This window comes from Perca fluviatilis, chromosome 19, assembly GCF_010015445.1.
Source record: "Perca fluviatilis chromosome 19, GENO_Pfluv_1.0, whole genome shotgun sequence".
Classification (NCBI taxonomy): Eukaryota; Metazoa; Chordata; class Actinopteri; order Perciformes; family Percidae; genus Perca; species Perca fluviatilis.
The window spans coordinates 28,813,041-28,885,129 of NC_053130.1; the positions used below are offsets into that span (position 1 = coordinate 28,813,041).

A 72,089-nucleotide genomic window follows, 5' to 3' on the forward strand; every position below is an offset into this window, starting at 1 on the left:
ACGTCCTGTCACTGTTCCAGTTGCTCAGCCTAAAGGGGAGAGAGTTGAGTTCAGTAGAGCAGACGGCTCTGCAGAATCGTGTAATTATGACTTTTCATCAGCAGCTGAAGGAGCGCCGGTGTACCCCTTTTGTGCGTCTGCCCCATTTATGATACCGTGGCGGCAGAAAAATTTCTGCCAACATAGAGGAAACACTGCACTAAGCTGTAGCTTTCAACGTCACTTCCTGAGAACTTCCTTGCTGTTTGAAGCATAGACTGTTAATATTAGTAATATACAGTCTATGGTTTGAAGACGCGTAACCATGGTAACCCCTGCCGACTTCATCTGCAGAGGCATCGCCAGATAATGCTTAAATTACTGAAAGATGTGAATAACTAGACCAACAGTCATTTAAATATGTAGAAATGTAAATTAGAGCGTTATTGGCGTTACAGAGCTCCTTGGTTTCTGTCTGTTTGTCTGTTACGAACATTGTCGGTACGACCGCATTGCATTGTGGGATACTTATGCCGGTGCAGTGTCCAGTGTTTGCATACTGTAATATTTCATCGGAAATGCTATGAAATTCACGTACTACTAGTTTCATACTAAGGTTTCAGACATACTAAAAAATCTCACATACTGTTTTAGCAAGTTTACATTTTTTTCTTGTCCACAGGCTTCAAAGTTGAGGTTCAAATTGCATTTGTATCTTTGGAAACAGCAGTTGACAAAACAATCTTTGACAAAAAAAAAAAAAAAGTCATAGCAATTGCCTTGGCTGAACAGATTAGGATCTTGTGTTGTTGTTTTGATTGTTATAGTTTTTTTGTCTTTTTTTCCTCTCCTCAGAGACGGACAGAGAAGGCTCTACAGACACCATGTCCACCAGTACCATCAGTCAACCCAGCAAGCAGGAGAGGAAAGGCAGTTTCTTCAAGGTATGTGCCACTCAAATATTTATATCTGTGGGGCAAAATCATTTCTGCACACAGATCTGTAAAGGCAGTAAGGTGTTGGCAATTAGGGCTGGGACTATATGCTTTTGTCCTGATTTGATTATTTCACAATACATGGGTGCCGATTGGATTTGGATTTGGATTTGTATATTTGTATTATTCATTGCGATTCTAGAAAGATTGCGATTCGATAGTATTGCGATTTCTTTTCCTTCTTAAACAAAAACAAAAGTTCAATAATACACCTTTAGAGACAATATATCATGAGACATTTCTAAAAACTAATTTTTTTCTAAAAAATAATGCACATCACATGTCAGTCTGACATTTATTTACTTTGTAAAGAAGTACATAACATGGATTTTCTGCATTTACTGCTTTCGCTCTGTTTTGCTGGAAACAGATATGATGCAATCACCATTGGCGGTAAACATAAAAGTATTTAGGTGAATCATTGTTAAAAAAATAAATTTCTTTTCTTTTTGATTCTGGTGAAAAGAATCACATGAATCACATAACAAAAATTATTTTCCCTCCCCACCCCTATTAGCAACTCTAGTTTACCTTAAGATCCTTGACTATTCTGTTTACACTGTAATGTGGGTCCAGTTCCAGGCTAAATCCTGGAGAAGATTAAAGGGGAGGAGAGGACAGCTCTGTGATTTGTTTTCCTGTCAGGCTTTTCAAGCTCAGTTTCTCCTGAGTTGCTTAACAGAGATTTGGTTTTTAAGGAAGATGCAATAGTGAGCGTAATATTCATCAGACAATGGGATATAAGGTCAAATATTCCCACAAAAGAGGAAAAAATCAATCACCTTGTACTCTATATCTGTAGTTCACTCGTTCAGAGGAAGGGGCTTAGTGTGCTCAACTATCCGGCAAGCAGTTCAAAGACTGATCCTTGCCAGCCTGAGGGTAAAGGCTGTGTCACTGTTTATCTGCAGTCTTGACAATTACAGGCCTGCCTTAAACACACTTGGCCTTAAATCATAACCACACCTCACAGCAAGCTAGCCGAAACAAAAAAGTAAAATATAGGTGGGTTAGAAATAGAACTATTAAAGGGATACTTTGCTGACATTCAACTATATTTGAATCATAATAATGTTGGTGGTATGTGCAAATGAACTATGTTAAACTTCCCTCCATCTTATGAGTGCCGAGATCTCCCTAACTCACAGACCAGCAGAAAAAACTCCAAGTTTGACACAAAACGCGTCACTTGGAGGTTTAGTATAACAGTATAACAGTGAGTGCAGTTTTCCAGCCTCTTTTTTTAATTTTTATTTTGCTCTCTCTGGCATTTGGCCAGTCCAAACGCCAAGGACACATACTTTCCTCATGACGCCTGAAGAATGATTTTGTTAGTTAAAGGCGGTTTTATTGCATGCAGTGGGCACAGACCTGGTGGAATCTCAAGCTGTGCCAGTGTGTGCCATTTTGTGTCAGCAGCAGTGTCCTCGCCAAAAGTGGCCACAGTTTTCTTTCCCCATAGTTTGCAATCCTGTTTTTTCATAGTTTACCCCTGTTGCTTGCAGACATTCATCTCAAACACTCATGCTTTTGTGGTTTCTCAAATAGTATTCCAAAGATTTTCCAGCATACTAACAAAGTGAAATTTGTACTGCATCTGATTATGTCAGGGACTTAAAGTGATGGTTCAGAGTAATTTCACCCTAGGGTCCTTTGCACCATGATCTCGAGCCAAACACCCCCCCAGAAGCTTTTTTCACCTGGGTCGAACATTGGGAGCGTTAGCGTAGAGTAGCGTTATCAGCTGAATAGCTTAGCGCAGAGGCTAATGGATCCGTCTCTTAACATTACCCCATTAATAATGCCCGAATAATACCAAACGTCTACAGTAGTACAAATAGGTTATGCACTCATAAAACGATGGATTGTAAAAATTTGTAAGTACACCAGAAGTTTATGTAAATAACACTTGCCTGCTGGCTTCTGCTCTCTGCTGCTGCTGCTGCTGCTGTTACTACCGGGCAGTAAGAGTGCTTAGGGACATCTACAAATTACAACACCGAAAAGAGATGCAACAAAAATATGTATTAATTTAATGATTAAATAAGGTAATGTCTCCAAACTTACCTCAATTATTACTTGTCTCCTGCTAGTTATACTACAGCACTTACTTTAAAAAATAAGTTAAATAACAAAATATTTTTGTTGCATCTCTTTTCGGTGTTGTAATTTGTAGATGTCCCTAAGCACTCGTCTTACAGCAGCAACAACAACAGCAGAGAGCAGAAGCCAGCAGGCAAGTGTTATTTACATAACCTTCTGGTGTACTTACAAACTTTACAATCCATCGTTTTATGAGTGCATAACCTATATATACTAGTGTAGACCTTTGGTATCATTTCGGGCATTATTAGTGGGGTAATGTTAAGAGACACTTCGGATCCATTAGCCTCTGCGCTAAGCTATTCAGCGGCTAACGCTACTCTACGCTAACTCTCCCAATGTTAGACCCAGGTGAAAAAAGCTTCTGGGGGGGTGTTTGGCTCGAGGTCATGGTGCAAAGGACCCTAGGGTGAAATTACTCCGAACCATCACTTTAATTCAGAATGTGATTTTCAATACTAGTGCAGTGCCCGTTCAAAACATGCCTGTTCAGAATGGGTCGATAGCTTGGCCTGTGGTTAAGCTAAAGATGTATTATGATCTTCTAAAAAATTAATGTGTGAACAAATATGAATATTGAATTATGTTACTATTCTAAGGAATGGTATGCCGAAATAACAGAAGGCCCTCTAAGCACTTTAAACATATGCAACTCAACTGTAAACTACTGACTTAACTGTGTACTTCTACTTCGGAGAAAGACATTGTACTACTTTTTGTACTACTATTTACCTACAGAGAAATGTTACTGGTTACACAAAATTAATAATAGGCAGGCACGCACGCACACACACACACACACACACACACACACACCACACACACACACACACACACACACACACACACACACACACACACACACACACACACACTGCTTTAAATATTCATTGCTTTATAGTTAAATTTAAGGTTGTGATCCTCAAATGTGCCCTTGGCAAATCCAATGGGTCAACGTTTGTAAGCTAATTGTTTCCTCTATGCTAAAGCAGCTGATGTGATGTTACTCAACAGAGGCATTGCCCAGCTAGACATATAATTGGGAAACGAAACAAAAGACAGCGGTGTAACACTGAAAAGAATTAGGCTCAATCTTAGTTGCAGGGAAATAATTGCTTACAGTATTCCTATAAATCAAGACTGGTGTTTTTCTTTCTCGTTCAGCTCACTGAGCCTGCTCCATTACTCCCTGTGATATTTGGGGTTTGATTTTAGGATAATCTTAGAAATTACAACTTTAAATCATTTAGAAGTAAGAGAAAATAAAAACCAAAAAGTGGAAGTCCGATAACTTTACATTTAAAAAATGAAACTTTTGTAGTTATGTGTTGAATCAGGCCAGTGTACTGGTTAAGGCTATTAGCATTGCTATCGTTCTTATGAATATTTCACAACCCAAAATGCACCATGGCTCCTTTGCGTATTGGCTTACGTATTTAAGGTACTTGAACTTGAACTTGAACTTTGATCTTACCTAAGAATAAGCAGGAGGGAAGTTTTGATGAAAGCCACAAAAGTTTTTTAATTGTTCTTACGGATAATTTAGGATCAAATCTGTGTGTATGCACGATTCATGTGTGAGTTTAGGTGTCATTTACACCGGGGGCGCTGGGTACAGGTCCCCACCACTTTTTGAAAGCAGATTTCCTAAAAATGTTTTAAAAAATAAAAAATAGTTTTGTGTGTTTCTTTGTAGCTGATCGACTCATTTGCCTGGGAAATCGGCACCTTGAAGAAGGAAATGGGAAAGAAGACTGAGCCTGCAGAAGGAGACCACAATACAGATACACTCCTTGGGTGAGCTCAGGGTGTCTGCACATAAGACAGTTTTCTGGTTTTGACTCTGTGTGTGTGTGTGTGTGTGTGTGTGTGTGTGTGTGTGTGTGTGTGTGTGTGTGTGTGTGTGTGTGTGTGTGTGTGTGTGTGTGTGTGTGTGTGTGTGTGTGTGTACATACTTATTTTTTTATTTCCATTCAAGTATTGCCATTTGCTACAATGTAGTGCAGTTCCACATGACTACCAACAGAGGGCACTCTTATAAGGCCTTAAAACTGTGAAATGTGATGGCACAAATGTGATGGCCACATACTGACACAATGCTGTCACCTAGCTCAGGAATCAGAAGGTAGCATGACAAACTGATAAAGCTTTCCGGGAATGTGTGTGTGTGTGTGTGTGTGTGTGTGTGTGTGTGTGTGTGTGTGTGTGTGTGTGTGTGTGTGTGTGTGTGTGTGTGTGTGTGTGTGTGTGTGTGTGTGTGTGTGTGTGTGTGTGTGTGTGTGTGTGTGTGTGTGTGTGTGTGTGTGTGTGTGTGTGTGTGTGTGACTTCTTCCCGCAAGTCTTTCAATCTAAATGACATCTTACCTTATCTTACCCTTGTAGGAAACTGAGCTTCCAGACAGTCTTCTGATGATAATACAATATAAGCTTTGAAAAGAAGACTCAGAATGTGTATGCGAATAATGTCAAGTTGAATTCAGACCATGCCCATTAGGGCTGCACGATATACCGTTTTTTTTATCGTCATCGCAATATCAACTGGCGCAATATACATATTGTGAAAGGCTGCAACATGTCGCGAAAGACGCTTAGAGATTTTTAGTTAGTTCAAAAAAAATACCAGTAGAAAACTGCACTTTGGGCTCCCGGGTTGCTCACCTGGTGGAGTGCGCAACCATGTATAGAGGTTTATTTCTCGACACAGAGAACCCATGGTTCAAGTCTGACCTGCGGCACTTTCCTGCATGTCTTCCCCCTCTCTCTCCCCTTTCATATCGTAGCTGTCCTATCAATTGAAGGCAGAAATGCCCAACAAAAAATCTTAAAAAAAGAAAACTGCTCTCATAACATAACTGTCATCGTTTTTTCAGTGGTGCTTTTATATTCAAATCAATGTTCAAGAATGTTGGTAATGATTTCCTTTCCTTTGTTTCAAATTCAACAAACAATTTGTTTAATTTTAGCAGAATACTGAAAGCAACAGAAATGCCAACCTGAGTTCACTTTATCTGTATATTTATCGCAAGTAATATGGTTATCACGATATTCAACAATGATATCGCATATTTTCCTTATATCGTGCATCCCTAAAACCCAGCATACCTTTGCTGGAATCAGTGCATTTCTGGTAATTAATTTTCTAAGTTTCTGTAGCATACATTTCATATTTGTTTGATCTTGTTATCAGACTGGGTGAAGAGGTGGGAGGTCTCTTCCTGCAGGCTTCCCCCTGTGCCGGGATGGGAGCAGGGCTGGCCAGAGCCAGAGATTCGGGCTACGATTCCCTGCATCGGCGGCTCAGTGTTCTGGACAGACTGGTGCAGACGCATGCTGTGTGGCTCCAGCTGGGCCTCAGCCACCAGGACGCCATACATATACTGCAGAGCCAACCCACTGGGGTAAGGGAACAGCAGCCACTGGGACTCCTTGTGTCCACACTGTTGAAACAATCATTTCAACACCTCCTCGGTGTTACTACAGCCTCCAAAATCATTGCCACCAATTAACTCATCTTCAACAAAAGTGTAACTGTTTTATGTACTTAGCAAAGTATGAGACAAAGTGCAGTCTTGAAAATAACTGCAGAGTCAGGGGTGGGAATCACCAGAGGCCCCATGATACGATATTATCACGATACTTAACGTTACAATACCATATTATTTATGACCTTTTTCTTAAACTTCAAATTATGTCCCCAAAGGAAAACTTTGTAAACATCTGTTTTATCTGTTTTTAAAAGCAGTTGATTTTATTATTCTAGTACCAAAACGTTAAATTAAATTCTCATGTGCAGTTTCTATTATAAAAGTCTTATATTAACGTCCATGTATCAATACAGTGTCGCCACGGAAAAGGAAGGTGTGATGCAGCGTTTAAAACCTGTTTTAAAACACTTATGTCATATTTATGTCATATATGTCATATTCTTATGTCAGCATTCCGGATTGGGAGAAAAACGTGCTCTGGTTTATTGGCATTTCTTTAAACCAATCAACTTGGGCGGTGCTAAGTGCCGGACGGAGCCACCGTGCCTCTGCAAAATAGCCTCGGGAAGGAACTTGTTTTGGTGGAACATGTGTACGCTCAAAAGTTGTTTTAGTCGTGCAACAGAAAACTCTGATTGGACAGATAGTCTAGCTAGCTATCTGGATTTAACCGGCCGAAAAGAATGACATCCGGCGGAATTTCCGGTGGAACCGGAGCAATCCCGGTAGGGGAACGTCGTGGATATAGACTGAAGCAATCATGACTGACTCCTCTTTCCAGTCTCACTCTGAAAAAGACCCTGTGTGGTTGAAAACAGTCAGCGTTTTTGATATATTTTTCTTTTATAAGCCCTAAACTGATTAAGGCATTTTAACTACAGTACATCCTTTGCTCGGTGCAGGTTTGCCTTAAGTAAGCCCTAGTGTCTTCCCTTTTTCTATAGGTGACCAGATTGAATTCAACACCCCGTTTCCACCTGGTAGTAAAATCCGATCTGAGTGATCAGATCACAAGTGGTCCCTCTAGACACATTTGGAGACACATTCTACTGCCAAGTGGGAACACGCGTACCTACAGTAGAGCTGTCCACTTGTGATCCTATCACTCAAATCAGATTTTAAAACCAGGTCGGAACGGGGTCCAAGAGCATTTTGCATTCACCTGGTGTTTACTACCGTACAACCGTGAGCACCCTGTATTTTTTTCTTATTGCTAAATCCTGATTGGTGCGTGGAACGTACATGACAAAACCTTTTCCCAACTTAGGCCTGTCCTCTTTAAAATACAGGGAAGCGCACAGAGAAAACCTTGAGTCAGCATAACTCCATAAAGAATGACACAATTCTTCAGTAAACCCTGAAGTATATGTTTTTGATTGGATGTTTCCTCCCCTGGCCTGCAGACATTCGTGGTGAGGAAGTCAACTAGCCTGCAGAGGAAAGTAATATCGCTACGCATGGACAAAGAATCTGCAGTTCCTGTCAAAGACTTCCCTGTCAAGGAGAGCCAGTACAGTAAGATTCTATGAACCCCTACTGCGTGTGTGTGTGTGTGTGTGTGTGTGTGTGTGTGTGTGTGTGTGTGTGTGTGTGTGTGTGTGTGTGTGTGTGTGTGTGTGTGTGTGTGTGTGTGTGTGTGTGTGTGTGTGTGTGTGTGTGTGTGTGTGTACTTAAAGTATCAAAAGTAAAAGTACTCAATGCAGAAAAATCCTCTTTTGAGAAACTAGAAACAATCAAATCTGTTCTATCAATCAGCTAAGTGTTAAATCAGCTAATCATTTCAGCTGGACTTGTAGGCTGTTATATTGTTGGGTAGTTTAATTTATAATAAAACATTGTATTTTATGAACTATATGTTTTTTGTGCAAAAATCTTAATTTGTAAAGTAACTAGTTTAAGATGAATGTAGCGGAGTAAAAACTACAATATTTCTCTCTGAAATGTAGCGGAGTAGAAGTAGAAAGTGGCATGAAAAGAAAAGACTCAAGCAAAGACTCAAGTAAAGTACAAGTCCCTTACTTGAGTAAATGTACTTCCTGACTAACACAGGCATGCATTGCAGCAACAAAGATTTACTCAAAGTAACTCAACTTCTACTACAGTCAATCCACCCAGAATGTAATTAGTTTACAAAAGCATCATAACCAATAAATAACACACAGTTTCAAGCAATGTTATTGGCACCCTTTTTTGTTTGTTTTTTGTTTTAACCTTCTGTTGTGTGTACAGTAATTCCTCTTGAGGCTTTGTTCCATACTTAAAGGGTTATCTCAATCTAATGTGGCAGAGGCTTCAATATCTGTTTGGTGACCTGGGATCTTCCCTTTTCTACAGACTTCTTCCTCGTCCATCACCCCCATCGAAATTAGTAAATCACTAAATCCACTGTTCTTTTCTTCTTTGTTCTGTTCTATTTTCAGTTACCTGAAACACAGGGATTTTCTTAAAGCTTTGAACAGACCTCTCACTGCTCTGAATGTGTAGTTTCTTCTTCCTCTACCTGTGTGTGCTGACATTTTGGCACCAGACTGGAATTTCCCATTGCTTACCTAGTGAGAGTATGCGCAGTGTGTAAATCACCGCCCACTACAGCCTTTACGGCCCTTTCCATTTTTTTTTTTTGCTGACGACTGGTAAAAAGTGTAGACTGAACAGTCTGTGACGTCTCTCTTATCAAGAACAATACACAAGAACAATAAGTAGTCAATTCTTTAAAGGAACATGCCGACTTATTTGGACTTTAGCTTATTCACTGTAACCCCCAGAGTTAGACAAGTCGATACATACCCTTCTCATCTCCGTGCGTGCTGTAACGCTGTCGGACGCCCCCAGCATTAGCTTAGCCTAGCACAGATCCTGCAGGTAACTGGTTCCAACTAGTCTACTGCTCCGAATAAGTGACAAAATAACGCCAACATGTTCCTATTTACATGTTGTGATTTGTATAGTCACTGGGTGTATAAATAACAACGTCACATGAGACACAGCCATCTTCTAATCGTATACATACTGGGAACTATAGTCTCAGAAAGGCGAAGCTGCTCTGGGCTTCTCAGGTGCTGCAAGCATATCACTCCGCCCAAGTAGCAGAAGTAGCAGTGCTTCGCCTTTCTGAGAATATAGTTTCCAGTTTATATACGGTTAGAAGATGGCTGTGTCTGATGCCTGTTTGTGATATTGTACACGCTAGTGACTATACAAATCCTAACGTAATAGAATAAGGACATGTTGGTGTTATCATTGTCGGAAACAATGAGGCTAGGCTGGGGGTTACAGTGAATAAGCTAAAGTCCCAATAAGTAGTCGCGTTCCTTTAAGGGATACTTGATGCAGCGTTAACGAGCAAAAGTGGACTTGGACATGCCTTAAATGCACTTGCGCCTTGCACTTTAGACCATGCACTATAGATTGTTTCAATAGTTCCGCAAATGATATTTGGCCCAACAACTTTATAAAGAGTCTTTTCAATTATTTTCCGATAATTTTGTTGTAAACAACAGGAATCCACAGGTGATTTGTTCATAACAATATTATTATAGCGGCCATAGTCTCACATTGCCAGACTTTCCTTCACAGCGCTGCGGAGGAAGGTATGGCTAGTCCACACAGCATTTCGGGGTTGGGAGAAAAACGTGCTCTGGTTTATTGGCATTTCTTTAAACCAATCACAATCGGAGGAGGACAGAGACATGGTGCCGCTGCAAAATAGCCTTGGGAAGGAACTTGTTTTGGTGGAACATGTGTGCAACAGAAAACTCAGATTCGACAGATAGTCTAGCTAGCTGTCTGGATTTACCCTGCAGAGATCTGAGGAGCAGTTAACCATAGTCCTCATTAATCCACCAGAGTTTAGAATGTCAACACAAAGAACGCGGAAGGTGACGGACATCCGGCTGAAAAGAAGGACATCCGGCGGAATAACCAACGGCACCGGAACAATCCCGGAAGTGGAACGTCGTGGATATAGAACAGTGTTTCTCAACGGGGGCGGTACCGCCCCCCAGGGGGCGTTCAGAAGATGATGGGGGGCGTTGGAGCAAATATTTTGGAAAGGGGGGCGTTGAGGTGCCGTTGGGGGGCGTTTGTTTGAAAGCTAGTTTAAACCAAAGATTCACAATAACAATACATGTTTACACTTAAACTACTAAAGAATAAGTAGTCTGCAACATTAAAAGCTGCCAGTTTACAGCACTGCGACTGGACCAGACGTTATCTTCTCTGTGCTTCTGTCAGCTTTGTTTGGTGCAGCTCCGTGCTGCCTTCATGGAAAGCGGGCCGTCAGAGCATCGTCTTAAATGAGCTCTGTAGCTACTACGTGAAGCTGCGTTCAAGTATAAGAATAAACCAATCGGCTCACGCGTCCTGTTGTAATTCTTTACCCCCAATGTAGCACAAGTAGACTTTATATTTCACAGTAACAGTTTTTCGTCAGATGGTTTATTAAAAACACAGCGTTTCCTACTGTACCTGAATGCAGCTTCATTTCGCGAAGAGAGAAAGAAAGAAAGACGTACGAGAGATATCGACTGTGCTTTGTTGTTTGGCAAACAGTCAGCTGTTCCATAAACTTCGCGGGCAGTTCAGGGCTTATATTTGGTGTTTTAAATCTTTCTTATGGAAGCCATAGAGGAAGTGATGTCACTGTTTACTGTACGGGACTCTCACACCTCCACAAAACACCGCGATGTGGGGGGTGTGTTTTCTCAAACTTTTTTTCTGCTATTTACTCCCAAGACAGGCGATAGCAAACATAGCTAGACTCTTCTAAGCATTAAAAAACGCCTCTCACTAACTTTCAAAGGTTGTAAACTTATTTCCATTCGGCAGTAGGTGTCGTTCTTCAAGTCGTTTGTCATCACCAAAATACGTGTGTGTGTGTTGTTGTGTGTGTGTGTGTGTGTGTGTGTGTGTGTGTGTGTGTGTGTGTGTGTGTGTGTGTGTGTGTGTGTGTGTGTGTGTGTGTGTGTGTGTGTGTGTGTGTGTGTGTGTGTGTGTAATCCTTCTGCTTTTACCCCTTGATAAGTGCCAGCTTGTTTTCCGTTGGCACAATTCGATTTTAGATTTGAATGAAAAATAGATTTGAATGTTAAAGTGCTAGCTGTTTCTGATTGGCTACTGTTAGTGTTTGTAATAATAATAATAATAATAATAAATTTTATTTAAAGCGCATTTCATGACACCCAAAGTCACTTCACAAACAAAAAAGGTCACTTCAAATTATAGTCATCTTCTAAAGGTGCTGAGGTTCACACCATGCAGCAGGCCTTTTGATAATACCTATTTATAGTTTGAATGTTACATATCTAGTCGTTCTGATTGGCTGCTGTTATTTAATTTGAATGTCAAATGGTTGCATTTTTAAAAAAAACCTGTAAATATATATAATTTCTATTCACATGGCGTTTTTGATACCTGGGAAACTAATACATGTGTTGTTTGTCATTCAATGATTTGATTTTTTGATTATTTTTGATAACAATAGTAACAACAATAATAGGCCTATATTAGGGCGTAATCATTAATATTCAGGGCATTTAGCCTACATAATATTTGATGGGGGGCGTTAGGGACCTGGATAATGGATAGGGGGGCGCTGGCACAAAAAAGGTTGAGAACCACTGATATAGAATATAGCGGCCACAAATCATCAATCATTTGTATCCATTCAGAATTTTAAACCTTGGTTTGCACCTTCAGGTGTGAAAACTGGTCCAACCCAACCGGTCGCGTCAGATGGCCGCCCACCAAGAGCCAGGTTCTATTCGAGGTTTCTGCCTGTTAAAAGGAAGTTGCACCAAATGCTTGCTCTTGGGGGGAATTGTTGGATTTCTGTAAATTATGGAGTGTCATTAGCATGACTGATAATCTGGTTATTGCTCAAGTGTATTATATTCCAATAAATGACTAAAACCTTGGTACAAGTTTCCTGATTGAATTGAATTTCGGTTTTACTGTATGTGACTCATTTTACTCTCACGCTACTTGAGGATTACATTGTACTGTGACCTGTTAGAGCTTGTGTTCTTTAACAGAGAAATGTTGAGTTGCGTAAAATTGTTTAGTGTATCATAGATAGATAGATAGATAGATAGTCTGTGCAGATTAAGCAAATAAATCTGATTGGCCCATGTGTCAAATCAAAACTCTCTATCCAAAGTATGGTTTGATGACTTTAGAACTAAAGTATGTATCACGTTTGATTGTATCAGTGGAGATTTCAGATAAGGAGAGTTCTAAGTTGTAGGCCTGCTCTTATCTAGACATAAGTTTGGCTTTAACCCACTTCTCATTCACTCCAAAGTGTAAACCTGTATTCTTATCTCGCTGTCTCTGCATCCTTCTCCCTATTCAACCATTTGAATCAACCTTTGGATTCAAATGTACCGTAGAGACATAAATGCAAACGATTAAATTTTATTGACTGATAAAATCTCACACTCCTTATCTTACAACACACAGAAATGCATGTTATCTCTGTCGATACCCAGAAATCGCTGAGTACAGTGCCAGTAGGCACGACTGTAAGCTGTTGCAAGCTGTGTGCCCATAGCAAAAAACGTTTTCACTATTGTATTTCCGACAAGTTGCATAAGTTTTCCTCCTCCCAACTGTTCTGTGTGCACTTAATCTCTTACAAATGCATTAAGCAACAATTTGAGTCCACATGGAATTCTGGTTGCTATTTGTTCTGATTATTTATATGACACTTATAATACCAGTCTTATTCTTTTATCGTTAGGGGAATTTAAGTTAGATGAGGGATTGAGTAAACCATTCCTTTAGCATGCATTGGTTTAAAACAATTTGCTCTGCTTGTTGTGCTTTTCTCAGCTCTATCCTCTTTGCCCCTTGCTAGTAAAATAAGTTAAAACATGATGCATGTGGAATCTGCATGGTTTTATATCCTAAGAGTTACAGTTTATGCCCAAAATCGCAGGATTTCTTTGATGAAACGAAATCAAAAAAATCTTGTATTGTTCGGTGGTCTTTAGAGTTTAACTACTAAATGAAATGGTTAATTTTGGAGCTGTTTTGACTAAACTTTGTTTTTGTTTTTAATGATTTTCCTCTGATAGTTTGCTGTGTTCATCATCATCTTGTTGTTCTGTGCTCCTACAGCTTTCTCTTTGGTGGGATCAGGCCTGAGCTTTGCAGACCTTTTCCGTCTGGTGGCTTTCTGCTGCATCAGCAGGTGAGTTCTTCAGTCCGAAATACTCTGTTTCCCCTACACAGTATGTTTCATGCACATTAGGGCTGCGTGATATGAGGAAAATATCTAATTGCGATTATTTGGACTGAAATTGCGACTATGATGTAATTCACGATATGTTTTGATCATTATTCACGTTTTCATTGAAAAAATATTAAAATGAAATGATTAAAGTGCTTTGCGAGGATCTGTACCAAACAAAGATTTTTTTCTTTAGTCTGTAGGATAGGATTTGTAGGTCGGGACATCTCTGCAGGACCACAACTATAATATGTTTAGAAATCATAGAAAAAATTTGTCCAGATCTTGCCTGAGAATCAACACTTTTTCTTTAGTATCATATGTCTGTACATCCATGGCTACACTGAAAACAGGAACTGCTAATAGCTAATTCAACATACTTTAAGTCAGAAATCAGAATCAGAAATAGATTTATGGCCAGGTAAGTAGCACTTGCTAAGAATTTGTTTTGGTTGATGGTGCATAATAAAAACAACAATAATACAAAATAAACCAACAATAAATACAGAAACAAATAACACATACATACATACATATGGCTATTTAACATTAAGGATGGAAAAAGAGGCTGTTTGGTTAATGTAGGATGTACAAAAATGCAGTGCATAGTGCACAAAGGAATGTGCAGAGGACCGGATGTAGAGCTATCAATATTGTTGTGACATGGCTAAAGGCTCACAATGTCCCATCAACATTGGTTCTTATGTCTGTGGAACACAGAGACTCTCCTCTATCTATTCATATACAGATATTTGCCCTGTTTTTGACAGAAAGACGAAAAAGTCAACATTTTAAAATTGCAGCTGTGGGCTGACGGGCTGTTTTTGTTTTGTATATAATGTTTGTACCACATATTGTTTCTTTTGTATATGAATTAGAATACTTAGTTAAATTATTCAAAACACATAATGTAAGTATATTGATGAATTAAATAAAATATACTAAGCCAAAATACACATTGTATGTTCACATACAGAATATTAAAATCTACGTTTTACAGTATCACTCTAAAATGTTTGTTGTTTTTGTGGGTAGAAAAGAGTATGTCTGGTTCTAATACAACACAGCAAAGCTACAAAGCTACAAAGGCCAAGAAGGAGGTATCAAGAATGTTGTCATCCTTTATCTTAACAGGGAAGCACAGAAGCATTTTTAGATGGATACATAGTGAAAATAGAAATATGTCACTAGTACATTACTATTCCATTGCACATAGCGCCACTGTTGCCGGAGCAAAACAACTACTCATCGTTATGTAATTTAGCAGGACAGACAATGAAAGCAAGTTTGATCAGAATTATAATTGGAAACACTTAGGTTCTCTCAGTACAGTCGCTTCATTTACCGGCAGTGGCAGATCATTGGAATGTTCCCAACCAATGCTATGTAGCAAAGTTTACGGTTATGAGCTTTTGTAGTTAACATCAGCTCGAGATAACGATTGTTTATATCCTGGTGCGCTGGCACAAGACAAACAGGGACTTCACTTAATTGCACGTACACTATAATTATTATGTCCTTCACAAATCAGTAGGTAAAATGTTAAGCTTTGGTGACTCGGGTTTGCTTGACTGAGAACTTTTGAAAGCTTGTAAAAGACCCACAGGGAGGAGAGCAGCGGGCATATATTACCCTCCAGCTGTCTGGTCCAACATACACCACACACCCAAGCTACACCATGCTCCTCTTTTTCAACACAGTGACTCACACACGTTTTGAAATATTCTATCAGTCCCGCCCTCTTTTCTCTGTTGACCAGGTCTTTCTCCCTTACACTCCATCTTTTCGCTTTTTCTTAGGGATGTGCTGCCCTTCACTCTGAAGCTTCCAGAAGCCATCGCTTCAGCCAGAACCTCTGCTGATCTCGAGGAGGTTGCTAAACTTGGAGCAGGTTTGTTCTCAAATTGTAATATATATTTAGGGAACAAGAATGCAATTGGGGGAATCTGTAAACTGATTGCAGGCTGAAGGTGGGAAAATGAAGATGAAGTTTCTTGATTCCATTGCAGCAGAAAACAACATGATTTAGATAAAAACACAATAGATAAAAGAAATAATCATGCTTCATGGCGAAAGTGATTGCTTTTTATCTAGAAAGAATTAGAAAATTGGCTTATAACATTTGCAAATGAAGCTGTTAACACATGTAAAAAAAAAATGAATAGTCTAGTATGAAAACATAGTATGTGTAATGTTGGATGTAGGCATTTAAATGTACACCGTTAGGTGTTCCCATAATCATATTAAGTAATGAAAATATAGAGTTTCCAGAAAGGATTACCATGTAAACTCTTTAAAGGTTGTGTGCAGTGGTGTAGTATCAGTGTGTCATGAGTTGTGTTTGTTATAAATCTTGCTTATTGCATCAACAGAGACACCAGCCAGTTTGAATCAATTATTGGTAGTATTGCATCAGTTGTTTGCAGCCAAACTGATTTGTGTAGCTGTGTCAGCTTCTTGCTGATTCAGAAAAGTTAAGTGTTTTACTCCATTCCACATCTGTTTTTTCCTTTTTCCTGAGGCGTTACACTCGTAAAGCCCCTGTCTACCACATTCCCCCATGCTTGAAAGATTAACTGGCATGCCTTTGCTAAATGACTCACCCCCCAGGGACAAAAGCCTCTTCCAGGCCCAGATCAGTGCTGCTCAGCTGGGCATGGACTCAGGCGAGAGCTGGGTGCCTCTGGAGCTTTTTTTTCTTTCCTCCCAGCTGCGGAAGGCCTCGGCCTTCTTACAGCCATCACCTAAAAACGCTGGACATTTTCATTCATATAATCTGACACCATCTCAAAAAAGTGTGATGACATGTTTACTGTAATGAAGACCATGTTGTTATCACAAAACAATTTCATTTATGTAGTTCTTTAAAGAGCAGACATTATTTTGACTACCTGCCTCTCCTAACTATGTACTTTTGCACTTAGTTGAGGCAAAAATAATGGTTTAAAAGTGTGTAGGTGTTGGTGGATGTATTTTCCACACCACTGCTCTTTCCATAACCCACTTAGAGTGACCTTTCTGTGCATTCAGGCTCGTGTTCTGTGACTCAGCTCTGAGCTGTCATGTGTACTCTCGGCTGACTCGGCCAGACTTCCAGTGTCCCTCTTCCGGACAGCTTCTGAAAGAGTTCAGGATGACACACAGTGATTCGATCAGAGTCTTTTGTAGTTTCAAATAGTCTCAAAGACATACATACAGACATACATTTTTTTTCTTCTATTTCTTTCCCTCTCTCTCTCTCTCTCTCTCTCTCTCAAATTCATATATGTATCGCATATTAAATACATAGGTGTCACATTCTAAACTGTACTGATCGCTATACATGATACTTAAAAAATAATTACATTGCACAATACAATACAGTTATGTCACTCACACTCTCTCTTTCTCTTTCTCTCTATCCTTTATTCACAAAAGGGTTCTTGTTTAGTGAGGTGACACAATGGCGGCTTTTGTGTCTGTTAAGGTACTTGAGTGGCAGTGGATAGTTGATCTAAAAGGCCGTTACGTAGGTACATACGTGCAACCTTAATGGCTGGGAAAGATGAGAACAGAGTACTGTTGGCTCTTCACAGTGTCGTATTGTTTACGTTCTGTTATATGCCTCTCCACCTGTAATGACAGTTTGGTTTAGGAGGCAGTTTGTTTGTTGTAACCCACCATTGGGCAAAAATTACCTGTTGGCCACTATGGAGCCCCACACACACATGTTCCCCCCAACCCATTTTTCTGACATTCCCAGAAACCAACCAGTATTTCTACACTGGAATATTAGCCAGTCCCAGGTTCATTGTCAGTTTGTCATAATTGATTGAAACCTGAATTAAACTAAAAATATTAGGTATTTAAACTTGATTTTGACAGAGGGCCCTTACCATTGCAGTTTTCATTGTATTTTGTGTATTTTACAAGAGATTGGTATCCGGGCTGATACTGGCCTTATTTAGGGGATCAGGTACCAGATGTGACTGATCCACATTTAATACAATTTTTTTTAATTAAATTCAATATAATTTTATTTATAGTATCAAATCATAACAAGAGTTATCTCAAGACACTTTAGACACAGACACAGATAGAGGAGGTCTAGACCCAATAATTCCAACAATTCCCCCCAGAGCAAGAATTTAGTGCAACAGTGGTGGGAAAAAACTTCCTTTTAGGCAGAAACCTCGGACAGACCCTGACTCTTGGTGGGCGGGTGTCTGCAGGTGCCGGTTGGGACACAGAGACACTGATCTTTGTCAGTGTTAGAAAATGATGTGTTCGTGCTATCAATTATTAATAAACATTTATTTAGTCAGTGTAGGACGGCAACACTGTTTAGTTGCTGTAGGTATTTTGACTGAACAAGTGGGTTGTGCATTTTTACTACTTTGGCTTTTCCTTTCTAAAGCTATATCAGCTATGTGGCATTAACTAAGTAACATAATCAATGCTAGATTATCCGAAAAAACCTGCACCCTGAACGTTTCTTAAGGCATTTTTTCTGTAGTCTTTCAAAAAATGAACTGGGAAACTGAAAATGGCTAGAATGAAGTCCGGGATGCCTGCTAGATGCAGTTGGAAGAAGCTGTAAATGGACCTTGAGATTATTTGTCAAACTACTGTTTCCAAGGTCAAGAAGGAACCTTCTCCCAGCTTCTTTCCTATTGTGATGTATGATGTATGAATGCACAGTTAGGATTCTGTATTTATGGCAGAGATGGGGACTGGAGTTTGAGATTTGGACTCGAGTCTCACACGTAGTGACCTCAGACTTGACTTGAGACTCGTCTTCAAAAGACTTCAGACTCAACTTGAGATTGGTGACTCGTGAACAATTTTTATTTTTTTCAGGAAACTTCTGATGAGGTTATTCCCCTCCCTGCGTAACCTATAACCTACAGTACTTGCATAACACGTAACATGTACTGATCTGCTGCGCGCGGCTACACGTGAGAGAGGACAACATGCCATTCATCAGAATCTTTGGCTTTAAAAACGTCCTACAACAAGGTCCACACAAAATAAGCGCTGAATGCAAAACGTGGACTCTACTCAAAGACGTGAGACTTGGCACGGCATTTTAGCTCAGAGACTTGTGAGCATCTCTGATTTATGGCATTGTTTCTGGTATTGCTCATCACCAATCTGCATGTAACCCATCTCGTATTTAGCAAATTGTCGTTGCTTCTTAATCCAATGTTTGATATGCTGATGTTTCTTGTCACTCTACAGTTTGGAGTTGGATATAATTGTAGGTTTGAAGGTTAGAGAAACAGCTTTGTTCCTGAATCTCAATATTTCCCTCTGCAGCTACAGTAGATGAATGCCTTTTAAAAGAAGGAAGGGATCCAAGCGTTTTACTTTGCTCTGCTGCAGGGATGCTTTACATCCTGGACATCAGAGGCTCCTGTTTTCCAAACTATTTGCACAGACATTTACAAAGATAATCCACCATTGTAACAGTATTATTACACATATTAAATATATTTAATTAATTAGTGTATACTAATTAACATTAGTATCATAAAGCGTGGTAATCAGAGTCTAATCTACTGCTCACTTTGACATGTCATAACTTTGTCTGCTTGATCTACACATGTTGTGTAAATTCTACATAAGCCCAGTCAGTAATTAGGTTTTTGAAAGATTCCCAGCTCGGCACGAATCAAAGTGACTGACGTCCTGTGCATTGTGTTAGCTTTGTCTATTTTTGGCTCCAGTTCAGCTGTCATACTTATGTCTCTACAAGTTGCCCTTGGCTTAACGTTGACTTTCCCAGTTCTTACGTCAGCACACCAAACCACATTCCTCTATGCTCTCAGTCCCTGGTGAGTGAGTGTGTGTGTGTGTGTGTGTCTGTGTCTGTGTCTGTGTCTGTGTGTGTAGATTGTACAGCAGCGCTTGGCATATACTTGTGTGAACACGCTTGTGAGTATAACTGAGTAATCAAAACAATTCCACGAAATTGGAAGTGTCGAGAACAAACGGAATGATCAAAACTGTATCTGATGACATAGCAGCAGTAATAAGTGATACACACAATAGGGCTGCTCGATTATGGAAAAATTCATAATCACAATTATTTTGGTCAATATTGAAATCATGATTATTCAACACAATTACTCTTTGACTTTTGGAAAGATGTTGCATAAATTGAACTTAAAAAAACAACAGTGAAACAGTTAAACAAATCAACAGTGAAAACACCTTGAATTGTGAAATATCCCTAAATACTTTTCACCTTGAATATTTGAATTCCCCATTCAGAACAGACAAAATAAGAGTTGATTTGCAAAACCTAAATGTGCAAAATAATCGTTTTTCTTGGTTACTCTGTTTTTGTGATCATTAGGAATCTAAATCGCGATCAAACTTCGATTCATTGCACAACCCTAGAACAAAAGGAGAATATGCTAATAGAAGAGAGAGTAAACAAGAGTAGAGTAGGAGGGAAATGGGTAAAACGTGTCTGTGTGTCAGAGAAAGAGAACAACAGAGAGAGAGAGAGCGAGACGGACCACAAACTACAACGGAAAGCAAGGAAGGGAGGCGGGAATACTGTGCTAACAGCCCGCCCACACACACATTACCAGGAGTGAGTCATAACACAGATTGAGCATGAGTGAGCGAGAGAAGCTTCAGCCAGTGCAGACACAACGGCGTGTCCTCTGCAACACCGTCAGAACTGTACAGAGAAGTTAGACTGAGTGTGCGACCGACAGCTCGTCTGTGTGTGTCACTGAGCTTTGGGATCACAGTGAGTATTGTTGCCCTCTCCTTTCTGCTCTGTAGTTGTGTGAAGGGGCTGCTCTGTGTCTGGTACAAGTATTCCTCATGCCATATTGTTCCCACTGGTGTTTGTCTGTCTTGTTTTGCTCTGTCTGGTACGGCTCAGACTCTAAAGGTTCAACATATTGTGTTACATTAGTATTGTTATTGTTATTAGTATTGCTTTTTTTCCCTCTTTCTCGTTTGCTAGGAAAAGATACGCTCCCTGACAGGCTGAGCCTCTAGTCTGCTAAAGGAAACAGGCACTTTTGCACGAAGCAGCATTTAGAGGTTTTTTGAGATTGGTTGTAATTGCAGGTCTTGTATTGAGTCATTGGGAGTGGATGAATGGACCAGTTGAAGTTGGCAAAAGTTAAAGGGGCTATATTCAAAATACTGAAGAAAACAAGTGGGCTGGGATTGCCTCCACACGGCTCTCACAGACCATTCCCCAAATTGTGAAACACCGTCATTTTGTGGCCCTAACATCTGGACCAGCTATCAAAACAAAGAACAAAGAAGCTTGGTTTACAGCACACACAGAGGTAGTGTGACTTAATTTATCTGATCGTCCTGATCAGATAAATGAAGCCATTACTTTACTATACCTTTACATATGCTGCTATATTAATGTTGTATGTAATATTAATGTTTTGAGTACAGAACCTTTAAGTTAAGCATTTTTTAGTCCATTTTTTTTGCTGCTGTTCACTGTAGTATAGTACAGTTTGGTTTGAGTTTATACAACTGTCAGCTACCAAAAGAACAGCAGGAGACAAACAGCTGTTTCATTGACAGTTTCATTGCTCGTCTGGCACCTTTAAAACAACATAGGTAAACACAGTAACTGATTCACCACACAAACATACAAGCAGACTAAGCAGGGGCCACCACAATGTGAAGGAAACATACTTCTGTGGCATTTGCTATTGCTTTGGCGCAGCCTGGAACTGCAGTAAGTAAGAGAGGGATTTGCAACTCAGCCAGTTTTAGACTAGTTCCAGTAATTGACATTTCTAGGCAATGCCATCACAAATGAGTAAGTGTGTTCAGTCAAATCATTGCCAATAAGAGTGACACTATTTCTGGTTTTGGCAATAGTGATGGAAATTCATGCTTTGAAAAGATCTACTGAAAATAACTGGGACGATCTACCGAAAATAACTGGAAAGATCTACTGAAAATAACTGGAATGGGTGTTTGTTAAAGGGGAACGTCACCACTTTTACACATCAAAGTCCGTTTACAGGTCTACTGCATATGTAAAAAAGGTGTATGAAGCCTTTAGTGTCTCCAGAGGGAGCTGTGTGGCGTCTGATAAATGTCTTCAGGTGATGGCTCTTGGGTCAGCGTCGGTTGGGATGAAGATGTAAAAAAATGTAAAATGTAAAAATTCTGAACACACCTCATCTCTGCTGCAGCCCGGAGGCTCTAGGCTACATTAGCAGCTACTAGCATAAGATACCCAAACTGTAGGCAGTCCAGTTGCATTGGATCACTGGTTATAACAGACAACCTCACATTCACACATTAGTCAGGGTTTGGCCCCTGACTATATCTCGCAGATGCTTGTCCTATACGAGCCTGTTCGCAGCCTTAGATCCTTGGGCGGGGCCCTTTTAATCATTCCAAGGTCGAGGCTTGTATCACACAGGTGATCGTGCATTCTCGATCAGGGCGCCTCCGCTTTGGAACGACCTGCCCGAGGCGATAAGGCTTGCTGATTCAGTAACTTCTTTTAAATCACTTAAAACTTCTTCATGTTTTTATCCCTTTTTATCCTTTTGCCTTTTTATCATTTTATCGCCACTTATTGACTCCTATAACCTGCTTATTTCGACTTATCTTTGATTTACTTGATTATTCCTATCCTTTAGAGCTGCCCCATCTTATGTTGTGTATTTATAGGTATGTGTATTGATCTGCTGTGTATATTTATGTTTTGTTTATGCTTTTGTTTCTTCTGTTAAAGCACTTTGTAAGCTGTTGTTTTTAAAGGTGCTATACAAATAAAGTTATTATTATTATTATTATTATTATTATTATTATTATTATTGTGGGTAATGTAGGCGCCAGGTTTTGACGAGGAAAAAGAACGCATTGGAATAACAAAGACGATAATTCTGGTTCTTCTGCATCGATTTTGATAATTTAACATGAGTCCAACAACATTATGAGTGCAATGCTAAATTAGTGGAGTACTCTTTATTTTGTCTGAAAGCTGGTGAAAAGGCTTCAAGCCACATACTACTATGTAAACCCCTGGGGATGAGACAGGGCCCAGACATATTACATGTGGTGCTTTCATGTTGTATTACACCCTGTCAACATACTATAGGTAGCATATTTCTCTCACTGTCTCACACAGGCTTCTGGGATGCTCATTGTTGCCACAGGAGGAAGGACTCGGTCTCCTTGTCTGGAATAGCTGCTCCCGAGAGACCACCTCCCCCTGCCCAGAGACCAGTCTCCTCGGCCACCAACCCAAGGCGTCCTCGGCTTCTAACCCGCACCCCATCAGAGCTTGAGTGTTACCAACCTAACGGAGCACTTTGCTTCATCAACCCCCTCTTCATAAAGGTTCACCAACCAGATGGTGACCACAGCACCGCTTCAAATCCCTCTGGTACAGCAAAGCAAGGCCTGAGGGAGGAAATTGTCAGCGACAGCCTAGAAACCAACAACACGGACACTCAACACCCTTGCAGAGACAGTCATCAGGTCTGTAGTTCAGAGAAAAGTGACAGCAGCCAGTTCGCTCAAAGCAACCTTCAGAGCCTCGACAGAAACACAGAGTTACCGGACATTGACAGCCAAACCAGTATCAGCAGCAGCCAGAAGCTAAGCCCTGCAGACAGCGTGCCGCGGTCCCCACCTCCACGTCCACCCCCGCCTCGCATTGTGCTGCAACGCTCAGCCCCTCCTCTCCGACAGCGCAGCATGCCGGAGAAGATCGCCTGGATCAACGTCCCCAAGGAGAAGATGGAGGATAGGGAGAGGGGCAGCAGCCTCCTTTCTCGTCTGGGCTCCTCGCTAAGCATCAGCCCCTCGTCCTCCCCTCCCAAGAGATTTAGCATCAGCTCCCCCATATCCATCCCCCGGCCCTCCCTGCCCATCTCTCTATCATCTCTCTCTTCCTCTCCACGCCGGGCCAAGGCCTCCCCATCATCCAGCCAGGAAGATGCCCAGTGCCACCTGGCGCTGGAGGACCAAACTATAGAGAAGGCCCTGATTAGGGCCAGACTGTCTCGGTGTAATGCTACCAGAACCTCCACCCAGGACTCCAGTAGTCCTCCAGATCCTTCGCTGATGACATCAAGCAAGGAGGCAGATGAGACAGGAGGAGAGGAAGAAGAAGCAGGCGAGGAATGCAGTGGCAGCGGCCAGCGGCTGAGCGACATGAGCCTTTCCACAGATTCCTCAGACTCTCTGGATTTCTCTCAGTCCTCGGCCTTCTTCCTTCCCCCTCTGCATGACCCCAGTCCCCCCACGGTGGCGGACTTTAACACCCACCTCCCCCTCTCCCTCCCACCGTCCCACCTGCCTTACTGCAGCATGGAGGACGACGATGACGAGGAAGACGACGAAGAAGAGGAGCCCGACTATGGCGTCAGTTTGGAGAGCGACCAGGACCAAGATCAGGACCTGACCATGGTACCGCCGGGTCACCGCACAAAGCGCCGCCCCAGCGCCAGCGCTCTGGTCCTGCAGAAGGCCCTGCGAGGGCAGCTGCGCAAGATGAGCGGTGTTTTCAACTCTCTGCTGACGCCTGAGAAGAGGGCGATTCGCAGGGTGCTGGAGCTGTCCCGGGATAAAGGCTCGTACTTTGGCTGCCTGGTGCAGGACTACCTGAGCTACATGAGCGAGGGTGCGGGCACCCAGGCCTGGCAGGGCTACGCCTCCGGACTGGAGCTGCTGCAGACTCTCCGCCAGTTCATCACTCAGATGAAGAGCTACCTGCGACAGAGCTCCGAGCTGGAGCCACCACTCGAGAGTCTCATTCCTGAAGACCAGATCGGTGAGTACCAAATTAAATAGTTCCACAAATCTTTCACGCTTAGCTCTGTTTTGTCATTCTTGTTATTTCACTAGTTTTGGCAGCAATGGCTTGTGCACTGGAACAATCGGCTTTACGCTTTAATAACAGTAATTGTGGGTGTTCGCATGTCATGTGTTCTCTCTGTTAGAGTGGCATGGTTGCTCAGTGGTTAGCACTGCTGCCTCACCGCTAGTAGGCACTGCAGATCCCTGGCCCGGGCATGGCCTTTCTGTGTGGAGTTTCCATGTTCTCCCTGTGTTTTGTGTGTTTCCTCCGAGTGCTCCAGTTTCCTCCTAACATAAAGACATGCATTCTAGGTAACTAGGACTACAGTTGCAAATTAGCCGACTGGCTAAAACTAGCGCACTTACAAAAAATATATCTTAGATTACTGCTGAAATGCTGGGGCTGCTCGATTGCAACATGTCTACCTTTTAAGCATTATGACCTCAGGCTCAACTCAACGCGGAGGGTGGTGAGAGTCATTTATGTATGTGCTTGCAAATATTTTAATGATTATTTTTAGGAAGTGTGAATGATTGATTTATTTATAGAGAAAGCTTAAATTCTACGGAAACGCTGTGTCACAGAAAGCGTGTTCAATGCAGACACAGCAGTTTCACTTCAATATTCTAGCAGTGAGGACATTGGAAATTGTCCGTGTTTGCAGCTGGATGTGTGCACATGGGTTTATGCATCCCTGGTGGCCATCAGGCTATTTTTTGTTAATCGTTGTCATGTATCCTGGTAAGTCAGTATCCCTTTGAAAAACAAAGTAAGGACAGGCGAACATGGAGTCGAATCAATCTTACCTTTGGAAACGGAGTGCAAAGCTCCTATAGCCCAATACTAACATTTGCATTTCCCTCTTGTTGCCCTTTATTATATCTATCCTTTTATTGCATTGTACAATATCATGAGAGCAACATGAAAGGGGGACCAGACACAACCACACACACACACACACACACACACACACACACACACACACACACACACACACACACACACACACACACACCTGCCGGAAGAGTGGTCTGAATCATTTAGGCGAAGATTCAGTGGCTGCATTAGACCTTGGACAGAGTAACATGTAAACGAGAGCACAAAGAGGGTTTTATCTCAGGAGGAAGGGAGCTGGTGAACCAACCTGTTTCTACTGGCCCCGTTCAAATGGTTCACCACAGGGCTGTGATTATGGAGTCATGAACTGGGTGAAAAACTGCTGTCTTTTATCAGTAGTCATCACACAACGTGAATACTAATCTTGAATGCTGACATTTTACATTTTCATGTTAGTTTTTTTAGCAACTTTTTAATTGTAAGAATTATGTTTTTACTTAACTTATTTGAAAATGTTATGGGTGGCAATGTCAGCATCTGTATTTTGTCAAAGGGGCACATCCATAGATATAGAACAATATATATCTATGGGCACATCAACCTCTTTACACAGTTTGGAAGATGGTGGTGTTTACCAAGCATTGAAAGTCAAATGAAAGACCATCCAGTTGGATTATGGGAAATGTAGGATATCCAGCTTGACCCATACTAGGGACTAAAAGTCAGGATATTGATCTTGGATGCTTTGATTTGATCATTCATTTAATTTAATCTGTGTTTCACAAATCAAACAACATTATGGAAGTGACATGCAACAGCAAATGCTTCATTATCACCTTACATCATTTACGAACTGATGCAACACTGCTTTAAAATGTTGAGCTCTGAATATGTGAGAAGGTCTTTTCCAGCAAAAGTGCTTTGGCACACAGCAAGTGGTCTTTTTTATGGGGTTTGGGATTTTTGAAAATTAATTAGAATTGAGTAGGCATATAAATACATTTAAATACTTATAAATACACAAATCATTACATTACATGTCATTTAGCTGACACTTTTATCCAAAGCGACTTTCAATTAAGTGCTTTCGACCCTGAAGGTGCAAACTCCAGACAACAAGTAGTAAGTGCAAGTACATTAGCTTTAAATAACCAAAACTACAAAGAGCCATATGAAAGTGCAGCTTCAAGAAATATATATATATTCTTTTTCTATTTTTATTTTCTGTTTATCCGAGGTGTAGTCGGAAGAGATGTGTTTTTAGCCTTCGGCGGAAGATGCGTAGGCTTTCGGCCAACCTGATGTCAATAAGGAGCTCATTCCACCATTTAGGAGCCAGGGCAGCAAACAGTCGGGATTTCGTCGAGTGATTAGTTTTCCCTCGCTGTGAGGGGGCAAATCAGTTACCACTTTTATAAATTTATTTATAGCCATGTTTGGGTAAAATAAAAAAAGAGAGATATTGGTGCACTCTACTGCTCTCTTATAAGACATACAACTCCCTAAAAAAAAAAAACGTTTTAGGTTTGATTGGCATGTGCCTACTAATTCTAGTGCTAGTTTGTATGCTGTGTGTTGTGGTTGCCCCTTCTGCTGCCTGTTTTCTGAATGATCTATTTTCCACAGGAATGACACAATGGGAACTGCTGCGGTTTTAGTTCTTGGAATAGTTGCACAACATTTTGTTGTGACTGCTTCAGAGAGTGTTTTCTGTTCAACTCAAAGGCCAGCTGGCCCTGATGCATTTGGGTGACTGTGTGCCAAGTCGTCCACTCTCTTTTTTTTATTTTTTATTTTTTACTCCAACTCCAGTTCTTTTAAACTAAACTCTCCAATCAGAGTGAGGAAGATTTAAGGCAAGCCCCCTCCACTTTCTGTCTCTCTGTCGTTCTCTGACACTCTCTTTGTATTTCTTCTTGGTTTCTGTGTTTCTTTCACTCTCTCTATCTCTCTCTCTCTCTCTCTCTCCCCTCCGCTCTCCTTGCTTCAAAGTAATGTGCCAGTATTTTGACTGTTGGTGCTTTCACACAGTATTTAATTTAAAGGAGGGATGGGGCATTGGGACAAATTTTTTTACACAGTATGGTAACTTTTAATGCCTTAAAGGTGCCCTGCCACACGTATTTCATTACTTTGTGGAAGTCTGAAGTTCTACCATGGACTCTTAACATTTTTTGTGGAAAAAATTAGGGCTGCAACAAGGAATCGATAAAATTCGATTATTAAAAAAGTTGGCAACGAATTTCATTATCGATTCGTTGTGTCGCGCAACTATTACGCCACTCAGTCGCGGAGAAAAAAGCATTTCACACTAAATAAATTGAAAACGTGTTAATAAGATAAGCAAAAGCGACACGGCATGGCACAGGCGCACCACGGTGATGATTCAGCACCTAAAACGTCAACATGTTGGAGTCCTTGATGAGGAGGAAGGGAGTTCAACACCAGGGTAAAGTCGCTACACAATCCTACTTCTGTTCCGTTTTGAAGTGAGGAACGTAACGTCCCTCTTCTGGTGCTGGTGTGGTATTTACTCGTTATCCAGCTGACTAGCATGACAAGTTAGCGTTAGCTCGTTAAACAGTAGTAAAACAGGGGTGGTATAGTTTGCAAGACTAAAGATACGGTTTTATTCACTTGCCTTTTTTTTGGCCCATTAATTTTTTTATCTGTTGTCATGTGTATATTCTGTGCTTTGTCCCATATCAGTTATTGTTGACAAATATTTTTGTGTGTGTTGTATAAATTAACTTAACTTGCACTTACTACAATGATGGCAATAATTTAATGAATAAGCTTCAAGTGTGTGTGTGTGTGTGTGTGTGTGTGTGTGTGTGTGTGTGTGTGTGTGTGTGTGTGTGTGTGTGTGTGTATCTTGTCTGTATCTGCTCTTGGGTTACTTACCTTTACACAACTATTAACTAAAACAACAAGTATGTATGTAAGTATGTATTGAGTTGATGTAAATTAATGCTTTTGTTTTTTTTATCCGATTCATCGATTAATCGAAAAAATAATCGACAGATTAATTGATTTATTAAAATAATTGTTAGTTCCAGCCCTAGAAAAAATGCCTTGGTTACCTTGTTTCAAGCCATTCTAACGTGGTATAGAAAGCCTACAGGAAGATTTGTGCCAGTTGTCATTAATATTCAACGAGCTAAGCTGCTTGACTCTGATTGGCTAACCGCTAGCCAATGAGAGCCTGGCTATCAGCATCCTTTATCCAGCGCAACTGGGGGAGCTCATGAATAGTAATGAGCTCAGGCAACACCACGTCAGACTGACCAGCTTTTGTAATTGGCCTGATTTCTCTGCTTATTTCTTTTCAGTGGCTAGAGCTGACAGAGGAGGTAGCAGTTCATTTTCACATTCACGACAAAACACATATGGACCTAACATATTTCAAAACAATACAAGTAAAAACGGTTTTGTGCGGCAGGACACCTTTTAAATACCAGGAAAATGAATGCAACTTAAGCTAAATTATGCCAATTTATAGGTGAAAACAACAAATGTGCAGACAGTAAGGGAAGACAAACAAGAGTTTCAAACATGGAAGATGCTGTTGTTGTTCCCTTCTAGTAGCTCACTCAGCAACCCAAACATGTGTGTGTTTGGGTTCAGGATGTTCAGACGGGTGGGTGGTGGAGTGGGGGCGCCAGAAAAGAGTTCCTTGTATTCCACTCATCCCGCACAGTGAGGCTCCCTCTGGCAGATAGCCTGAGACAACTCTACGTCATGAAGCTGTTTTTGGTGCGCATTCCCATAAAAGGGGACGTTTGGCACGTTTTTATTTTAGCCTTTTACCGCACAAATTGGACCATGTGTGCCACCTACTTCAGTCAAGAGGAACAGGTTTTAAAAATGAATAGCTATGAAGAATATTATAAAATATTACACCAACACCTTTTGTGAAAGGCATAAGACGAATTCTGGCAGAAAATGACTAGTCGTGTAAATTTGTAAGTTCATATATTTATTTTACCACTCACTGCACTCTCAATGCCTACTGTTTAACATTGTCTAACGTGACAACTGCACATCATAGAGCTCTTAAACTTTGAACTTGATTAAACATTATACTCAAGAACTGCGTCTGACACTATCCCATAATGGATACAATTCAGTTTTTTGCTAAATCAAAGTGAAATTAATTTTATTGATTGAATATTATCTGTGATAAATACCATTAGACTAATCCATTTTCTAATCAGTGTTCTATTAGCTGTACAAAACGGATTTCAGCAAATCAGGAACAAGCATAAAGACATAACCCAAATTGGTATGTAGTTGCTGTGTGTTCATCACTCTTGTGGATCGTATGCAGTGTAACATTTAATGTGGCAATATTTCCTGAAGCATAGAGGGAAAAAATTACACTTACAGCATACAGTGTTCTTACTCAGATTTTTCTGCATCACCAACTGAATGCATGTAGGTTTCCGTATAAAAAAACTAACAACGCGGTGCATACAGTTTGATAGCACAGCTTTTATGGCAACAAGCACAGAGCCTAAAGGAGAAACTCTGGGTTAACAAATAAAGTTGATAACCACCATTGTGATACCCTTTATCTCTACACACTGGTTGCTGCTGGTTTGTTTGACCCAAGGATAGGTACGAAGGCTATTTTTTACGTATATTATCCAAGCAGGAAGCAAGCAATCTACTACGTATCAGGAGAGCTCCTTGGTTAAGTGACAAGACACTCTCCTCCTGATTACACCATTTTTACTACAGCGATTCATTTCCTGCATGGCTTTGCTATTCTGTGTGTATGGGTGCTTTTGAGTATGTTTACTGTAATTATATCTGCCTAAAGTTTTGCCCCAAAATGTTGTTTGGAGTGAAAACTAGCACAAAGGAATACAATGCATTTTTAAATCATTGGGAGAATGAGCATTGAAGGCCATTCCACTGTGGCAAAGAATCGCAAAACTACAACCACAAAAATGTGATAAATACATGCCGCATAAATGCAGCAGTGTTAAGAGGGTGGCAAAAAGGGACAAACTGAAAAGAGTATAAGGTCTGTGAAGACTACCTCTTTAATTAATAAATTATGGCTGGACGATGTGAGGAACATATCTAATTGCGTTTATTTTGACTGTTATTGCAATTGCGATATGAGTAATGATATCGGAGGGAATGGTCATTTTTGCATCCTAATTCTCATTTTCATTGAAAAATATGTTAAAAGGATCATGGTGTGATATTTGCGAGGATCTGTACCAAAGAAAGATTTTTTTTCTTAAAACTTGACTTGTAGGTCGGGACGTTTCTGCAGCACCACAACTCAGAATGGTAGTTTGACACACATTTTGCCTTTTAAAGTGCCCATATTATGAAAAAAACACTTTTCTGGGATTTGGGGTGTTATTTTGTGTCTCTGGTGCTTCCACACGCATAGAAACTTTGAAAAAAATCCATCCATGCTGTTTAGAGTGAGATATGGTTTCTGAATGGGTCCTGCCTTCAGTCTCTGGGTGAGCTGTTCAAAATCGGCACGGCTTGTGACGCCACAAGCCGAAACGTAGCTCGTAGCATTAGCATGCTAATGCTAACGCTAGCATGCTACCTCGTTCTCAATAGCAAAGCACTGCTACAACACACACAAGTTCACCATAATCTACAAAAGAACTACTTACATGTGTGCCCTCATTTAGAAGTCTCCCAGCTAATCCTGCCTTGTAACTGACCGAAGTTGAAGAAACAGCCTTTCTTTTACTGTCTAGCTGAGCTAGCTAGCTGACATGATCTACATCTGAGCTACTGCACATGTGCGAGTGCAATCAAAGATAGTACAGAAGAAGAAAAGAGGTCTCACTCCATAGCTAAAACAGAAACCAGGTGAAAAGAGGATCTGCAGCAGTGAGAGAGAGCTGTGCAGTACAACAACAATATGGTGTTTTTTGAAAATTAAACCATGTAAACCTATTCTGGTACAACCTTAAAATACAATTATGAACCTGAAAATGAGCATAATATGGGCGCTTTAAGAAATATTGTGCAGCCCTAGTTGACTTTACCTTGTAGAGTTATGAAGGACAAGATGTTTAGTTAAAGGTTAGAAGAGGACGGAGAGGATGTTTGGTGAGAGGATGTTTATATCAAGCGGGAAGAGGCTCTGTTTGTGTCTGATTGTTGCAGACTGACTCCTCTGTGTTTCCTGCCTTCTTGTCTTTTATATAACACAAAGGAGACTGTGACTTGCACCTAGCGGTTTATCTGGGGAAGTCACAGTGCCATGTAAGCGAGGTGCATGGATTCCCTGTGAAGCCAGAGCAGGACACAGGAATGCGGAGGGGTAAGCATTCACTCTTGGCCTCCAGTGTCCGAAATCAACATTTTTTTTTTTTTTTTTACTTTTTGCCAAGTCAGCGAGTAGATAAAAAAAACGACGTGCATACAGCAGAGGAACAGAAGAAATTAGCTGCAGCTTCGACTTTGAAGACTGAAAAACGGAACTGTTTTGGTAAAAACATTTACTCGCCACGTGGCAGATAGCCCTCTGAAATTTACTCGCCAAACGGAAAATTGGCCCCACATTTGCCATCTGGCGAGTGTTGATTTCAGACCCTGTTGGCCGCTCCTCTAAAGTGGGGAAAACTCATGGCCACACTGAAACTAAACTTAAAAGCCTGTAACACACACAACCTTTACTTTGAGCGGTCTCATTTTCTATGTCTGTACATCTGGACTTTTCTCCCCTTTAGAATGACATAAACAGAGCCCTTAACTTTATGCCCAGAGTGAAGAATGTTGGCACTGCGTTCCCTGTTTTTAATCACTGTAACAGACCTGCGGGGAGTCAAGGGATTATTGAGCTCCAGGAAGAAATGTTAGGGAATAAAGTAACTAGATTAAAAGAAACTAGATTATTTTATATTATTAATCTGCTTCATGGCTTAAGTAACTTTTCAGGAAAATGTGCCCACAATTGCCTGTTTCCAACCTGCCTGATGTGAATATATGCTGCTTCTCTCAGTTATCAGTTATATATATATAAAATAGTTAATTGAATATCTTTGGATTTAAACTGTTGGACAAAACAAGACATTTGAAGACATCAACTTCAACGGGCCCTTGTGATTGACATTTTTCATTATTTTATCTTTTTTATTTTATTATCAAATGATTAATCGATAAATCAAGAAGATAATTGTCAGATTAGTCAATAATGATGAAAAATTGTTAATTGCAACTCTAGTACTTTTGTCTAGCAAAACAATGACACAGGAAATTAGAGAAAAAGCTTTTTTGTCTTGACCTTCTAGCCTTATTTCTCACATTACTCTTCTGAAGAAGGGGAAGTGTGATAGTTAAAACATTTGATTAGTACTTGTTCCTGTTGCAGGTTGTGTCGGGGAATACCTGTTTTCTGGGTTACAATTTCAAAGCTTTTTTTTTTATTTCATTACGCAAGCAAATACTTTATTTCACAACGTTTCGTTCAAACGGACCTTCCTCAGGTGAATTTACAGTTCACATTGAATTGTGCGCTCAGGTAGTTTGGTTGTAGCCTAGAAATCTAGACGCACCCTAGCGGCAGCAAATTTATTTTGCAGCCAGGGGGCTCTAGGCACTCTCCGTTGACTTGCGAGCTGGAAAAACCAAACTCTGGTCAGGCCAATCGCATCGTGTATAGAGTCGGTGGGCGGGCTTATGGCTGCTACTGCTGAGGCAAATTTATGATTCGTGATATTGGGCTATATAGATAAAAGTGACTTGACGTGAAAGTGGAGTATAATTGAGAAGTTTTGTTCAGCATGACTTCTCATTTGAGCCACAGGAAGTTTCAGTGATACTTTCAGGATGTCACCGGGAACATAACATGGTAGGAAGATGGTTGTTTCCAATTAGACAGGTTGTCTTTTTTTTATTAAAAAAAACCTCATCATTAAGTCAGAGAAAGTCTCATCCTGGATTACTAAAATTAGCTGTCCAACAAATCCTCTCAGTCTTACATTCCGTGTCACAGAACCAGACCAACACTAATCATGCTGATGCCAGTTAAACATGCCAGGCTTGCCCTCACTGACTGGCAACTGTCTATCGGTATCTAGTTGTAGAATGAGGAAGTGAGAATATTCTGTCTGGCTCAGTTCCAGCAAAGGTAGCAGTAATGTGGGTGTGGAGACATTTTTCCAGTAAGAACAGTCAAGGAGGTGAAATTCAACACCTCCTGACACTGACAAAGACAGATTTTTTTGGGAATGCCATCGGGCTGTGGTGGAAAGTAAAATCTGCGTCTGCAGATGTGCTCAGCCAAAAAAAAGCTGCTGACTTCACCCCTTTCTGGAGGAAAGTCAGCAAAACACACACACACACACACACACACACACACACACACACACACACACACACACACACACACACACACACACACACAGTCCTTATTCAAGAGTGCAGTGGTTTGGCCTCCCTCTCTGCATCCATCCTGTCTGTGTTATGATATCATGGTTTGTAATAGTCAGACTGCACACACTGAGCTTGTAAACGCTGATGTCGACATGTTATTGGCCGCACGCTGAACTGGATAATTCTGCTCCAGCAACAACTCAACTGTATTCGTATAGCACCTTTCATACAAGCTGTTAAGGCCGCCGCCTTAGCTGCAAAGTGCTGCGGGAAACCCTGACTTTACTGCAATGCAGCCTTTAAAACCAGAAAATAAAAAATCAACACTTGTGTCATAAAGCCCAAAGTCCTTAACAGAACACAATTTAAACGCAGATTATAATGCAAAAAACAAGACGATAAAATGTTAAATAAATCAACAAATAAAACAAACAGAACAAAAGGGTTAATAAATGATTAAAAAAAAAAAAAGAAATGATTGGTTGCCTGGGGAGCTCACCTGGTAGAGCGCGCGGCCATGTACAGAGGCTCAGTCCTCTGTGGGTTTGGTTCCGACCTGCGGCCCTTTGCTCCACGTCATTCACCCTCTCTCTCCCCTTTCATGCCTAAACTGAAATGCCTAAAATGGCAACAAAAAAACCATTATTCCAAATTAAAAGCCAGATTGAAAAAATAGGTTTTTAATTGCCTTGCCAGTCTAATATCCAGGGGCAGTGAGTTCCACATTTGAGGAGTGTAAAAGCAGATTGCACTTTCCCCGGTACTTTTATGGGACACATAAGGAACATTTAAAAGAAAGCCATAGCAGAGGACGTAAGTGATACTGCTGGAACATAAAAAAAAAGAAAATGACTTATTGTATGTATATGTATGGAGGAGCGAGGTCATTTAAAGCTTTTTAAAGTAGAATGACTTTAAAACCAATTCTAAAAAATACAGGTAGTCAGTGCAGTGTCTTAAGCAGTGGGGGAGATGTGATCCATTTTTCTTGTTTTAGTTAAGACTCTGGCCACAGCATTCTGAACTAGCTGTAGTTTCTTTTAGACTGTTTTAGGTAATCCAGTAAAAAGGGTATTGCAACAGTCTAATTGTCTTATAATAAAAGCATGAGTGAGTATTTCAGCATCTTTTTAAGTTAAACAATCTGGCTGAAAGAGGGATGTTTTAATAACCTTGATAAAATGAGAATTAAAATTTAAAGCCACCAAGCATTGAGTACATTTCTTCTCTCGCTTAAGGGTCTGATTGATTGATGACCATTTGATTTTGTCGATGAAAATGTGTAGTAATATATATATATATATATAATAAAATTGAGGTGATGCATCGTTTCGTGATATCAAATTGATTCAAATTGTTGACAGGATAATCTTATTGAACCGTGAGACCCGTGAAGATTCACACCCCTAGTGTTAAATAGGAACAACTCTAAGAAGATCCCTGTAAGAAAGTTCAACTGTTTTTCTCTTTTCCCTAGACCAAGTCCTGGAGAAAGCCATGCACAAGTGCCTCCTGAAGAACCTGAAACCGGTGGTGAGCGCCGCCCTGCAGGAGTTCCAGGTGCGCAGTGGCGAGTGGCAGGAGCTGAAGGAGAACCTGGCGTTGGCCAAGGCCCGGCAGCCGCAGGAAATGGGCGTGGCCGACACACTGCCGCCGGACCCCGTGGCCATAGAGAAGATCAAGCACAAGTTCCACACCATGAGTAAACTGTACTCCCCTGAGAAGAAGGTCACCATGCTGCTGAGAGTCTGCAAGCTCATCTACACCATCATGGAGGACAACTCAGGTGAACATCTGAGTACTGCACCAATGTTCTGCAATATGAGAAACACAATGATCCTCAAATCAATTAATTAGGGCTGTCAATCGATTACATTTTGTCCCAGTTGACTCGCAAATGAATCACACATTTTTCATCAGTTCTAAATGTACTTATAAAAGGGATACTTTTAAAGTTTTTAATGCTCAAGTGGTATTAGAGACTCAACATACTCCGTTGTAACTCACTTCACATCGACAGTACATGCAAATAATGTCTTGAAGGTCTTTGAAGCTCAAATTGCCATTCAAAAGACCCTTTTCCTTATCCATTATGCTCAGGAATCGTTGTTTCTGCTATCCATCCACTCCCGTTGTGTATGATGATGTATGAACCCAGCCCTACTGACTGCCTGCTCTGTGCTGCTGTGCAGTGGACAGGGGGGAGAGAGGAGCTGTAGACCGCATGCATGGGAATAAATTGCAATAGGAAGTCGCTAAGTGTCTGAAAAAGTCTAGTGAGAAAGTAGTGAAGTTGGCAACACTGTCCACAATGTTACTGCTGCATCGCTTCCTGATCTCGCAAACTACAGAGCGAAATCACAGAACACACATGCGTTAGTCTCGCATTGCCAGACCTTCCTCCACAGCGCTGCAAAGGAGGGTCTGGCTAGTCCACACAGCATTCCGGGATAGGAGAAAAAGGTGCTCAGGTTTATTGGCATTTCTTTAAACAAATCACAAACGTCTTTGGCGGAGCTAAATCCTGAATGGAGCCCGGTGCCGCTGCAAAATAGTCTTGGGAAGGAACTTGATTTGGTTGAACAGAAAACTCAGATTGAACAGATAGTGTAGCTAGCTGTCTGGATTTACTCTACAGAGATCTGAGGAGCAGTTAAAGAGGCGCTATGCAGTTTTGGCAATTTCTTCACCTTTTGCTCGCAGGTTTCTCTATAGAGCTCCCCCTATAGCTTCGGAATAGATATTTGGCAACACCGTTGTAAAAACTCGTTGGCGACTCTCCCCCCTCCCATCTTCTCCCTCTGGTCATGTGCATTTGTTTTTATAGAAGCAGGCGAACGCATGGAGCCATGTCCGCTGAGGTAAACAGCTATTAAACTAGCTAGTAAGCCCGTAACAGACAGCGATCATAATAAAAACCTTTAAAGACAATAGCAAACATCCTGAGGTCACAATAACAAGAAATACAAAGATTAAACCGAGTTTAACGCCATGCAAGAACGCCAAGTCAGCATCGGATTAGCAAGCTTCTGTTTGTCTCAGTTCTCGCCATTCTGAAAACGCAGGTCCGATGTTTACTCGTGTCTGACTCCTCGCTCGGTCAGTCTGCCGTTTCCTCTTTCTCTGTTCCTCCGACAATACTTTCCTAGCTTTCTGCTTCTTTTTTGCCGGCTTAGCCATGACGATAGTGTAAAAAACTCCATCGCTACCTTGTTCTTATAGCTAGCCGGTTAATTTATATGTGCAGTGGCGTGAAGCAATTTGTTACACTGTGAGACCTGATATCACGTGATACTTCCTGACGCTGAGGCCAGTTCGCCGGCCGAAAGTTGTAAGGGTGGTTTTTCCGCTCACAGGCGCTAGGGGGAAGCGAGACGATCACCATTCAACCCGAAAAAAAGTCATATAACCATTCCAATGACTCTGAAGTTGATCAGTTAAGGTAAATTAAGCTAAAAAAAAAAAAAAAGAAGGACATACGGCGAAATTTCCAGCAGCGACGGAGCAATCCCGGAAGTGGAACATCGTGGATATAGACTAATTTCGCGTAAAAAAAAGAATTATAGCTGTTAAAAAGAATTTCAGATAACTCATTATTAATGCATTTTGACAGACCTACAATTAATACGATTTAAAAAAATCTGTTAAAAAATATCAAATGATGAAATTGAAAGCGCAGGATCTCACAATGTGGTCTCGTCTGCCTCTCAGGTCGTCTGTACGGTGCTGATGACTTCCTGCCCATGCTGACCTATGTGTTGGCCCAGTGCGACATGCCCCAGCTGGACAACGAGATCCTTTACATGATGGAGCTGCTGGACCCCTCTCTGCTCCATGGAGAAGGTCTGTTTGGTTAAAAGTCCACCCTGAACACCCCACAGAAAAAGAACATTTTGCTTTGGACCGTCTATGTTCATATTGTTAACCCTGTGTCTACGTGTGTTCAGGCGGCTACTACCTGACCAGCGCATATGGAGCCATGTCCCTGATTCGAAACTTCCAGGAGGAGCAGGCAGCCAGAGTGCTGAGCTCTGAAACCAGGAACACCCTCCACCAGTGGCACCGCCGACGCACCACCCAGCGCTCCGCCCCGTCCATCGATGACTTCCAGGTAGAAGCACAGTCACTGGAGGCTTCGCCTTCAATCCTCTTCTTTCCCAAAAGTAATGTTGACTTAGCTCATTCTTAAAGTTACAACAGTCGCAAGCACCTGGATTTTGGCATTTTTATAGTTTTATAGTAGTTGAGTTTTTTTTTAAACATTTTAAAGGCTCGCTTTAAAGGCAGGGATTGCTCTTGCATTAAGCCAGCCATGAGTAGGGTTGGGCATCAAGAACCGGTTCCAAATTAGAACCGGTTCTAAAATTCAGAATTCAAGCTGTTGTTTTAAAGTAGGCCTACCCTTCTGTCATATAGTGGCTCTTGACAGTTTGTTACCGATTGACTGGTGAAACACGCTGTTGTTACATTTAAAATCTATTATTTAAATATGTGGGTTATTAACAGATTCTTTTTTTGTCATAGGAAAAACAACAGCAAAATTAAACTGTATAAAATTATAGGTTCCTTATACTCAAAAAAAGTGAATTTTGAATATGAATAAACATGAATGGTTTAGAAGTTTTTATAATTATCTTTTTTCTTTGAAATAAGCACGTGACCTAAAAGAGTTTGAATCGAGATTCGATAAGAACCGGATTAGATTAGCAGAATCGGAATTGATAAAATTGAAACGATACCCAACCCTAGTCATGAGTTCAGATTGTAATATGAAGTCCTATTGGTTCTTCCAGAAAGTAGATCTTACCGTCTACTTCAACTCTAGAATTAAATCTAAAAGCCATTGTTTCTTAGCATTACCTACAGTAGACTGAAACATCCTGAGGAGCTATTCTGCTAAATCAGTATCACCATGTAAAGTGCGTCTTAAAAATCACTTAACGAAAAAGCAGTGGTTATTTAGTTGTTTTTTCTTGCATTGCCTTTGATATGTTTTACCTTGACTTAATTGCTTCTCAGGACGAATATGTTTTTCTTTTGTTAGAATAAGAACTAAAAACAGATTACAATAATTACATTTACGACTACAAAGGCAGTCAGAGAGCGCAGACCTCTGACAAGACATGCCCTATCTTGCAACGTTAATGCAGTGTGAATTTTCCCAGTCAGGAACTCATTTTTCTGACCACATAAATGCAGCACAAACGCCCTAGAGTGAAATTATCTCTAAAATTATAATTAATTATAATTTGTATATCCACCCCTGATTCGGATCCGCACCAAAATGTAATGGGTTCGTCCTTGGTCCATGCTACACCCTTCCACCAAGTTTCGTGAAAATCGGGCCATTATTTTTTCCGTAATCCTGCTAACAGACAGACAAACAAACAAACGGACAACTTAACCGAAAACATAACCTCCTTGGCGGAGGTAACAAAACAAAGAAATGGCAAGTTCAGCTTCCGTGCTAAGCATACACCTTAGAGTACCATCCAGAAATAGTGTTGAGTATGTTCAGATCTCCAATGTTTGGCTGATTGAGGTTTTTCTGTCTGTCCCTCAGAATTACCTGCGGGTGGCGCTGCAGGAGCTGGACAGTGGCTGTACTGCCAAGACCATACAGGTCCGCCCGTACGCCTCAGTGGAGGAGGTGTGCCACCTGTGTGCCCAGAAGTTCAAAGTGTCGGACCCTGAGAACTACGGCTTGTTCCTGCTGATGGAGGGCAGCAGCCAGCAGCTGGCGCCAGACACCCACCCTCAGAAGATCAAGGCAGAGCTCCTCAGCCGCACGCAGGCCACTCCCTTCCACTTTGTCTTCCGCCGCGTGGCCAAAAGCGACGCCTCGCCGTCAGATCCCCCCGATCGTACACCCAACTTCAACAGCCTCACTGTGGCCGCGGACCCCCACGCCAACCTGAATCAGCTCAGCATAGATATGTCCGCCCCTTCCCCCCAGCCCCCTCTCAGCTCAGGCCTCAGCCCCACTCTGAGCCTCAGTCTGCCGCCCAGCCACATCAACAGCAGCTCTATATCTCTATGACTGTAACAGAGGGGGACTGAAAGTTTGACCCGTTCATTCCTATGAGAGTTGTTCAGTGGCGCATCCGCCAAAAAGTTTCTAAGCTTCCGGGTTTGCTTCCATGATATGTGACCAATGACTACGCGCAATAGTGTTTTTCTCGCTCGGCCCATAGACTTTACATTGTGGTGACATCACAGGTTTTTGAATCGCTTTTCTCGGCTCGAGGGAAGTTTTTCAAAAATAAAAAGTCCATGTTCAATTCAATTCTGAATAGAAAGAGTTATAACCGCGCTTGTTTGCAGTCGAGGTGTCCTGGCAGCAGTTTTACCCGTCTCTTTTACAATGGTGGCCTATGGGGGAAATCCTTTCTGAGTCGCAGAGGGATTTTTGTTGCAATACGGCCAGTGGCCACTGGACAAAATCAGCGGAGGGGCTGAGCGCTGTATGTGGGGGGCCTGGTTTAAACGGGGGCTTATCTCTAACAACCGGGTTCAACCGGGCTATGTGTCTGTACAAAATCTGACTTCTCCTTTTGGATGGCACGTCTGTCTCAGTCAACATCCCACTCGCTGGAAAGTTCGGTCAGACAGACACCAGTGAAAGAGGAAAGGAAGAAAGGAGGAAAGGAAATGAAAGAGATTGAGTTTTTTTTCTTCCTTGGTTGGCTCTATATCTGGCATCAGGGCATCATTTTGCTGAGCACAACTCTCAAAGTCTAAACACACAGTTAAGGTAGAGCTGTTGGAGATAATGTACTTAAGACCACACCAACACTAAAATGTTTTCACGTGCAGATTCAGGGTCAGCTGTTCTTGTTGTTAACCTTTAGGGTAAATAGAGGGAAATCAGATCTCTGATACATGTGAGACTAATCTTTGATCAATTCTTTTAAATATACAACAGTTGCTGGTAAACTGTGTTATTATGTCGTTTGTGTTTTGAAACTGTTAATCCTCCAGATTGTTTCTATGTTTTTAAGGGTGTGGCGACACCCACTGGTGGCTGGTGCACATAGCAAGAGTCCCATCTGAAACAGAACAGTGATGGCCTCAGGTGGGAAGCAACGCAATACGCTGTCCTGCAAGGTATACCATGCAGCAACTAGTCTACAACTAGTTATTCTACTCCTCATTTAAAGAAAAAAACTGTACAGATACAACCTCAACACACAAAAGAGCACAGTACTCACCATGGACAACTTTTGAAAAAAGGATCAAAATCGATGCGACAGAACCAGCAGAGATATATTAATTAGATATTCCACACATCCTTCCTCAAAACCCGGTGCCTACATTACCCACAATGCAGATGCTCCATAATGTAAAAAAAAAACAATGGTGCCAAAAGTGTGGTGCCAAGGAAAAAAGAGATACAAGATATCGCCTTTTTATTTGAAAACTTGTTGGAATATCGAGTCAAACTTTGCCTCCTTTTCTGTTTTTAACTGGACATCTGAAGATAATCCAGTAACATATATACATATATATACATATATACATATATATATATATATATATATATATGTGTATATATATGTGTATTTCTTTGTCAAAACTATGCTGTGGCTACTGGGCCACTGGCTCATTAGCCAATGGTTGATTAGCCACAGCCACTGTTTCCCTTCTGTTTTGGACATGCAGTATTTCCTGTGCATAAAGTTGCATATTGGCAGGTAGATCCCAATATTATCAATGAAAAGGTATAATATACAATGCCATTTTTATTTGATAATCTTAAGGATTAACATTTTAAAATGTGTAAAATATTCTTCTTGCATGTAGTTTGTGTTTAAGGTGTAATGTTAGAAACCGGCAGTTCTGCTGGTGTTTAAAAAATGTAACATTCATTTATGTATTTACTGATTATCCTGGTGATATGAAAGAGAGTGTATCATACCTTTTATATATTGCTTGTTAAAGAGCATATTTTACATTGAGATTGACAATATGTGACAGAGGAACAACTGTGGCTGCCACGTAACCATTTTGACAATTCTCTGTACTACTGACAAATGTTAAAGGTTTTTATCTTGGTGAAAAAAAAGATATGGTCAGTTATGAAAAAGATGTGTGGACTTCAAAGCTGGTCTTGTCGTTCACAGTGACACATGCTGTATGGTTTTTGTAGATACTTGGAAAGACAGAGGTATGTGTGTGTATAGAGCTCAACAGTGACCCCCCCCCCCACACACACACACACTTTTTTGAGGGCTCTGGTTCCAGAAGTGTTTGTCCCAGTTCATTATCTCCATTGAAGTTTTCAGGAAATGCTTATATAAAGAGTTTTAAGCCTGGAACCAAGCCAACTAGCTACGAGATAAATCCTGACCATGAAACACTTGATTCGGCGCAAAAGAAAATTTTGAAACCAGCAATAAGAGAAAGGTACAAGTCCTTCAATACCCACCAGGTCTGGATTTGTTGCGGAACGGCTGCGGCCATGACTGCGCTGTAGTCACGAGGACCCATGAGATCTCGCGAATTCAGGTAGAATAGAACCACAAAACCAACAACAGTTAGTTTCCATCCAGAGGAGTAGAGGGGAAACAACTCTGTGCTGCGTTTTCAAGGTGTAGTGCAGGGAGATATGATCCGCCGTGAGCACGGTGTATTTTATTTTGAAAATTAACCGGATATTTTATTTTGTTTCTGTGCTCGACTTCCTGTCCTGCACTATCTGAATTGTGCCGAATTGCTGCAGAGCTCTCCGGCGTCCGGCAAAAATAGAAGCTCTGCGTATCTGTTCCGGAGGGCTGTGGACCGCCGGAGGGCTGCGGACCGCCGGAGGGCTGCGGACCGCCGGAGGGCTGCGGACCGTCGGAGCTGGGACGCAGTCGGAACGCAGCCGTTCTGCAGCCAGTGGAAATACACACGCTGACTTTAATGGAAACCTAATGACTCCGCCGCCGTTCCGGAGCGGATCCGCAGACGTTCCGCAGTTGGTGGAAATTGGGGGTTAACATTTCACATGGTAAGCGAGTTCCACCAACAAGAGACTTCGTTCTTACGCTAAGGATTGTGGGTAGTGTAGTATTTCTCCATAAGATCTCGAATAAAAGCAGTTTTTCTTAAAACAAGGTTGATTTCATACAGTATTGTGGCTTCTACGTAAGCAGAAACCTTTATTTCACAACCTCGGAGCTCGTGGTCCGTCTACCTCGGATGGTTTAGACATGTTGGCTAATAATCAAAATCCTTACGGAGAAAATGAATGGGATTTTTACTTCCGGAACCCCACTGTTGAGCTGTATACAGTGGGCAGGAGAGAGAATGTTACTGAGATGGGATCGCTCTGCAATACAGTCTACATCAGTATTGAGTTTGGGACGGTCTGTCAAAAAAATACTTGAAAGTTTCTTGTGAATCTAAGGGTTCCAGTAGTTGGGAAATCTAATTGATATGCTGTTTATGTACTGAGTGTATTGAACTGTTAACACTCCGTTCCTTCACGTGTCATGAGAGGTAGATGTTTGAGGTGTAGTTAGTAGAGAGGAAACCTGCCTTATGGAGGCAGTTGAGTATTGTAGCATTAATCTAACCTGTACGGAGCTCACCGTGTACATCTCTGGGGGCCAAGTGTTCACATTTTTCAATTGACTCGTACCGCCACGTTATTGGCATCTAACTTTCTTTGATAAAGCAAAGTGAGTATTTATACGTCTCTGTGCGGGGATTTTTCACAGATGGCTGTTCTATGTCTATAATGTTCTTTATGGTGTCAAAATGTCATTTGCATCTTCCTGTTTATTATTTGTCATTTAATGATATGCATATTCTTTTGCACTTAATAAATGTTGGAAATGGAATGGAACATGCCTGACTTTGTGTTTGTATTTGATTTTACAAAGAACAATTCTTAGATGCAGGTGCGTTGGAAAATGGCACATCAGTCTCCCCCATTTCCTGTCTCTCGTTAGCTGTTCTAAATAAAGGAAAAGGCCTTAAAAAAATCTTAGAAAAAAGAAGTATACTAGATATTCAATCTGCAAACTTTATCTTCCAGTGGTTTAAATGATGAGATGCTATGGCATGTTATGCTTGAAGGAGCTTTGGGAAATGTATGATAAATCTAAGATACAAGTGGTTCATGAGATTGCACGAGTTTTAATGATTGTTTTTCATTCATTTAGTATGCAAACTTTGTAAATATTTTTTTATAAATAGTAATAAGTAAGAGTTGTGTGCCACTGTGTGTGCCACTGTGCATGTTGTTCCTTACAATGTGATGAAATTTATATTATTGCGCAAATGCCATGTTTGATTATTGAGAGACGCTCCCACAGATGAGAAATTGTCCCACAACTGTGTACACAGAATGGGCGGAGCATTATGTATTTAAATACATAATGCTCCGCCCATTGTGTGTGATCATTGTTGTAAAAACTCTTGACAAAGGTCCAGAGGGGTTGAAACATAAGTATCTTCAATAAATGGTGATGCTGAGCAAGAGTAGAGAAATGGATCTTCCTTTTTTTCCCCCCAAGTCTGATTGTGTTTGATTAAAAGCTTTTCTCACAAGCCGTTGTACCAGTAGTTAACCACTAGATGGTGATCACAACTCATATTTCCACACTGTGTCAGTGGTGCAGCGTGCTATTTGTTTCATCTGTCATCTCAGGTGTGAACAGCTACTGATCAGCCATTGAAATGAAACCTACCTGAGCCAACAGAAAGCACTTTGGATTGATGATGCATTTCCGGATCAAGTGTCTCACCAGCAAAAACAACATATGCATGGCATGGATAAGTATTAAAGTGCTCATTTTATGCTTTTTGGCTTTTTCCCTTTCCTTTATTGTGTTATATATCTTTTTTGTGCATGTTATAGGTAAATAAAGTGAAAAAGCCCAAAGTCCACCCCAAAGGGACTTACCATCTCCAACAGAAAACACTGTTCACAAACAGCTCTACTGTAGTCCAGCCTTTACTTCAGAGACAAACGTGCGTCACTTTGTAACAGGTTATAATGCTCGCCTAGCTGCTAGCGTGGCATGCCCTCATACTCTGCTTCTGACTGGCTAGTAGTCCTTACCTAAGTACTGTGCATGTGCGACTCCCAACAAAGATGGAATAGAAGTGAGGTGCCTCACTCTGTAGCTAAAACAGAGAGCTCAACACACAGGGTGAAAAGAGGAGCTGCAGCAATGTGTAGTACAACAAAAATATGGTGTTTTTTTGAAAATTAAACCATGTAAACCTATTCTGATATAACCTCTAAATACAATTAAAATGAGCATAATATGAGCACTTTCAAACTACAATACAAAATACATCTACTGTACACAAAATTAAACTGAAAAAGAAAATAAGAGGTAATCAATTTTATATATACACAAAAAGGTACCACAGAGTGTATTGAAACTCAAAATATCACAAATAACTGACGAAATGAGTAAGTTGAGTATTTTAACTCAGATTTTTAAGGCAGATAACCACGGGTTCACGTTATTCTTTTAATGCACATATCCATTATGTTACTCATTTTAATTAAGTCCATCTTAACAGTAACATTATTCATTAATAAGCACAATTTGCATACATTTTGGCATTTCTGTCTAGTTTTAAGGCCTGTTAAGTCTTTCAGCGGTGCTGGTGTCATGGGGGGCATAGGAGGGCAATGCCTGCCCACTAGGCGGACAGCAGCCCCCTTCGGCACGGGAGAGGGGTTTGTGAACATCCTGTTGCTGTCCCAGGTGTTTTTAATTAGCGATTGACATCGGATGGGACAGATGAACCCTGCATCCCAAATCGCATACTAAATACTATATATGCTATAATACTAGTAAGCCAAAAAAAAATGTGTATGCTACAATAGTATGTCAAGTGCAGTAGGCCAAAAATATATTACCATTTAACCACTCGGGCCGGAGCAATGTGTGATGTTAGGTCAGGAGGCTGCGCTGCTAACATTAGCCACACTGTCAAGTCGTTAGTGGGTGGTGGTACTGTACTAGCTACATTGTAAACTGAGAAATATGGATTATCAGTTTTTGGCAGAATGCCAGAATTAGAAATTAACTGAGGACTAATATGAGATAAGCGACTTTCTCTCATGCCTGAATTGAACTGAAAACTACACTGGACTTTTGCTGATATCATGGATAATTTTGCATCAGTACTGGAATGGCATTACATAAGGTAAGACCACTTTATGGTTCATTTGGGCTTAGAAAGTGTAGCCTATTGTTTTTGTTATATGTTGTACCAGCTTGCCTTGCTGTCAACTGGTTTTGAGGATGTTAGTATTAAATGATGCATAAACGTTTATCTTATTTGTGGTTGAGAGTGGCTTATCTAGTATATATTTTTGAGCTGTTGGCTTTAAGTATATGCACTGTAAGCAGTTTTATCAGTGGACGCTTTTGACCGCCTAGAGTGGAACTACTTCATTCATTGAAATGGTGCGTATTTTATGCTAACCTATGGCTCTATTATCAGCAACACATTGGCCAATTTTAAGCAGGCGGAGGAGCACCTACGCTACACCAATAAGTGGCATTTGAATACCCCAATATGGCACAATACACACTTAATGTCTGGTAACAAACCCTTTGCTTATAAGCACTGGAGTGACAGAGGTATTTATACTTTAGACCAGCTATTCAATGAGTCAGGTCAAGTCATATTTGTATAGCACATTTAAACGAACAACAGTTGACCCAAAGTGCTTTACAGGTAGAACAGGGGAGGCAGAAACAGTATCACATGTGCAAGGTACCATGAATATAGTTAGGCAAAGGTAGAATTTAAATAATGTAACACAGAATAAAACAACAATGGAACAACCTTTGTAAATACAAAAAGGTACGAAAAAGATAAGTTCAGTTCATAGCTCTGAATCTTAAAAAAATAAAATAAAATTAGGAATCAAAGAGAGTTAAACGCAAGAGAGTAAAAATGCGTCTTCAGATTTGATTTAAAACTAGCAACTGTATTACATGATTTGATCTGGGGTGGGAGGGAAAGTTAGGGGCTGCTACAGAGAAGGCTCGGCCCTCTCTGGTTTTTAGGCGTGTCCGGGGGATGACGAGGAGTTGTTGGGTTGTGGACCTGAGTGCCCTGGAGGCAGAGTAAGTAGACAGGAGATCGGAAATATACGGAGGGGCTTGACCATGGAGTGCTTTAAAAACAAAAAGTAAAACTTTAAAATCGATTCTGAATTTCACTGGCAACCAATGAAGCTCAGCTAAAACGGGAGTTATGTGGTCATACTTTTTGGAGTCTTGCAGCAGCATTCTGGACTAATTGGGGTCTGTTTAAATTATATTGGGTTATGCCAATGTATAGTGAATTGCAGTAGTCTAAATGTGTGGTAATAAAGGCATGAGTGATAGTCTCGAGATCGTTCTTAGATAAAAAGTATTTCAGCTTTGCTACTGTTCTAAGCTGGTAAAAACTACCTTTAACAACAGAGCTGACTTGTTTATCAAAATTAAGAGAGCTGTCCAAGAGAACACCTAGGTTTCTGACCTCGCACTGTAAATTTGATGACCAAGGGCCAAGGGCATTGCTCAGGTTGGGGATCCAAATAATATCATCTCAGTTTTCTTGTCATTCAACTGGAGGAAATTTGCTGCCATCCAGGACTTAATGTCCTCCAAACAGCTAAAAATTGTGTTAATTGATGAAGTGCAACCAAAGGAGATGGGTAAGTACAGTTGTGTATCATCAGCATAGCAGTGGTAATTTAGGTTGTGCTTTTCAAGGATAGAACCAAGGGGCAGCATGTATAGGGAGAATAACATGGGGCCAAGAACTGATCCTTGGGGGACGCCGAATTTAATACCCACTGGAGAGGAGGATTTAGTACCCAGTTTTACAGAGAAAGTTCTTTCTGTCAGGTATGATTTAAACCAGCTTAGGACGGAGCCCAGTAATCCAACTCCATTTTCCAGGCGATCAATAAGAATGCCATGATCAATGGTGTCGAAAGCAGCGCTGAGGTCTAGGAGGATAAGCAATGCACATGATCCAGAGTCAACAGTAAGTAAGATGTCATTACACACTTTGAGTAGGGCAGATTCTGTGCTGTGGAGGGCTCTGAAGCCAGATTGGAATGTATCCAATACATTAAAACTATTAAGGAAAGAGGAAATCTTCTGGACATCTACTTTTTCCAGAATTTTAGAAATAAAAGATAATTTAGAGATGGGTCTATAATTGCTAAGGTCATTGGGGTAAAAATTGTTTTTTTTCAGCAGTGGTTGCACCACTGCATGCTTGAAACCAGAGAGGACAACACCAGTATACCAGGAGCAGTTTACTATAGCCAACACAATTGGACAAAGAACATCAAACACTTCTTTAAAGGGGTGATAGAATGATTATATAGGGTATTTCACACTGTTCCTTATGGTCTCCTAATGGGGTATGTAACATTAGTTGGGCTGAAAATGGCCTGGTTGATATTTTATTGGCCCTTATGCATCCCTGTGTTTTGGCCCTATTTGTAACAAGAGCTTTTCTTCCAAATATGGTATGGTCATGAATATTTAGATGAGCTGCGCGCTGCTTGGTTGAGCCTTGCCCCGTACACACACGTAGAGACGCGCGCTGATTGGTTGAGCAACTCGCCATACACACGCATTAGAGGTCGCGTGCTGATTGGTTGAGTGAATCCCCAATACCCACACATTAGAAATGCGACAGAATCTCATATTCCAGACACTGCAATGTCTCCTTACCAAATTCACTTCTGAGACTTTTTTATGCGAGAAATCAACTATATAAAGCTGAAATATGGGCCGTTTTACGAAAATGGATGGCTAATTGCAAATTTGGTAAAACTGTGTGTCGGAGTTCAGCTGCCTGTCGTGCTGCCTCGCCGCCCAGCCTGCCTTCCTCCACAGACCCCGGCCTGCTGTGAGCTCGATTGAGTCACCGTTTGGGCTAATGGACTAGCTACTAAACGCCGCTGCCCGGACAGAGCTCCAGGACCTGCATCTCCTCTCTTCCTGCTAGCTAAATGGCCCGTGTGTGAGAGCGCGGTCAGCGAGCTTGTTACACCAGCAATCTCTTACCACATGTTACACACATGTCACGCCACTTAGCTATACAGCATATACCTAAATGTCTTATAAAGCTAACAACGGTGTCCGATTTCAAGTTAATGAATATTTGTGAGCTGTAAGGGTTTCGTTAGCTGCGACTGTCCCTTCAATCCTATGTGTACAGATTGAGGCTAGTTAGCTTCATTTTTGGTCGTAATTCGAGTATATTTACAGTTTGAATTTCGGCCACGCCATATAACAACATCTAACTAAATGTTTTATAAAGCTAACAACGGTGTCCGATTTCAAGTTAATGAATATTTGTGAGCTGTAAGGGTTTCTTAGCTGCGACTGTCCCTTCAATCCTATGAGTACAGATTGCGGCTAGTTAGCTTCATTTTTGGTCGTAAATTGGAGTATATTTACAGTTTGAATTTCGTCACGCCACTTAAACAACATCTAACTAAATGTTTTATAAAGCTAACAACGGTGTCCGATTTCAAGTTAATGAATATTTGTGAGCTGTAAGGGTTTTAGTTTCGCGACTGTCCCTTCAATCCTATGTGTACAGATTGAGGCTAGTTAGCTTCATTTTTGTCGTAATTGGAGTATATTTACAGTTTGAATTTCGCGCACACCACTTATACAACATCTAACTAAATGTTTTATAAAGCTAACAACGGTGTCCGATTTCAAGTTAATGAATATTTGTGAGCTCGTAAGGGTTTCGTTAGCTGTAACTGTCCCTTCAATCCTATATGTACAGATTTCGGCGGGTAGTTAGCTTCATTTTTGGTCGTAATTCGGTATATTTACAGTTTGAATTTCGTCACGCCACTTATACAACATCTAACTAAATGTTTTATAAAGCTAACAACGGTGTCCGATTTCAAGTTAATGAATATTTGTGAGCTGTAAGGGTTTCGTTAGCTGCGACTGTCCCTTCAATCCTATGTGTACAGATTGAGGCTAGTTAGCTTCATTTTTGGTCGTAATTCAAGTATATTTACAGTTTGAATTTCGTCACGCCACTTATACAACATCTAACTAAATGTTTTATAAAGCTAACAATGGTGTCCGATTTCAAGTTAATGAATATTTGTGAGCTGTAAGGGTTTCGTTAGCTGCGACTGTCCCTTCAATCCTATGTGTACAGCTTGCGGATAGTTAGCTTCACTTTTGGTCGTAATTCGAGTATATTTACAGTTTGAATTTCGTCACGCCACTTATACAACATCTAACTAAATGTTTTATTAAGCTAACAACGGTGTCCGATTTCAAGTTAATGAATTTTTGTGAATTCCAGAGGAATTCTAAGAGGAGGCTAGCTAGCTCTCATTGATAGAGCTACATCCAGCCGCAGGCTCTATCAATGAGACTCACGGACAAGCGGCGTTTATTTCCCCAATCGTTTGTTTAAATAACTCAACACATTATAATTACACACATTAAAAGAGTAACTGGAACCTGTGGTAAGAGAATGCTGGCGTAACAAGCTCGCTGACCGCGCTTTCACTCCCATACACCTTTCCCATGCATTTAGCTAGCAGGAAGAGGGGAGTTGCAGGCCCTGAAGCTCTGTCAGAGCAACGGCGTTTCGTAGTTCATTAGCCCAAAACAGTGACTTTGCGCGGGTATGAAGTGCTGTGGGCTGCTAGTCGTGACGGAGCTCAATCGAGCTCACAGCAGGCCGGGGTCTGTGAAGGAAGACAGGCCAGGCGGCGAGGCAGCAACACAGGCAGCACCGGCCTCTGAAGTCCAACACACAGTCGGACAAAATTTGCAATTAGACATCAATTTTCGTAAAACGGCCCATATTTGACCTCTACATAGTTGATTTCTCGCATAAAAAAGTCTCAGAAGTGAATTTAATGGTAAAATAGCATATGAACAATGTATACATTTTCTGAGATCTGCACGACCTAGATTCAGAAGACTAACTGATGTTCAGTGGAGCCTAGAAAAGGTGGGGGGGGCCTTTTTCTTAACAAACCCCAACGCCAAAAAAAAAGGTTCTTTCAGGTGAGTTGTTGTGGCTTTTATGTGGGGGGGGGTGTTTTTTTTATTACTCCCCGCCCGCCACGAGGGGGGGGGGTTGTAGATGCTTACGCAAGCAACTAGCTTTGTTGAGATTCGCCCGTTTTCAGCGGCAGTTTCAAAATACAGTATGAGATTTTCATAGTAAAGGGGTGTCAAGGGGATTTTGAGCTTCTATGTATGTCCTATTTACCCACCGAACTGTCGTTATTCAACTATGACAGGGTAAAATCGGTTTTGCATTCTATCACCCCTTTAAAGAGTCTTGAGGGGATGACATCAGAGTGGCAGCATGAAGGCTTTAGGTGAGAAACTATCTTAGACAGCTCAATGGAAGACAGAGGAGTAAAATGCTGGAGGATACTGGTGGGACTATGAGTTGTAACAGAAATGCAACCCTGTGAAATGATATTGGATCTGATATGGTCAATTTTACAGATAAAATAATCAGCAAATTCCTCACAGGTTATGGAGATGTCAACTGCATTGGCTGGATTTAAAAAGGAGTCAATAGTTTTAAAAAGAACTTTGGGTCTGTTAGCCTGAGAGTTGATCACTAAAATAATTAGATTTTGCCTTTTTGACAGCGGCTTGGTAGGCCTTCAGGTGTTGCGAAAACATATCATATAAGACGTTAAGTTTATCTTTTTTCAACTTCCGTTCTGCCTGTCTACAGGCTTGACGGAGAACTTGTGTGGAGCTATTCAACCAAGGGGTTAAGTTGTTTGACTTGAGACATTTTAATTTTAAGGGGGCTATCTGATCTAAAGTGTCAGTACACGATAGGTTAAAAAATAGAGACTAGCTCATCAATATCAGTGTATGGAGACAAGTCAGCAGTGAGGGAAAGGGGGAGAGCAAGCCTAAAAGAGTCAGAAAAATGAGAGGCTGTAGCTGAGTTAAAGGGGTGATAGAATGCAAAACTGATTTTACCTTGTCATAGTTGAATAATGACAGTTTAGTGGTGTTGGGGACCAATAAGCTGGTTAAACAGTGATTTGGCTCAGACTGAGCTGACTGCAGTGACAAAGGATCTTGGCCTACATGTGAATCCCAAAGCCAGTTTCACCAAACTCCTACAGGCTGCTATTTGGAAGCAGAGTCCCTAAGATGGAGATTCTACATTCAACACGTGGAGGGCACGGCAGACTGGTGGTGAGACAAAGAACTGCTTCACACCTGTGAGAAGTTTGCGCTTTCCCATTGGCTGTCGGGTTTTTGAATGCACCACCCCGCCACTAGGAGGCGGAGGTAGGATAAAAGCTGTCGGCACTGTGTTTTCTTCGCTCTTTCCACGGTGACCCAGTTCACTACAGGAAGCACACTAGTCCGGACTAGCTAGCCAGCATCACCTCGCTGGTCGAGTTTGTGCTGGGACAAATTTATATCGGTATGATATACAAAGGGGATCCGAGGAAATACTGGCCGGGTATTTCCTCTATCTGCAGCGGGTTTAATCAGCCTGGATTCAAGAAAAGGACGGCGTTCTGTTTCTTGCTTGTCGACATGGATTACGTCTCGTCCACTGCTCTGGAACGAAACGGATCGTTAAACTCTGGCGAGAGATTTAACTGACAAACAACGCACACCGTAAGGCTTTACACAGTTCTGGGCAGATGTTAGAACTAGTGCGTTTTGGTTTGTTATTAATGAGAAAAGGGTTCGCTACCGCTTTGCCGTGATCTGATTGTAATCATGTATTGGCCATATCTGGTTACTAATCTGTTGCTGTGAATGTATAACCGATCATTATACTGTTTGATTCTGTTGTGTTAAGTAGCTGGGTTAACACCGTAAACGCTATCTGCTAAACCACTCCTTTCACGGAGTTTAGTTACTGTCCGCAAGATAATCGCGGTGAATCAGCTGTTAGCCACTAGAGTGGTTATAGTGGCCGTCTCCCTCGGTAAATCAAAAGTCTCAGTCTGTCCTAACTACACGTGGGGTCCAGACCTGGGTGGCTGAGAGAGCTGGCCATTATCTATAACTAAGATCAGAGTGTTTCTTTTCTTTTCCTCCTTTATTCTGTTCCTTTTACTAACCCACACACGGACATATAAGCTAACCACGTAGCTCCCGAGCTAACGCTGCTAACTTAACCACGTGGGTTTTGTATAGAGCTTATAGGTGATTTAGCATATGGTATAAAGGTGCGCGTTGCCTAGCAACCCCCACCTCGGCTTCTCCAGCCCCTCTCCGTGCACTCAGCACCACTACCGCCCTCTTGAGGCTAAATGTTTTTGTGCAGCTCACAGGAGTAGGCATTTTTGGAGTTGTTTTTGTATTAGAACTACATTTCGACACCGCCCCTCCCCTTTCACTCACTCTCTCACACACACTCACACACACACACACACAGACGTGTCCACGAGACATGCTGCTTTTGTTTTTGCTTTGTTTGGTTGTGATATTGTAAAATGTATATACGTTTTATTATTGAAGGATTATTGATTGGCTACTGATAATTGTGACGTTAATAAATTCGATTATACTTAATTAGCAGTTGCTGGGGATTATTTGTGTATTTGTTGTGATAACTGCTGGTCGAACGGGTCGCGCTCGAAATCACCCCTTCCTTTAATTCCTTTTAAAGGATTTTTACAGAAATGAGACTGTTCCACAGTTTGATTATTGGTCCCTGACAAGCAGGGTGGTGCCCCGTTTTGATTGTTTGTCGATTTGATACAGTTATTAATAACCATATTCATAACTTTATTAATACTGATAAAACATCTTTTGATAATTTGCCAATGATCAAATCTGTACCCTACGTGAATCCAACAGTGGGTAACTAGGACATACATAGAACCTCTAAATCCCATTGACACCTCTTTTCTCTGCAAATCTCACTATTTGAAACTGCCTCTGAAAACGGGCGAAGCTCAACGAGCCCCATAGTTGACGTCAACTTTTGCGGCTCCTCCTCATTTGGCTCTAGTCTTTCTCTTTGTCACGCCCCAACATTTGCATAGGCTACACAACTGACCTGAGATCAGTTAGTCTTCTGAATCTAGGTCGTGCAGATCTCAGAAATTGTATACATTGTTCAAATGCTATTTTACCATTAAATTCACTTCTGAGACTTTTTTATGCGAGAAATCAACTATGTAGAGGTCAAATACGGGCCGTTTTACGAAAATTGATGTCTAATTGCAAATTTTGTCCGACTGTGTGTCGGAGTTCAGCGCCGGTGCTGCCTGTGTAGCTGCCTCGCCGCGTGGCCTGCCTTCCTTCACAGACCCCGGCCTGCTGTGAGGTAGATGGAGCTCAGTCACGGCTGGCAACCCACAGCACTCCATACCCACGCAAAGTCACCGCTTTGGGCTAATGGACTACGAAACGCCGCTGCTCTGACAGAGCTCCAGGGCCTCCAACTCCCCTCTTTCTGCTAGCTAAATGCCCAGTGTATGTGAGTGAAAGCGCGGTCAGCGAGCTTGTTACGCCAGCATTCTCTTACCACAGGTTCCAGTTACTCTTTTAATGTGTGTAATTATAATGTGTTGAGTTATTTAAACAAACGATTGGGGAAATAAACGCCGCTTGTCCGTGAGTCTCATTGATAGAGCCTGCGGCTGGATGGAGCTCTATCAATGAGAGCTAGCTAGCTAGCCTCCTCTTAGAATTCCTCTGGAATTCACAAAAATTCATTAACTTGAAATCGGACACAGTTGTTAGCTTTATAAAACATTTAGTTAGATGTTGTGTAAGTGGCGTGACGAAATTCAAACTGTAAATATACTCGAATCAAGGCGAAAAGGAAGCTAACTATCCGTGATTTGTAGCTAGGATTGAAGGGACAGTCACAGCTAACGAAACGCCTATCTAGCTAGTCTTCACAAATATTAACTTGAAATCAGACACCGTTGTTAGGTTTATAAGACATATAGTTAGATGTTGTGTAAGTGGCGTGACAAAATTCAAACTGTAAATATACTGTAGGAAGCTAACTACTCGTGGTTTGTAGCTACACATAGCTATGATTGAAGGGACAGTCGCAGCTAACGAAACACTTTGTCTTCACAAATATTCATTAACTTGAAATCGGACACCGTTGTTAGGTTTATAAGACATATAGTTAGATGTTGTGTAAGTGGCGTGACGAAATTCAAACTGTAAATATACTGTAAGAAGCTAACTACTCGTGGTTTGTAGCTACACATAGCTATGATTGAAGGGACAGTCGCAGCTAACGAAACACTTTGTCTTCACAAATATTCATTAACTTGAAATCGGACACCGTTGTTAGCTTTATAAGACCTTTAGTTAGATTTTGTATAAGTGGCGTGACATGTGTGTAACATGTGGTAAGAGATTGCTGGTGTAACAAGCTCGCTGATGGCACTCTCACTCTCACACAACGGGCCATTTAGCTAGCAGGAAGAGAGGAGTTGAAGGCCCTGGAGCTCTGTCAGGGCAGCGGTGTTGGTAGTCCCTGCTGTGGGCTGCCAGACGTGACGGAGCTCCAAGTACCTCATAGCAGGCCGGGGTCTGTGAAGGAAGGCAGGCCGGGCGGCGAGGCAGCACCAGCGGCTGAACTCCGACACACAGTCTTACCAAATTTGCAATTAGCCATACATTTTCGTAAAACGGCCCATATTTGAGCTTTATATAGTTGATTTCTCGCTTAAAAAAGTCTCAGAAGTGAATTTAATAACGAAATAGCCCAACAAACAATGTATAACTTTGCAGTGTCTGAAATATGAGGCCTGCTGCCGAGTCTCCCATATATTTCTATGTAGTTTGCTCAAAAAAATCAGCGCGTAGCTCATTCGAATATTCATTAGCATACCATATTTGGAAGAAAAGCTCTTGTTCCAAATTCACAGGGTAGTTAAGGGCCTAATAAAATAGCATTCGGGCAATTTTCAGCCCAACCAATGTTACATACCCCATTAGGAGACCTTAAGGAACAGTGTAAAATACCCTATATAATCATTCTATCACTCCTTTAATGGAGCGGGCTAAAGCGTGAGAGGGCGAAGGGGCAGAGGGAGGGCAAGGCCCAGAGAGTTCAAACTCAATTAGAAATTGATCAGAGATGGCAGCATTAGTGATTCCAAATTTATCAATTGATATCCCTGATGACAGGACAAGGTCCAGTGTGTGGCCCTTGACATATGAGTGGGACCGCATACTGATTGGGTGAGGTTAAAAGAGTCGAGTATTGCTAAAAATTCATTCAACATCGGTTTAGTTGGGCAGCAGACATGAATGTTGAAGTCACCAAGAATTAGCATCTTATCAGAGCGAATGGCCATAGACAACATGAGGTGAGAGAAATCATGTATGAAACAGCTTGTAGCTTTAGGGGGTCTGTACACCAGTGCACATAACAGGGGGGGTTGGAGACAGTTGACAAGTAAGAACAGTTGAACTTAAAAAGAATTGAAGGTATTTACAGGGATTATTTTGCAGTTAAATACATTCTTAAAAAGTGTAGCTAGGCCACCACCACGACCTGAAATCCTTGGGGAATTTAGGAAAACCCACTGGGGAGGACATGTAAGGGTTAATGCCCGACAAGGTGTCCATTGTCAGGTATTAATGGACGACGGCGAGGCGTGAACCGTCCGACGCGTCCGATGGCCGAAGTCCATTAATACCTGACAATGGACACCTCGAAGGGCATTAACCCGCTTATACCATGGTCACTTGCCAAATAACATATTTTTAAAACATTAGTTCACATTTTAATTAGTTTTACAATCGAAATCTAAAGTTTATCCAAACAATAACTCCCTTTCCCTGGTTACGCCAGACGGTTTGACTAATACCTGGAACAATCATTCCCATCCATCAGGTTCTTATGCAATGCAAACGTTGTTCTCTCCACCAGGAATTAGGAAGAACCTTAGATACGACTTGCCTCCCTTAGCAACCGGAGATATTTATATAGTCCGCTCAGCTGATAGAACCCTTCAGTTTAGCTACGAGCCAGAAAGCTAACGCTATGCTAGCAAGATCCAAAGTCAATAACATTGTGCACAGTTGGCAATCAGTAAAAATAATTTGACAGTATGTTGAACAACAAGACAAGCTAGCTATCCAGCCATGTCATTGTCCCCAAAACAATAGAACGACTTTTACGAAGAATTTGATCCGCGATGTATAACGTTACCGTCGGCTGCAGCGGCGCAGCCTGAAGCAGCGAGCTGAACAGTGAACGGGATGTGAGATAACGTTATTATATATTCGCTGTGAAACTGAGTCAGTCCAGAGGGCCAGTATAACTTACTTCTTGCAGCCTGTGTGTTTTAGCGCCATCCTGTGGTGTTCAGAGGACGAGTTGGAAATAATAAATCCACATTTCCTTTTTGATTTAATGTAGCGCATTCATATAGAACAGTAAACAGTCAGTTTCACCGAACTCCTTTAGTAGGTGTCCTCTATCACTTTTTAATGGACACCCTGCAGCCAATCAGAATCGAGTATTCACCCAGACCATGGTATAAAAATCTGTAAATGGGGACAAGTCACTGATACCAAGCCAGGTTTCAGTAACAAAGAGAAAGTCCAGCTCATGAGATGTGATGATGTCATTTAGGATAAATGTCTTATTGGCTACAGTACGGGCATTAATAAAAGCAAATTTAACAGGTGAAGTTTGAGTTGATCTAGTGGAGACATGTCCCTCAAAACGAAGTGAACGGTGACACGCAAAATCCACTCCACCACGGGGGACAACAGTCTTGGCAGAGATGGGACGAGGAGCAAAGTGAACAGGAATCTGAGTCACTGGGAATTTGGGAGCAGGCGAGGAGAGCAGGAGAAGATTTTGGAAGTCAGCGCTTCCATCTGTGTAAAGCCTAGGCGAGGAGCCAGCGGGCCGCATAGAGACGACTGTGGGGATGGTGCCATCGGAGTTACCGGGATGTGTATGGAAATTGCGCTGGCTTCCTCGATGCACATAACGAGGTCGCTGGAGAGAGATTCTGAGGGCGGTACACAGCTTGTACACCTTAGCGGGCAGACGGAGGGGCGGCGACATTAAGTCGCAGAGTTCTTTGGTGGAGTAGATAAGACCATACTCCGATGTGATGCAATAAGAAAGTCACTGGTAAAAATAAAAATCCACAATAGCCATAAAACGGCGAGGATCGGAATTGGACGCATTTTAATTAATTAACCTCGGGCCACTCCGAGACTCACAGCCAAGTTGAAAACCTCGGTAGCCAATTGTCCAAACAGATAAACTCAGCGTACAACAGTGAGGAAGGGGAGACTTACACACGCATACGCCGAGGGATGATCTGTTGATCAGGGCAGAAGAGGGCTCGAGTTAGGCTGGAGGAGATGGTGCACCCGGGGCTGTCCAAGCTTGTAGGTGTAATAAAATAAAAAGAAGTCTCTTTGGGGAATTAAATATCCAATCTGGAACAGCGTCCATGCACGTTAAAATCTGATGGGATGAGCAGTGGAAGGCGTAGACTAAAAATCCACAAACAGTCAGGCAGACAAACATACAGCAGGCCAGGTGAGCAGCGGCAGCCAAAACGCGCCAGCGTCCACTCCCGGAAGTGACAGTAGGCTCAAATAGAATGAGAAAGGTATGTTCAGTTTTGAGGACCTGAGAGCTAGGACATCCTTTTACTTTTATCTTTGCTTAAGATCAGCCCTTAAATGTTATGAAGTGCCATGGGGAAACAGGTTTGAGGCGCACCTAGTCATTAAATGGTTTGTTTTTCCTGTGAGAGGATTAGTGTCCAAGATTTATGCTAAACTGATGCAAGTATCCATAGGAGAACTCCCAATAGTAAAGAAATGGGAGTGAGAGGGAGACAGTTTGGGACATCTTTCACTGTTCCAAGAACCCAAATCACCAGTGTATCCACTTCAACATATTTTATAGGACATATTGGACTCCTCAGAAGAGATATGTCTTTAAAGCCATTCCCACTCCCTATTGTACGTTCTGTCAACCTGAACAAACTGGAACTTTCCTGCATATGGTCTGGGAGTGTGAACAGTTCATGTGCATGAGTTCTGGATTAAAACAACATAAATAATATCTAATGTGATAGGATGTTGAATTCCTCCTGACCCTGTTACTTAATGACTACTCTAAATTACACCTGCTTGGTAGACAGGAAAATTTGGCTAGCTGGCTCAACTGCAACCAAAATGATAGCGCAACGCTGGCTCCCCCCTCACTTGCTTTGTATAAAACAGTGGTTGGCGTATTTTCTGGACATAGCTATGCTTGAGCTCTCCACAGCAAGGATTAACAAAGCCAAATCATCAACTATCAGCCTATGGGAAAGCACAGCAGCACAAATAGACTTAATGACCTCAGCCCCACAAGAACTGATTGTGGGGAGAGTGATTAGGCAAGGTGTGATTTATGTTTATTTGTTTTGTTTTCCTTGAGACCGCAGAGGGTGGGGGGTAGGAGAGGGTTTTTGTTTTTGTGTAATTTGTGTTTCTCTGTTCTGTGCACCAACTGACATTACCTGTCATACATTGTGGAATTTACTCACCTATGGTCATGAAGGCTGGGTCATGACCGAAAGAACGAGATCCAGGGTACAAGCGGCCGAAATGATGCCCGAACCACCTCAACTGGCTCCTTTGCGTCGAAAGGAGCCAATTGAGGTGGTTCGGGCATCTGGTAAATATGCCCCCTGGGCGCCTCCCTAGGGAGGTGTTCCAGGCACGTCCAGCTGGGAGGAGGCCTCGGGGAAGACCCAGGACTAGGTGGAGGGATTATATCTCCAACCTGGCCTGGGAACGCCTCGGGATCCCCCAGTCGGAGCTGGTTAATGTGGCTCGGGAAAGAGAAGTTTGGGGTCCCCTGCTGGAGCTGCTCTCCCCGCGACCCGATACCGGATAAGCGGACGAAGATGGATGGATGGACATTGTGGAATTTGTTTTGTATGTCTGAACGAGATAAATGGTGCTAATAAAAAGTCTGAGATAACTTTTATAGTACTATAGGTCACAGAGTAGTCCTCGTCCCCAATATGGCATGGTATACATACCCACACCTGTTGTCATTGACATCAGCTCATCCCAGCAATAACTTATTTAAAAAAATAAATTAAAATTGTCTGCCGCCGGCACTGTCTTTCAGTGGCTATACTTTTATATATAACGCTGTTGGTCAGCCCTTAATAGGTACATTTCAGCATGTATGTGTGGGTTTGTAGGTTCAACAAAAACTTACTACAGGACAAGGCTTGTGTTACCTTAAGCAAAGACAACTTTATTAATGCTCAGGTAGCAAAATGATGTCTAAAATAACATTTGAAACATCTAAACACAAAGTAAACCATTCTGTTGAAAAGTTTCTTGTGTATGAAGAGGTAAAGCTTGGATACGTCCAGAAACGTGTCGTCTGCAAACACTCACTCTCCATCTCTTATATCCTATACTAACAACAGCATGCAGTCATGTAGGATATCCAGTTCAAACTAAATCCAGTGCCGTCTAAAAACTCTTTGGACTCTCATCCCAAATTACATTAAGATTGATCATAAATAATTTATTATATTGAAATCTTCCATGCGAGTAAACAAAGGACAATAGGTTCGGAGGTCTCAAACACATCAAAGGGGGTACAAGGGAGACCTAGGATCTATGAAAATATATTCGACAGATATACAGATTGAGACAAAAAATATATAAATACATTTACACCTATCTATACACATATGTACATCAGCAATATCACCCATGGGAATATCACCAATTATTTAGAAATCTCCTCGACAAGAGGCCTATTTTCAAAATGTGAGCGCCTTTGTTTGTAGTTTGGTTAGTTTCAAAGACATGGTACCCTATGTTTAGGTGTTAGGTACACACAGTGAATAGCAGCACAGAATGTATTGACCAAATAATCTATAGCATCAATTGTTAAATGGTAAAGTGCATGATACAGATATTTTGTAATATATATATATATATATAAATATATATATGTATATACTGTATGATAAACTGAAAAAAAACCCACCCTGGGTTATAAAGATTGTGTTAAAACATTAAAGGAAGAGTAATGCCTTGTAACCAGCGATGCCAGCATAATGTATGGTATATAGAGTAAATATCTATATCTGAGTCACCCTAGCAAACATAAACCATAGGGAGCATGTGGCTAGTGATAGGTATAAAGACAGAGCGCATTTAAGTCCCGCCCCCACCGAAGAGGGAAAACAACTCTGCTCTCCATTGACTTGTATTGCGTGAAGGTGTTTCCTCGTCAATTTGCTATCAAACAACAGAAAAATGCCTAAGAGTTGCTGTTTGGTGATATTCACTACCAACAATGTAAAGAACCCATAACTTGAGTTTTTGTAAGCTGCCCACCTGAAAAACTGAGCTTTTATGAAGACAAAGGTGGATACAGACGTGAGAGAATGGGGAGACTGTGAGATCCTGACACTAAGCTAACATTATGTCTGACGTTACGTGTGCAGGCTTACAGACGTACAGGCTAAAACTAACATTTGGATATATGAATAGGTAATAAAATGCTTTAGCTTAACTTACAGACATATTGTTAGGCTTAAACTAACATTTGGATATTTGACTTGATAACAAAATGTTGCTGCAAACATAACGTCAGACATAACGTTAGCTTAGTGTCAGGATCCCACTGTCTCCCAATTCTTCCTGCTGATTCCTCACGTCTGTATCCACTTTTCAGTTCATAAAAGCTCAGTTTTTCAGGTCGGCAGCTTATAAAAACTTAAGTCATGGGTTATTTACCCTGTTGGCAGTGAATATCACCACACAGCAGCTTTTAGGCATTTTTCTGTTGTTTGCTAGCAGATGAAATTAAAAAGGAGGAACCTTCCTGCAATACAAGTCAATGGAGAGTGGAGAGTTGTTCCCCTCCGGGGGGCATGGCTTCCAGCTGTCTCTATTGCTTTGAGCCAGGAATGCTACAATATACATGCATAAAGATCCACTTCTTAATGTCATTCAAATCACCAACTGTTGATGTTTTGAAACTAAACTTTGAACAGTGTTGATTTCCAAAGTACCAACAGTCATCAGCATGTTGGGATTTAAAAGAGACACATTTAATTTCATTGGTCCCATGGCTTCCTAACAATTTCATAAAATGAAATGATATGCCAGTGTAAATTCTCAAGAAGGTCCTGGAAACTATGTAATTTGGAAAAATTCTAGTTAAAATGCAGACAGAACTCAGTTACACTTTAAGGCAGTGCACACAGGTCAGATGAATTCGCAAACATGTAAACCTTGTCGATAAAATTAAGGTTCCAATTATAAAGGAATATTTACTTGGATTGAATGGATCTCTGTCTGGGTTTCCATTCATTAATATATCAGCAGTTCTTTCAGAGAATTTATGGAAGCCCATATTTTCCGCAAGGAAAAGAAAGAAATGTTAGGAATGACAAATATAAAATAAATCGTGATGATTCAACATTTCAAGATACGTCAATGATAAGTCAAAACTATGATTTTAAAAATCTAATATAATTGATTCAAAATTAAATTGTGTGATTTTAAAATTGGTGAAATAATGAGATACTTGTTAAAAAATATCAATATCAAAATTAGGTAAGTCAAAATCCAGGTCAAAATGATTTAAGAGTGAAACATATATCAATACTTGTAACTTAGTATTTCATTATTTGGCTTAAAAGTTAAAGTTATGACTTGCATTCTCATCATTATGACTTACCAAGTCAAACTTTCGACTCAGCATTTCATTACTGACTACTTTTGTTCTGGTGGAAATGGGCTTCCATGTAATTCCTCTGGAAATCAGCAGTTGCTTATAAACTCAACACAACTATGTAACAATTTCCAGGTTCTTTCAAGTAAATGAGTTATGTACTTTTTATACAGCTCAAAATATTCTCACTATTTCCATACAATTAGCACCATATTGCACTGTTCTTTTAGGGAAGTTCTTGAATCAATTATTAGGAAATGATTGGACTTATAAAATCAATATTTAAAAGCTGTATCTTTGATCACTGATGTATAGTGCCATTTCTATATTGCATGCAAAAATGATTCCCTCAGACTCTAAATATCTCCCTTCAGATAACCAGAATCTACAGTCTTTGATAATGATTGAAACACTACCGACTACGCTGATGTTTAGAGTTGTCGGGCTCCGTTTGTTAATAACAGTCCTGTTTTGATTGTTTGTATAGTGATTGATAAATAGTTCCATAAATAATGCTGTAACAGTGTCACATTTTGACAGACATTATCGACAATATGAATACATCATGTTAAAATCTATTATAAATTCCTCTTTGATCTTTAAAGCAGCATATTTACACATCTGTAAGCTCATAGTTATTGCATTACATAAGATTCAAAACACATTTAAACCCTGTTTTCCGGTCATAGCACAGAGTACTCTGCCTGTGTCTCTGAAATAATTAAATATGGACGATATATATAAACAAAAAAAACAATTATTTGTACATTCGAAAGACACTATATCTCAGATTATATATTTTACATTTCTGATCAATAAATTAAAAGTGTCCCTGAAACAAATCAGACTTAGTTGTGTATTTTAGCAATTGCCTTCCATAAAAAATATATATAATATGAGTCGAGCACTCGATATTTGAAATGAATTTATCTGGAGGAAAAGCTGACATTTTGATGGATACTGTGAGAACCAACAGGGTCTGACAGACAAAGTGTTTGTCATTTCTGCGGTGGAAGTCTTTGAGGAATTGTGTGACTTTGCTGGCGTTGTGCCTTGACTCCTGTAGCGGAATAAAAATTCCCCCGTAGGGGTTCACGAACCACGTTGTACATGCGCTAAAAACTAGTAGGAATACCTATCTCAATTTACCACAAACCTACCATATCTGGACAAATCTAGACATTAGGTATTACAAAATACAAACAACTCCTGGATAAAAAAACAAACAAACAAAAAAGTCAAAACCCCAACGCATTGGGATAAAGCTGGGATAAAAGTCCTGATGCTTTATATTGCATCTTTACTGTACTCCTACGACACTACCACTTCATTAAAATGTCACTTCCTTTTTTAGGACAGAACATCCATCCAACACAGAGGAAATACCTCGTCCAACTTGCTCCCCAGTTGTTTTAAGTAATGCCACCACTGTTCTGAGTCTATTTGGTCGAGAAAAAAGCAGCAGCTCATTATTTTCTGTCCCCTAGGTGGCAGCACACACTATGACACCTCTCCACAACAATCCCCCCCCAAAACATAAAGTTTGCTTCCTTAAAACTTCAACATTATAATTTCATACAGACCTGCTTCATTTTACAAGGAAGCTATCCCTATAATCAGCACGCATTGGGAGGAGAAACACTCACAGTCTCCCTGTGAAGCTAGTTTAAGCTCTTCAGTGCAAGTTTGAATTCTGTTTTTAACACACACACACACACACACACACACACACACACACACACACACACACACACACACACACACACAACAATCAAGTTCATTAATGAAATCAACAAGACAAATACCTTCAGAGGAAATTGTGATTGTTTGGAGTGATCTTCTGAAAAACATCTTAGGTGTAGATTTCCTCAACCCGGGATCCATAAAAATAAAAACCTGCCCGGGTGTTTTGTGACCTCCAGAGGAGAAATGTGCGTATGACATGAATAAATAATAAATATGACATCTGGGGGGGGGGGTATTTACAGAGGTGTACTATTTACAGAAAGAAAAGAAAAGAACTTTCCATAAAGCTAATTCATTTCCAGTACAAAACATAAAAGCTACAGAGGTGATGCTATTGAATTGAATTTATAAAAAGGTGAGTGGATAATGCCCTGGTTTTGTGTAAGAGGGGGGGGAGGGGGGTTTCAGGTATTTTTTTCCCCCAAGTTGTGTAGCTGTATGTCTTAAAATGTTCTAAACAAAAGCACTTAACTATGCCCACATAATGGGAATCTAAATAGTCCTCAGATAATGGTGTTTGAAAAATGTGCTCAGCATAACAGATTCTACTCTTTGCCTGAAGAATTGTGTTAATGAAATAAATGGAATGTTTGTTTGTAATCAGGGTACGATTTGCCAGTTGGGGTGGGGGGTGGTGGGGTGTCAGGGGATAAAATGTATTATGCTACTTCACCAATAGACCATATATTATATACTTAAAATAGAAGGATTTTAAACTAAGTAAAGCGCTGTAATGTGAACACATAGTGCCGTAGAACAATAAAATCTGAGCGGCATGCTGGTTGTATTTAGCCGCTACCAGCAGCAAGTGTTTAGTCGCCAATAGGTGACTGTGAGCCGACTACAGGCACCGCCAGATGATGCTCCTTTCAGGTGCCGTGGTAGTGGAGTTTTGCCAGAAAAAGTGAGCGCCATGCGGCGATGACAGTTAACTTTAGGCACCAAAACAACTAGTTAAGTTTAGGAAAAAGATCTTGGTTTGGATTAAAACACACAAACGAGTGTTTCCTGGGTGAAAATATTTTTTGCGGCAAAGTGAATTCCACCCTTTGGCTTGAAAGCGCTGTGTTTTATGTTGACACTAGGTTGTGCTATTTCATATGAGATTATTTTGCGTCGGATATTGCAGTGCATATTTAAGTGTTTTGGCGTGGCTGGCCTAGTGACACTATATCCATGGTATTGAAAGGGGGATTTAATTCTTGCATGTTTTGTTTTGTTCGATCAAACCCCCCTTCCCCTGCTTTTTTCCACAAATCGCACCCTGTTTGTAATGTTTAGACAACATTATCTGCATCACAGAGCTAACCTACACCCTCCCACCCATTTACATCATTGCTTTTATAGTTATTACTCTCAACTAGTAGATCTAAAAGACCTGCCTTTCCTCTCAGGAAAGGTTAGCAGCTAGAAAACATGACTACTTTCACACCTAAATACGGGGAAGTTTCAAAAGAAAAGGTCCTCACGCCAGAAGCAAGCAGTAGTCGGACAGAGAGTTTTTGTTGTTGTGGGTGTACTGTCCTCAGTACTGTCCTGTGTGAGGGTTTGTAACGAGTCAGTCATTTCCATCTCCGCTCCTGAAACTTAATCCTGCACTCTGATTGATCGTGAGCAAACATCTGAGCAGCTCCATATTGCACCGAGTAGAAAGACAGGCATCAGAAAAAGAGTAGCAGAGTGGGACGTCTTCTCATAGACGAGAATAAAAGCAGGAAACAGTGTGTGTGAGTGTGAATCACACCTGTGTCAAACGGTGTTTGCAAATAATTCTTGCTGTTATATTCAGAATGATACTTTCTGGTTCACATTCTATGGTCGGACACCACCCTCATTTAATACTTCACTTCACTTAGAATTCCTTGCAAACACCACTTTTAGTGTGAGTGTGTGCACATATGTTTATTTGTGTGCGTGTGCGTGTGTGTGTGTGTGTGTGTGTGTGTGTCTCAGTCATCCCGGCAGGTTGGCAGGTTGACAAAGGTGAAGATGTTGTACTCGATGAGGCAGGAGAAACACAGGAAGACGGAGTAGAGGAGGAGACACATGAAACCCAGACGCTTGTCCAACGTCCACTTGTTAAGGTGAACTCCCAGGACCTGGACAGACAGACAGACGGACAGGGAGACAGACAGAGGGATGGACAGAGAGACAGACGGACAGGGAGACAGACAGACGGACGGACAAGGAGACAGACAGACGGATGGACAGGGAGACAGACAGACAGACGGATGGACAGAGAGACAGACAGATAGACAGACAGACAGACAGACAGAGAGACATACAGACAGGGAGACGGACAGACAGATGGACAGACACATGGACGGACAGAGATACAGACAGACATAGAGACGGACAGAGAGAGGGACAGACAGAGAGACAGAAAGAGAGACGGACAGACAGAGAGACAGAAAGACAGGGATGTGGGTGAAGAAACAGGCAGGTAAACAGATCAATAGACATATTGAGACAAACACATGGAAAGAGGGTCAGAAACCTGTCAGAGGAATTAGTGATAAGTAGGGATGTAACGATGCATCATGAATCCGTCCTAAATCGATGTTCCAGCAATGTTCCAATTTTAAACTGCCTAGGGCGTAATCTACTTTTGATTTCACTTGTTTGACTTCAGACGTCACTACGTCACTACGTCTCCTCAGTTTCTTTATTTAGTTATTTGAATGTGGGATTTGTTTAGAAAAAATCTAATTAGAATTTCTTTATTTAATTTATGTTATCTGCACTTAATAAAAGAGCAACTGAAATTGCATTTAAAGGTCCCATGGCATGAAAATGTCACTTTATGAGTTTTTTTAACATTAATATGCGTTCCCCCAGCCTGCCTATGGTCCCCCAGTGGCTAGAAATGGTGATAGGTGTAAACCGAGCCCTGGGTATCCTGCTCTGCCTTTGATAAAATGAAAGCTCAGATGGGCCGATCTGGAATCTTCTCCTTATGAGGTCATAAGGAGCAAGGTTACCTCCCCTTTCTCTGCTTTGCCCGCCCAGAGAATTTGGCCCACCCATGAGAAAGAGAGAGAGACATCATGGCTTGCAAACAAGCAAAGTGGCAGTTGGTCAAGGCCACACCGCACCCCTCCACCTTGCCTTTTTCTCCTCCTCTTCCAATAGCTACAGACACAGAAATGGCACATCCTAAGGAAAGCTCATTGTGGGACTGGCTCTAGTGGCTGTAATTCTGCTCCAAGGCTGAATTTTGGGAAAGAGACTTCAGATACAGTATTAGGGGACCACTAAGGTCTATATAAAAGAGACTTCAGATACAGTATTAGGGGACCACTAAGGTCTATATAAAAGAGACTTCAGATACAGTATTAGGGGACCACTAAGGTCTATATAAAAGAGACTTCAGATACAGTATTAGGGGACCACTAAGGTCTATATAAAAGAGACTTCAGATACAGTATTAGGGGACCACTAAGGTCTATATAAAAGAGACTTCAGATACAGTATTAGGGGACCACTAAGGTCTATATAAAAGAGACTTTAGATACAGTATTAGGGGACCACTAAGGTCTATATAAAAGCATCCAAAAAGCAGCATGTCCTGGGACCTTTAATACAATTGCATCAGTTTCACTTTTGATAAGAAGACACATCTGTTGTTTTGCAGTTTATATAAATAAAGGAATATTTTTCAGTCATTTGTCCGCAGCTCATTCTGTAAAATAAATCGTGAGAAAATCATATTGTGAACTTAAAATCGTGAATCATATTAAATCCCTACATCCCTAGTGATAAGACATGCTGTCATATATACTCACAGTCATAAACACAGATGCCAGCAGGAGGCCCACAGAGAAGATCAGTCCTTTACTGTTTAGTTTGATCTGCAACAAGATCATGTGTGAGACATTAGTACTACGGTAGTACATCACTTTGAAGACAAATAAGTAGAAAAAGAACAAAAACAACTTTTGGAATGATCTTAAATTAATATTTTTCCTCTACGCTCTATAAGCGGAACTGAGGACACTCATTGTTGAAGCTTTGTAGGTGGAATTCTTTCCCATTCCAATGTACGACTTCAGTTGCTCAACAGTCTGGGGTTAGGGTTAGCCTTAGCCTAACATTACCCCTCCTCACTTTGTTTATGGTCTTAACCCCGCTTGCCTGCACTTCCGGTCAGCAGAGCTGTGTTGATTAACCTCGGCAGTGCAGTAGTATTCGGTCTCGTAACAAAATCGACCGCGACATTTGCCACATGCTGCGGTACTGCTCCCTCACTTGGGCGAGAAAGGTTACGTTAGAGACGCGAAGAGAGGAGACCGCTTCTTTGAAAAAAAAAAATCCATATAGGCTGCTAAGTGTATAAATCTTACCTCGTGAAAACAAATAGTGCTTTTGTGAGTGTCTTGAGCTCGTCACAACTAGGTGACATTTACAGGTGTACAGACTTGAGCAGGTGAGGTAAAACATGAACTGGAGCCCGGTGCAGAAGCCCCGCCCAAAGAAAGCAGCGATCGAGGGCGTGACAAAAATAATCATTGACTAATCGAAAAAAAAAAAAATCAACAGATTAGTCAACTACCAAAATAATCATAAGTTTCAGCCCTACTATAGAGCTCAACAGTGACCCCCCCACTTTTTTGACTCTATGGGCCCTATCTTGCACTCAGCGCAATTGCCTTTGTACACCGACGCATGTATCATTCCTATTTTGCACCCAACGCACAGCGGACTTTTCCCTCAACAGACGCAGGCCGGTAAATTAGGGAATGTATTTGCGCTCCCGGGGGCGGTTCAGCAAAAAGAGGAGGCGTGTTCCGGCGCAAATTTTGCAGTTTCAGAAAACAATTCTGCCACTGACCAGGAAAAACCTGGTCTAAAGTCAGTGGCGCTAGTCTAAAGTCAGTAGCGCGTTATTCAGATGCTATTTTAGAGGCGCATGCTTGGCCATAATGTAGCGTGAAAAAGAAAAATATTACTGAAAATGCGCTTCAGATGTTTGGATAGGTCAGGAGGAACTTTACAGAACAGTCCTCAAAAAGTCGCAGCATTCTTTGTGGCTTGTTGTGTTTTACACAACATTTCCATGAATCATGGATGTGTTGATGACATAAATGAGGAAATATTAGAGGACTTAAGGAGACGTGATGTTGAACTACGGTGGGATTGGACACTCTGGCGGAATCTGGTCCGGGAGTAATGCGCGATGCGCTCCTGGTGGAGCGGGTGGACGGAGATGGAGTGGGGGGAGGAGGAAGGGGCACAACAGGTCCAGGTGGTGCGTTTGGAGGCCCATGCTCCATGGCTGCAGCAATCCTCTCCAGACTTGAGGAGATGCGCCCGACAGGCCGCAGCAACATCGCCACCCGGCCAAGACGGGCATTTATTACTTTTCTGCATCCCAGACAGCTCCAGCTAGCGTGTGCCAGGCAAATCCGCCGTTATAATAGCAATCCGCCATGGAACAAGCGCGCCTGCTCTTAAAGGGAATGTGAGATGACGCTCTGATTGGTTTATTGCACATTATGCCCAAACCACACCTAGCTACTTCAGACCAACCCATTTTAGATTTGCTTCGGGCGCAAGAGTCATTTATCCCGCCGGTGTAATAGCAACAGCACCCGAGATCCACCCACAAAGCTACTTGCGTTTCACGTTTGATACTTGCGTTTCAGATCGTTGAAATAGGGCCCTATATGCTTATATAAAGAGTTTTGAGCCTGGAACCAAGCCAACCTGCTTTGTTCGACTGCTATGTTTGTGCTGTTTTTTTACCTAGAATTGTGAGTGCTAGGATCTTGTCTAACTTTCAGTTAGATGTACTTTTCTGATTTACTTCTACCTGTTTAGGTATTTAGGCTGGTGTGCGAAGTGTGTTGTTGAGCTATAAATAATGATAGTGTTCCATTTACCTCGGAACTCGGAAACCGGAGCTGGGAATGACATCACACTATGCGTTCCATTTACATATCGGATTTTTCATTGTGGGGTTAGCTATAGCCAGGTTAGCCATTGTTAGCAATACCAGTTAATAACAACGCATTACGCTGTTTTTTGTGCATACAAACAGCGTAACAACATGTCTACAGATAGAAGAAGGACAGGACTGTGTGTACGACTGATTTAGTGAGATACAAATAAGACAGAAGTGCTAATAAACTGTATGTTACTACAGCTTTCACTACTGTTGATGCACGGAGCATCCATGTTGGATTTTGAGCTCGGGGTATTGCAAGGTTGTCTGACTTCCCAATAGGGCTGCACAATTAATCAAATTTTAATCACGGTCACGCGTGATTGAGCGATATTTAAATCAGAGTTGTTCCCTGCACGGCGCAGCTTAGTTTAGATGTAGACAGTCACAGAGGACAGAGCAACGTGAGGAAAATTCCACAACAGATAGCAGTCGGTCATAAGTCGGTCATAAGTCGGTCACAAGGTTCACCAGTTTACCAGTAAACGCAATATTTTGTCCCGTGTTTCCGACTTTGACCTCGGACCTCTGAGTAATATTGGAACGCACTATGAGTTTCTATTGCTGAACTATCACCAGCTTTGTTTGACTCATTAGCAGGGGTGTGACCACCACAGTTAAACTTTGGTATTTAGCTAGTTTCAAAAGGCCGAAACCTTTTTACAGAGGTCATATCTGTGGCTGTGTGAGCAGATGTGTGAGCAGTGTCATGTACATTGAGGAGTGTGCTACTTACATCAGAGCCGTAGTTGATAGCCAGCGTCTGCAGGGCCCAGGGGAGACCAAGCCCCACCAAGATGTCAAACACGTTACTGCCAATTGAGTTGGACACTGCCATGTCTCCCATTCCTGATCAAAGATGGAGTTGTAAAGCAGAAGAAACAGAGGGAACAGGAAAGGAGAAGAAAGAAGAAAAGTGAGTGAGTGGACAATGAGGAGACAGGAAGTGACGCTATGTGTGTGCGTGTGTGTGTGTGTGTGTGTGTGTGTGTGTGTGTGTGTGTGTGTGTGTGTGTGTGTGTGTGTGGGTGTATTTGGGAGTGTCGTTGGGCATATCTCTCTGAGCTACACAGAAACAAGCGGTTTTAAAGCGACAGCGGCTACAAAGCGAAGGACGGACAGCTAAACTGCGGTGGCGAGTGTGTGTCTCCCAGCAAGCAGTCAGACAGAGCCGTTTAAATATTTGATGACAGGAGCAAGAATAAACACAGATGAAAGGATGGAGGAAGGGACCCTGTCGGGCTGTCTTCTCTCATCACCCCCCCATTCTTTTACAGTCTCACCACAGGGACGGAAGAGGGACAGCAGAAAAAGATGACGTGCCTACACACACACACACACACACACACACACACACACACACACACACACACACACACACACACACACACACACACACACACACACACACACACACACACATATACACACACACACACACACACACACACCATCCTCCCCAGCCATCTCCTCCCCTCTCTGGCTCTTTAACAGCGGCCTCACTTTGATTCTGTTGTTTGGCCTCCCTCGGGCTGTAGGTGTGTGCGTGTGATTGTGTTAAATGACAGCTTGGTAACCTGTCGTCCTGTTGTGTGTGTGTGTGTGATTACCTTGTCTTGCCACTATCAGGCTGGCCATGCAATCAGGGACGCTGGTGCCGGCTGCCAGGAAGGTGATGCCCATGATGACATCAGGAATACCGAGTGTGAAGCCTATCACTGTTACCTGACGCACAGACAAAGAGAGACAGAGACAGACCTTTACTGCTTGTATTTTGGCAGTTGTCTTTGTGTTAGAGAGACAGGAGAAAGATGAGACAACTTGAGATGGGCTTGGAACAGAAAATGCTGTTTACAATGCTCATTGTGGTGGATAAATGGGTTAAACATGAAGCGCTTTACAATTT

The 72,089-nt window shown here is 41.4% G+C and overlaps 2 protein-coding genes across 2 annotated transcripts in view; one reads left to right on the forward strand and one right to left on the reverse strand.

Moving 5' to 3' along the window:
* The first annotated feature begins 4,792 nt into the window (after window positions 1-4,792).
* LOC120547961 (ras and Rab interactor 2-like) lies at window positions 4,793-41,183 on the forward strand. Its single transcript, XM_039783802.1, has 10 exons — window positions 4,793-4,874; window positions 6,299-6,475; window positions 7,966-8,077; window positions 13,682-13,754; window positions 15,593-15,684; window positions 22,918-24,567; window positions 35,273-35,581; window positions 37,507-37,638; window positions 37,743-37,906; window positions 39,359-41,183. The coding sequence occupies exons 2-10, from the start codon at window positions 6,317-6,319 to the stop codon at window positions 39,833-39,835; spliced, it is 3,168 nt and encodes a 1,055-aa protein (XP_039639736.1). The 5' UTR covers window positions 4,793-4,874; window positions 6,299-6,316; the 3' UTR covers window positions 39,836-41,183.
* Window positions 41,184-65,177: 23,994 nt separating this feature from the next.
* Window positions 65,178-72,089, reverse strand: part of LOC120547949 (sodium/potassium/calcium exchanger 3-like) — a 160,366-nt gene continuing 153,454 nt past the window's right edge. Inside the window, exons 14-17 of the mRNA XM_039783779.1 lie at window positions 71,794-71,908; window positions 70,920-71,032; window positions 68,025-68,090; window positions 65,178-66,338 (exon numbers count right to left, since the gene is read on the reverse strand). Of these exons, the coding sequence (XP_039639713.1) occupies window positions 66,189-66,338; window positions 68,025-68,090; window positions 70,920-71,032; window positions 71,794-71,908 (444 nt within the window). The 3' untranslated portion in view covers window positions 65,178-66,188. The remainder of the gene's footprint in view (window positions 66,339-68,024; window positions 68,091-70,919; window positions 71,033-71,793; window positions 71,909-72,089) is intronic.

Bases quoted from the DNA above. Each gene is read 5' to 3' on its own strand.
- LOC120547961 (XM_039783802.1), top strand. From the start codon at position 6,317: ATGGGAGCAGGGCTGGCCAGAGCCAGAGATTCGGGCTACGATTCCCTG. The intron at 13,755-15,592 runs GTGAGTTCTTCA...GCTTTTTCTTAG, and splicing joins GCTTTCTGCTGCATCAGCAG to GGATGTGCTGCCCTTCACTC. The intron at 24,568-35,272 runs GTGAGTACCAAA...TCTTTTCCCTAG, and splicing joins CATTCCTGAAGACCAGATCG to ACCAAGTCCTGGAGAAAGCC.